Source organism: Panthera leo, chromosome A2 (genome assembly GCF_018350215.1).
Source record: "Panthera leo isolate Ple1 chromosome A2, P.leo_Ple1_pat1.1, whole genome shotgun sequence".
NCBI lineage: Eukaryota > Metazoa > Chordata > Mammalia > Carnivora > Felidae > Panthera > Panthera leo.
The window spans coordinates 133,212,258-133,273,332 of NC_056680.1; the positions used below are offsets into that span (position 1 = coordinate 133,212,258).

The window sequence follows — 61,075 nt, forward strand, 5'->3', positions numbered from 1 at the left end:
TTTTCCTGAAACATCTACATAGGTGATCAAACCAGAAACATGTGTGCTGTCCTCTACTGATTTCTCTGTCATCAATTATGTCTAGTAAACAGTGCCAGTTCTAACTCCTTCTCTAGCTTAACACTTGAATTGCTAAATAAGGACTCACAATATAATCCTCCTAAATTAATGCCTATCCACTTCAATTTTATCTTCTATAATATTGGCACAGTAGATTCCAGATGGAAATCAACTTCCATCCTTGCTAATAATACAAACACAAAATTACCTTGGAGGGTTGGGAAGAAAGACAGAGAGAAGGCAGAATTCGATGGTTAGAAGAAAAAAAAAAAAAAAGTCTTCAGATCTTTCCTTAGTGTCATCTCCGAAATCTCACCAAATAGGACCCAAATGGGCTTATGTCATGACATTTGTTTGATGTCTTATTTAAACTGTTTTATTGGAAATTTTCCATCTGGTAAGCTCCCAGAAAGAGACCAAATTGCCTTGTCATAGTTAAGCTTCATGTTCAGGGAGCTTATACCAAGTAAACTTTGTAAAGGCCCAAATATTTTAGGATGGTTTGGGAAGCGGGATGGAAAAGTTTTACTTGAACTGAGTTAGAATGAAATATTCACAAATCATTTTGGTCATTCCATTTTAGTTTATTAATAGGGTAAGGAAAACATACACATTATACATCAATGCTCTGTTGAACAATGTTAACAAATAGCCAAGTAAGTAAAGGTTTCAGAGTGTTGGCTAAAATGAGTTTTGGGTGTTTTCCATACCAAATTTTCAGAGCAAAGGAAGAGACATCTGTACCCAGATACCTACATTTGGGGGAATTTTTCTTTTTAAAAATAGATGCTCAGTTAGGTCACCTTTTGTCTGCACATTATAATTTTTTGTCATTACCACAAACTGAAAAAGAAATGGGCTCTTGTCTTTTACTTAGCATACTGCGTTTATGCTGCCAAACATGCTGGAGGCATTGCTTAGACTCATGAGCACTAGCTCTGCCTCCAAGACACTAAGAACTTGGGCAGATCCTTAGGCCTCTGTGGTCCTCAGTTCCCAGAAAAATTAGAAAGCTATACTCAGTAATCCCTAGGCTCCTTTCCAGACCCACCAATCCGATGGTATTCATTGTGATCACTCTGGCATGAGGCCAAGAAATAGCTCTGCTGCTCTAGTGCTGCTTGCTATGCCTATGAAACTTCATCAAGGCCTGAGAACATGAGCAGCCTCACACTATTTCAGGTAGCAGGGACAAAGGGCAAACCTCTACTTCCAAAGGAATGGCACAACCTGTCTCTGAAGCGATTCACATCATCCCTGTTTTTGAACAATTGAATGCTAGGAAAACATACATACAATTCTGTTTATAGATCAGGGCTGTGAGATGAAGTTCTTTGCCAGTGCTTGGGGTTATGGACAAAAGCATTTGAGACATGGTCACCTCTACAACTCAATAGCGAAATTAGGGTGCAACGCCCATCACAGAAATCCCTAAAAGTCTCCACTATCTCTTGTCTTTCTCTTTGCTCCCAAAAATAAACCAAGAAGCTAACAGTGAGATAAGTACTCCCCAGGACACATATCTAAGCTCTCAGGCAAACACAGGTACAAGCTGCCAGAATGGAAAGGGGTCTTCCTCATCTTCAGCTAGGGGCTGGGTGGACCCCAATTCCTTTGCGAGAGAATCTGCAGAAGCTCAGTGCACCCACAGAGACCAGGTCTGAGTTTCCCGAACTCGGCCCCGCCCCTCACCTTGCCTGCGACCAGCTTGGCTGCGAAGGTGCGTGCGGCGCTCGGTGATTGGCGGCCGCCCGGCAGTGCCCGGCTGCCATTGGCTGCCTGGGCCTCTTTGTTCCCGGGTCCCGCAGCAGGAAGGCTGCGGAGGACTGGGCAGCGGAAGTTTGACGGAGCCGGTGGAGCGGCTCCGGTAACTGGAGTCCCTGGAGATCCTCCCCCAGTACCCGCAGAGGAGCCAGAGGCCAGGCGATCCTGGGAGTGAGATCGCGGACAGGAGGAGGACCTCCTTTGACACACAAACATGGATCTGGAGGCCAAAGTGAAGAAGGTAGGGGGGCGCGGACGGCGGGCAGCAGCCGCTTCACCTGAGCAGGGTGCCGCCCCCTGGCTGCGGGCAGCGGGTGGGGTGCACGGGCTGCCCCGCGCGAGCTGGCTCCGGGTCCCCTGTGGGCTGGCCCAGGTGCCGGTCTCTCCCGCAGGCAGCGGGGGTGCCTGGCAGCCCCACTAACTCCTGAACAGCCCCACTAACTCCTGAAATCCGGGAGCGACAGAGAGTCCGGCGCGAGAGCTAGACCGGGCGCGGGACATTTCTTCCAGTCTAACCAAGTCCAACGGTTGAAGGTGTTTGAAACTTTCCTTTAGTCTGTTTCAGCTGCGCCTGTGCCTACCTAAAAAAAAAAGGATGAGGGCAGGGCAAGTTCGGGCGAGATCATGACACTTCTTCCTGTCTCAGGAAGTTCAACTTTATTAAGCCTTTGTGGTTTAGGAGCACTGATGTGACTTTGACAGTTCAGACCTCCTTCCCTCCCATCTTGGCGGAGCGTGTCTCTCAAAAGTGAGTGCTGATTTCATGCGTTTCCTTCCTACTCGAGGCTAGTGATAACGTGACAAGTGATTTTTTTTTCTTTTTTTGTTCATTATTGACTTCTAAAGCACTGCCTCCCTCTTAGTGCTTTATCTCTCAAAGAAAATGTTCTTCCATTTTGGCAGCTAGCCCCTAAGGAGAGATTGTCACTACTGGTTTAGAATAAGGAGACGTTTCCGCAAGGCTGTCCACCGCGCCCCTTCTGCCGCCCCTGGGACTTCATGATCCACAGCCCTACCTGAGCTGCTCCCTGGTATGGGAGCTTCAGGTCTCCTGGGAGAAAAGGGTGGGCACCAAACTGTGACTCAGAAGGAATGCTGATGTCACATTCCAGTGTAACATTCTTTGTGAAAGGTCTGGTTCCAGAGAATTGGTCCTGTTTACTTTGTGGTAAATTTAAGCTAGCTGCCCTTTATCAAATAGGGAAGGAAGTTCTGCAGAGTGAGAGGAAGGGGGGAAAAAGAACTGAATTTGCTTCTCTTGCCCACTGTGGTTGTCAATATTGCATTATTTTATCTTCTAAAAACAAGTTCCTGACTTGAGCATTAATTCTGTTTCATTCCCAGAAATGGATTTTTGAAAATGTAGGCAAATGCAAAATATTAGGTTAGGAAGATGTTGCAAAATGAAAACTTGCAGTAGAAAAACAGTTCATCACTTAGGACTAGAACCAGCCCTCAAAAAGGAATATAAGGACAGGAAAACATAATGTAAATTATTAATGTGACTGCATTCTATTCTCTTCCTGTTTGGTGTCTTATTCTTCACTTTTAAATAACACTAATATTTTTTGTTAATCTTGCTTGCCACTAGAAAAGCATTTTGTTTGCTGCTTAGTTAGCGTTCTGTTGATGAACACTGCTTATTTTTTCAAGTGGGTAAGAACTACTCATGTCTAAAATTTGACGTGGGGTCTTGACTGTGCTTATAAACATTGGTACAAAACTACTTTTTTAAAATTTGGCATCCTTTTGGGAGGGAGGGCTGAATAGGTGAAGCACAGAGGATTCTTTTTAGGGTAATGAGACTATTCTGTACACCACCTCCATGGTTGATACATGTCATTATATATTTGTAAAAATGCATAGAATGAACAACACCAAGCGTGAACCCTAATATAAACTCTGAACTTTGGGGGATAATGATGTGTCAATGTAGGTTCATTGGTTTGTAACAAAGGTACCACTTTGGTGTGGGATATTGGTACAGCAGGAGGATTTGGGGGTGTAGGTATAGGGAGGTATATGGGAACTCCATACCTTGTGCTCTGGAAAAGGATATGTACTTAAAACGGAGAGGAGGAGTCAACATTTAAAAGTGATTTTGAAATTAATTGGGACAAAGAGGAAGTAATTCTGAGGGAGAAAGTCCAAAGTTAAGAATTAGTGTCCTTACAAGGAAAACATCCAGACATTATTTAGAAACAATTTCCTTAGTTTCAAAATGTGGATTATGATAAAAAATGCCCTTTGATATGTGGTGTAACCTTTTCAACCAAGAACCTTATCCTTTTCTCTAATCCTACTCTTCTCCTTCCTCCACCCCAAAGCAAAAAAGATTCTATAAATTTAAAGCTCTTACAATGCCATGATGGTAACAAATCCTTGTTTCACTACCTTGTCATCACTGCTGATTCTCAGGGAAGAGTCCTCAACCCATAAATTGGAAACTATTAAAAGACCTCAAAATGTCCAATTTGACCACCAGCCCTACCCTCTCTGTGCCTTTGTAGGACCCTTGACAGACTTGATATCCTGTGGATTCGACAAAAGTTTCCCAGTACAGAGTTTGGCGATCCTAGCAATACAATTCATAGCTGTAGCCATAATCTCAAAAAGAGACTTGCATTGCCTTTAGAAATTGTTCTCTTAACATTCTGGAAGGAAACATTACAAGATTATCTCTGATCTACTAGCAGAGCCTTCTCACCCTGTTTTGCCACCTGGTTTTCAAGTCTCCCTTCTTTTTGGCTTGGGTGTACAAAATAAAGTAATAGTTTGAACAGACTTTTAAAAAAGTCAGGTTGGAAGTTGAAACAAAGACACAACCACTTAAATAAAACTAAACTTGACATCTGTTTTAAGATACGTGGTATTTTTTTCTCTCTAAAACCCTTATGCTGTTGATTTCATAAGGAATTTTCCCCAGGCATATGAAAAATGTTACCTTTTTTTCCCCATTAACATTTTGTATAAAAAGAATTAAAAAGGGTTGTCTTGATTCCACAAAAACTTAGGCAGATGATACTATTACAGGATTCTTGGTTTATAAAAGAAGAACTTGGTGTCCACATCATTTGCCCAGATTTGGATTAATTACCAGTCCCACCATCCCAAAGACAAAGGATTTTTATAATTAGATTTTGCTATATTTTGCTTTGTTTGAAGCAGGCGAGCTGTTGCTAGGATGTAGAGCTAGTTTGGTTGTACAGAGTTTTTGTTTTAATAATATTTTGGAGTAGAATTTGACTTCCTTATGTCTGTGCCCTGCTTCTAAGTTATTTGTCTAGCTAGATCTCTTCCTTATGTCTTATGTCTCTTCATTATAATTGACTTCGTGTAAGTAGAGCCCGTGTCTGCTTGGAAAAAACAATGGCCTTTGAGAAGCAGAAACAGAGTCTCATTTTGTGGTGAATGGTAAATCATGGCCCAGAGCCAGCTGTTTTCCTCTTTCTTTGCTATGTTACTCTCCCATGAGAATCACTTTTTTCCCTTTAAAAACATACCAGAGAGAAAGAGAACTCCAATAATTTCCCTTATGCTGCCTGGAATTGCTGCAGGGCTTTTAATTTTACATCTTAGTTTTCACCTCCTTTTCTAACCTTTGTCTTTTGATCCTTCCTAACACCACACCTGGTTTTCTTAGGACTCTCTTCTTTGTTTCTTTAATTTTATTTAAAAAAAAAGATGAGATGCACTTTAACAATTACAGGTCACTAAAAATCCCCTTTCTCAGCACCCAAACTTGTTTTAAAAGCTTCTGTCATTAGCCAAAGAAAAATAGTAAAACCACGCGATGGCAGTTGGCAAGACTACTGAACCACAAAGATTATTTCCATTAGGAATTAGAATGAGACTTTTCTCATAGGTGGCCCTTGATTGAAGTAGAAAAGGTAAGTAAACGGTGACCTGGATGTTCAAATCTACAGTTGGATTCTCGGCTTGAAGCCATCCTTGCTGTGAGAATCATTGGCAAAGCTGGGGGTAATGGGAGGGCAAGGTACTGCCAGGGCTTTGCCTTAGAGGCAGTTACTCTGTCCCTCAGAACGAGTATAGAAGAAAGTGAAGTGGTCCTCAGCTGGGCTTTTATCTCTTCTAACCCATGGTGTGATTCATTACATTAATTGGATATGAAAAGTCACTTTCTCTCACTTGCCCTGAATATTGGTTTGAATAGAACTGTAGTAGGCTTTCTATTGATTTTGTTCCTTTGTGCTATCCTATGAAGTAGAATTGGGGATTTATATCTCTGCTGGCTGTTACCATGTCCTATCACCTTACTCCTTGACTTCGCTTTCTCATCTACAATACTAAATATTACTCATCCTTCAAGACACTCCCCTTCTCCCCCCACCCCACATGCTATCCTCCAGAAAATCTTTCTTCTTGTTCTAGCTAGATGCAAAATCTTTCTTCTGAATTCCCAAAGCTTGTTCTCTGTAACTCTTAGTACCCTCATTCGTTTCTTCTTCTAGATTATGATTTTCTTCTTTCCTAAATTTCAAGCTTGGGCAATGAATTCTTATTCTATTTACGCTTGTATAGTTTTGTTTGTTGTTTAAAGCAATCTTGTGAAGTAGACCTTAGCCTCATTTTAAGGATAAAGAAACAGGTGTAGATAGGTTCTGGCAGTTTCAGATGAACCTAAGTATGATCTTGAACTATAGTCTTCAGAACCCATGCTCCTGCATCATGCCCTCTAGCCCTTGAGTCCTCTTATATACTTGCCTTGTTTGCTAAATATATGCTGAATGAATTACCCTTATATAAAAAGAGGAATAACTAAAACACATTTCAACATTTTTGTTTAAAGGAATTATTTGGAAGAAGTGGTTTCTATTCCAATAAAATTACCACCCTACTGGTTTTCTATATTTATTTATACTTTATCTGTGTTATATGTTTTCCCTTTCGTGTAATTTGTCATAGACCTTCTTTGGACAAAGACAAAGCCCAAATAAAGTAAAAGTATTGTAAAAAGGGACTTCTTGGAGACTTTTACAAAGAAATTTTACAAGTGCCAATCATATTCTGGACTGTATCCTCTAGGATTCTTCCAACTTCTCCTAGTAGCTTAATATGGTCCTTGAACAACAGTAACCCTGCGTTTGGCTCTCTGCTTTGGGATTTCAGTGACATCTGGAACTGTATAGAAGCACTCATGGGATGGGCTGTAGAAGAGTCCGTTCTCCCTGCTGAATATCTGAGGTGATAGAAAGCCTTACTTATAGTATGGTAGGCTAAGCCTTTCTATCCCCCAGTAGCAAAGTGCTCAGAGGGCCACTGGCACAGCAGACCAGAGAGCTAAGAATGTTGTTGTTGTTGTTGTCATTGTTTTAAATTTCCCATTCTTGATTCAAGAAGATCTTTTAAGAAGCAATGGGAAACACCAAAATGATCAGTGATTTCATGAGGCTCTCCCTGAGCTATAGGATTGATTATACCAGCATTGTGAGCATGGCATTGACTTCATGGACCATCAGAGAACAACAAGGGTTACTGTGAGGGCCCTACTTAGTAGAAAGAGAATGATAAATTGGCAAAAGAGGACTCCTTCCTAGGTTCTTTTTTTCTGAGAATTATAAGTAGGAATACAGTTTGGCCCCATGCTAATTTGAATATAAATTTTTTTCAAATCATATTACCACAGTGTATTCAGAAAATAGAAAAGGTCAATAAGTCCCAGTAAATGTAAAGGCCTATAGGGTATAGAAAGAAATATAGTATATCAGCTTTCTCACTTCTGCTTATCAGTGTGATGTTGATAAAATCACTCTGAGCTGAGTTAGTAGATCTTGGTCCACTCTAGGTTTTGTGATGTTGGCCACTTTGGATCTCAGTTTCCATATCTATAAAAATTAATAGGGGAACTGTGATTCTTTTTAACTGTGATAAATATTAGCAGTAGCCTACCAAGTAGACAAAGTTCCATGGTGCCTAAAAATCACACAAGCCAAGAATATATAAATATGTGTGATTTTAATAAAATAGTACAGTGTATAATGTTTAGGTAGTTCTGTGAATTCCATGAGGAAACCTATACATTAAACATTTTTTTTTTAATCTTAGCTATTTTTCAACTTGTTTTTACTTAATTTGCCTTTTTAATATTTGTGAGATATTTGAATACATTAAGTTTGATTAATTTAAATGTGTAATAGGAAGCTTCAAATGCATAATAAACTGCTCCTTTACCATAGAAATAATTCTAGATGTGATATATCACTTTCCTTGGTATTTAATTACAGGTAAGTGAAAAATAATGGATTTTTTATTGTCTTTAAAAGTTCTCTCTCCTAAAATAAGATGATTTATTCCAAAATTATTAGTATTTTATGTGTCAAGCACTGCTCTAGACTCTGTGGGTGTAGCATGAACAGAAAAGATATGGTATCTTGTATCACAGAATTTACACTGCTAAAAGGAATTAGAGAGCAAAGTAAATGACAAAATAAATGATAAAAAGCACAACTGGGATTATACCCCTTAGTGAACTCCTTACAGGTCAGCAGTACACTAGATTTCTGACATAGAGAATGTGCAGTTTTAGTGGTAATTCTTAGTATCGGTTCCTGGTCTTGTAAACTTTGTAATTAGGAATTCTTCTTTATTTATCTTATTGGCAAATGGAAAATAAATGAGAAAGCAGCTCTTATGTGTTAGAATGTGAAAAGGCTCATGAATGGACAATGCTATAATTAGTTACAATTTTATGCCTATGAAGTTACACAAACTAAGTTCTTCCTGGTTACAAATGCCCTACAAGAGTCATTCCTGGGTTCTGTTTTCTGGTTGTGCCTTTGTTTGGTAACTACTGCCATGAAACTATGATTTTTTTAAAACTCTCTCGTTAGATCATTAATATATGGTAGGAAATTATTTTGCTCTTTACAGGGTGGTGACATTCAGAGAACATTATATAAATAGTGAATTATGAAATCAACTTTTTCAAGGAGACGAAAACAGAAAAAACTAACCAATTGAAAACAGGTTTCAAAACCTCATACATTTTCAAGATTTAAGGTGAACTGATAAGTTCACCTCTGCTCTTTGTATTAAAATTGGCCTTGAGCATTGTTATTAGGGGATTAAATGTAAAGGTTATGCTTTTCAGTTATCCAGCTCTAGTCTTTGACTTTCCTGTAAAAGAGCTGTAGTCATATTTAGAGTTATTTCACCTGTTTTTTCTTAAGTGCCCAATCTACTCAACTTCCTACTTAAATAATAGGGAATTGGGGAGATAAGAGTATGCATGATTATAATTTTCTAATGCAAGTTCATGCTGTGACCCAAAAATGACTTAATTGCTTTTCTCTTTCTTCCTTCTCATCAACCACTATAATCACTACTCATTGCCTCTGACAAAAATATTAGGAAAGAACAGAAGGTGATTGAAAAAAGAACCACAAGAAACCCATGCAGTATATTTGGGGAACATGCTATGGAAGGTTCTTTGTTCCTATCACACTGAGTACATAGGTATAAAAATTGGTTGGTTCCAGGTATTGTGACTTTCATTCTGGTCATATTTTAAAAAGGAGAAGAGCATAGTTTAAGATTTCCAATTTGTCTGGTCCTTAGGTATTCTGCAAGAATGCAGGACTGCTTGGGTTTGGGCCAGGCTTGAAGGGGGAGCTGTATGAAAAGCCAGGCAGCGAGGACCGCTGAGATCTCATCTGCCAAATGACAGCAAGACTACTGCTATACGAATATGTTAAATCTCTGAAATGCTGGATCGTCCTCAGATTACAAGTGATTCAGCTGTGCTTATTATTGTGACATTCTGACCACCATGCAAAACTGTAAAAGAGGTTTCAGGTTGTCGTTTGCATAGTTTCTTATCTAAACAGTGAGCCTTGCAAAAAAAGAGGCTGAAAGCTCAGCACACATGCCTTGGCGCTGACTCCATTAGTAAGTGTGTAGCTACAGTGAATTTGCCCTTCCCTTGATTGAAGATAAAGTGATATCATGTTTCATTGCAAAATGATCATGCATATGTTAGGTGGATTTTTGTTTCTCTGAGTATAATATCTGAAAGTGTTGATAGAATGAGTCACAAAGTAAAGGTAAAGAATATTTCTTCCTTCATGGGGTAGTGGCCTACAATAAAAATAATTGGGAGTTAAACAAAACAAAGTTACCCTTTGTTTTTCATAGAGAATATTAAAAGGGCAATTTAAATGTAAGATTACAAAAAGTAAATTCCATTTCTATCAATATCACCTGTTGAGTTTTATATTCCACAAAACACTGTGATAGCAGCTTTGGTAGATAAAACAAGGCAGGCAGGCAGGCAAACTAAACTGATCTGTAAGACAGATATGTAAGTTAACTACAACACTGGATAGAAGCAAAGAAGTGCTATAACACAGTGTTGCTCAAAATAGCTGTCACTGTAGAATCTGTCATGGGCCAATATTATTTAAATGTTTATTTATTTTGAGAGAGAGAGAGAGAGAGCATGCAAGCATGAGCTAGAGAGGGGCAGAGAGAGAGAGGGAGAGAATCCCAAGTAGGCTCTGCTGTCAGTGCTGAGCCTGACACAGGGATCCATCTCACAAACCCATGAAATCAAGAGTCAAATGCTTAACCAGCTGAGCCACCTATGCTCCCCGTGGACCAATACTTTTAAGAAAACACCATAAAAATGAATTACTAAAAGAAAAAAAAAGGCAAATACAAGGCCAATTAAGAAATTATTAAGGGGAGGGGCACCTGGGTGGCTCAGTTGGTTAAGCATCTGACTTTGGCTCAGGTCATGATCTCATGGTTTGTGGGTTCGAGCCTCATGTCGGGCTCTCTGCTGAAAGCTCCTAGCCTGGAGCCTACTTTGGATTCTGTGTCTCCCTCTCTTTCCGCCCCTCCCCTGCTTGCACTCTTTCTCTCTCAAAAATAAATAAGCATTTAAAAATTTTTTTTTACATTATTAGGGGCATCTGACATAAAATTTCTGTCAAATTGCTAATAATTCCTCATAGCTTACTTTCAGTTTCTTTATATGTCTCTTTACAGACTGATATCCAAGACTTTGCAGATTGCCACATTTTTGAGTAGCACTGCAATAATAGGAATACAGACGACTAGTAAGAAGTCTCAGAAGCAGAAGTAATTAACTTGAATTGGGTGGATTTGGGAGCATTTTATGGAGGAAACAACATCCAAACTAACTCCTATAGGATAAATAAGGTTCCATTAGGCAAAGAAGGCCCTGCAGGAAGAATAAATAGCATGAACCAAAGGAACACAGCTGTGAAAAGTCAGTAAGCCTTTGATAGTCATACCATTAACATTTTCAGTTTGACTCTTCTAAAATAAAGCCAAGGTACATGATCTACAGTGGTTTCTAATTCTACTAGGTTACAGGTTTGAATCGGGGAATTGTGTCACTGAGCTAGTACAGACGCCTACTGCTAAGGATCTATTTCTCTATCCTAACCCTGATTCTTATTTATTACACTATGTCATCTCTTGAAGTCCAGGAGGAAATTTCACACCGGAGTCTATTTTGTGTAGTCTGGATTTGGCTCCAAGTTGTGGGTTGGGACTACATTGACTCCACAGACCTTTCATCCTCCTTAGATCATTGAATATCTTAAGCAAAAGGCTGGAACAGTAGCGGGCATGCCCAACTGTAGGAACCCATTTTAAGCATCTGCTTGTGCCACAGCAGTCATATCTGACATCAAGAAGAGAAGTCCAGTCTAGTGACTATGAGGCTGTGGCAGGGGTGTGAATGTTTAATACCTGGAAATGAAGAATTGGGATTATTACTTCAGTCCTCCACACATACCACAGTGGGATTGTTGAATATTGCAGGCTGAAGTATACTTTTCTGAAGATACCTCATGTATCAGCAGTCTACACAGTATCACAGTCTACTGATTTTTCAGAGGCTCTTCTGAAAAATTATAAAGGAAAATTAACCTTGAAGTATCCCTTATTTTATTTTTAGAGCATTTTTTTTAACGTTCATTTATTTTTGAGAGAGAGAGACAGAGCGTTAGCAGAGGAGGGGCAGAGTGAGAGGGAGACACAGAACCTGAAGCAGGCTCCAGGCTCTGAGCCGTAACCACAGAGTCCGATGTGGGGCGCAAACTCACAAACTGTGAGATCATGACCTGAGCTGAAGTCAAACACTTAACCTACTGAGTTACCCAGGCACCCTGAGCATCCTTGTTTTTATCCTTGTCATTCTTCTGTTAGCTTTTAGACTCAGAGCTCTCCAAATTCACTCCAGCTAAGTCATACGGTCTCCATGTGAAGAAATATAGAACTAATTTTTTCTAGAAAATGGCCAGTTGCCAACGGTTTTTAAGGGGGGGGGGTGGCTACAAATCCTGACCTTTTAAATACTGTGACAAATTGAAAATAGATTTCACAAATGTTCAAATGTTGCTATGTGTTAGACTGTGCCAGGGGTGGCAGAATAGAAAATTAACTGAAGAGAAATTGGCAGAAATTAAAGAAAGGTGAGGGAGGTAAGACAGATTTTGATGGCTTAATATCCAAATTGCTTTTAAGATGTCCCAGGGAAAAACAATAGAGATGTTGTTTGTTAGTACTTTTCTCCTGGATCAAGATGAAGTCAAGGCAGAGGATGGGATCATCCTGTGGGCCACTGTTGCTCACTGCACTGAACACAGGGACTTTAGAGGGAGCAGAACAGACTTTGATGTCTCCAGACATAAGTTTGAATCCCAATTTGATAGTCCCCTAGAAATTTGGACAAGTTTCTTAGTTTTCTTGGCTTCAGGAGAGCTTATCTATAAAACATGGATATTACTTCCTTTTTGGGTTATTGTATAACTAAATAAAGCATATCTTGTAAATACTTAGAATGGTGTTAGCAATTGCTTTATCAGTGTTAATTAAAAAAACATTTTTTTTTTAGTGTTTATTTGTTCTTGAGAGAGACAGGGTGAGCGAGAGAGGGGCAGAGAGAGAGGGAGACACAGAAACCAAAGCAGGCTCCAAGCTCTGAGCTGTTAGCACAGACCTGCATGTGGGGCTCAAAATGTTAAATCATGACCTGAGCCGAAGTTGGATGCTTAACCAACTGAGCCACCCAGTGCCCCAATCAGTGTTAATTATTAATGTTGTTAATGTTCCCTGATCAGTTTTTTGTTTGTTTGTTTGTTTTAGTTAAGTAGACTTTGGCATCAATGAGTAAATGTTGGGAGAACCGAATTGCAGTGGTTATCAGCTTTACAATCCTGGATTCAGTTCTTTGCCCTGGCACTTACAAGCTGTGTGCATTTGGCAAAGTTACTTAACATTCTAAACCTCGGGATCTTGATCAGAAAATGGGTTACAACTATCTGTCTCACAGGGATGTAAGGATGATTGAAATGAACATTTTAAAGCACAAAGTATGGTGCCTGAACAATAAATAGATGTATCGTGATCATTATCAATAAATACAATCTAGAAGGAAGAAAATCCTGCATAGATCTTCAAACCATTTAATAAGCACCTGAATATATCATCAAGAATTTTATGACAGCACGCTCTCAGGATAAAATTGATACTTGGTGCTTTGTTGGACACAAAAAAATATCTATAGTTCAATAATTGGGATGTATTATATTATTGCATTTAGTTTGTTTCCTTTTTGTAATTTTTAAATTTTGATTTTAATTTTTATAATAAAAGTAAATTTTTTTTAACGTTTATTTTTTTTTTTTTGACACAGAGAGAGACAGAGCATGAATGGGGGAGGGTCAGAGAGAGAGGGAGACACAGAATCCGAAACAGGCTCCAGGCTCTGAGCTGTCAGCACAGAGCCTGACGCGGGGCTCGAACTCATGGACCGTGAGATCATGACCTGAGCCGAAGTCAGACGCCTAACCAACTGAGCCACCCAGGTGCCCCTAAAAGTAAAATTTTTTTAAAAATTTATTCATGTTTATTTATTTTTGAGAGAGAGAATGACAGAATACGAGTGGGGGAGGGGCAGAGAGGGAGATACAGAATCTGAAGCAGGCTCCAGGCTCAGAGCTGTCAGCATAGAGCCTGATACGGCTCGAACCCACAAATGGTGAGATCATGACCTGAGCTGAAGTTGGGCACTTAACTGGCTGAGCCACCTAGGCACCCCAAAAGTAAAGATTTTTTAAGTAATCGTTCTAGTACTTGTTTGAGCAGGCACCATGTGCTAGTCACTATAGGAAAGATTCAAAGCTATATCAATGAGGCTCTCAGGAGGGGGCATTTGATTTAACATGACTAGGTATTATGTTTTCCTAAACAGAATCTTCCTCAGAGATTTTGTGATAAATTGCAAAAATAGCCACAATACTTTGCAACGCTTCCCATTAAAAAGTGGAATCTATTTTCCTACCTTTGACTCTGGGCCGCCAAAAAAGTATGGTAGCAGTGATGTTGTGTGTGCTCCAAGCTTGGACGTCAACAGGCCTTGTCTCCTTCTACTTTCATGGAACCTTGCTGCTACTATGGAGCTAGCCTACCCCAGCCTGCTGGGGGATCAAAGACCACATGTAACAGATGAAATATCTCAGCTGAGGCTCCTCTAGGCCAGCTGTCCCTAGTTGACCTGAAAAGTGACGGCAGATGCGGTGAACCTCGCTGAGACTAGAAAAACCATCCAGCTAAACCCAGTCCAAAGTGCCAAACTGGAAAAGCCATGAGCAGAATATTATGATCATAAACTTCAGAACGAATGGTTATTTTAAGCCAGTAGATTTAAGTACTGCTAGGCAGTCAATCATAATTTACACACCCTCTATTGTTAGAATGTAAGTCTTCTCAGCCTCCCACACTGAAAGCTACAGGAAGGGTCTTAGAAAAGGCTTTCTCACTCTGAGTTATCTTCATAGCTCTCTGTATGTGTGGGAAAAAAAAAAAAAAAAAAAGAATCAGGACACTGTAGCTTCCCTGACATCACTGGTCACTTCAGAATAGGCTGTTTCTAATATAGTCAGATCTACATTTTATTTCTTTACTAATTGTTCTGTTTATCAAGATAAAGGAAACTTAAATTCATCTGCAACTGACATTTGATCCTAATTGTAAAAAGGTGGTATGGTATATGCATGTTTTGAAAGTGGTCTTTTTCCCCTGAACCCTAGACAAATTTAAAATGATGTCTGTGTACCTTTTGTAGTGCAGAAATCTTTGGACTGTGGTCTAACTATAAAATAAAAAGCATGTGAATCCATACCATTTCTCTAATGGATCAAACATCAAAAACCAGTCAGGGGCGCCTGGGTGGGTCAGTCAGTTAAGCAACTGATTCTCAATTTCTGCTCAGGTCATAATCTCATGGTTTGTGGGATTGAGCCCCTCTGTGCTGACAGTGAGGAGCCTGCTTGGGATTCTCTCTCCCCGTCTCCACCACTCCCCTGCACATGCTCGCTCACTCTCACTCTCTCTTTCAAAATACATAAACATTTTTTAAAAAGAAAAGAAAAAAATGGGTCAAAAATTAGTTAAGGCTCTTATGTTTACACAGAACACCACATGAACATAATTCTCTTGTTTTTCCAGAGTAAGGGATGGTGTGAAAAGACTATAGACAATAAGTAAATATGCATGCAGCATCTGGAGTTAGGGTTTCCTACATCTCTCCCTGCCTTTCCCAGGTTCCGAGGCCCCCAGTCTGTGCTGTTAGACTTTGTTTTTGTTCTAAAGGCCCCTGACGCCAATCCTGGGCAAAAGTAGAAAATGCGAATCCTGTCATTTTGTACTTTTTATCCTCCCCCACTCCTCGTTGCCATTCCTATGCCTTCTCTCCATTGGCCTTTACTTTCTGTGTTCCCTTGGATCCTCTGGCTTTCCTGGGCAGCCTCCTGGAATGGCGCTCTCAGCCAGTGCCACAAGCCTCCCCTTCTCTGCTCTGTGAGGACACACCTGCACTGCTCTCTCCCTGCCTGTGCTCTGATTAGATAAGCAGCTAGTGGCAATAAATAACACAAGTGCATAGTCATCTTCCCCACGCCCTCACTCATCTGTTATGACAGGTTACTCCTAAAGAAATGATACTCTAGCCTTTAGGCCTGGCAAAAATGATGCCAATATTCAAGTTTTAGGATATACAGAGTCTTAATAAAGGCCTCTCAATATACAGCTATGTGTGGGATACACTCTTTACAGTCAGCTGTTGAGGTAGTGACACAAGACCAAATTAGGATTGTTTGTTTGATCTAAATTCTTTCAAGGGACTACTACAGACGCCTTTTGGACTCAGATTTTTAAAATGCCTTTTATAGCTAATAATTGGGAAGCTTTGAGGGCTGTGTATAAAAGCACATGCCATTGCAGAGTCCTTCCAGGGAGCCGGAGCTCAGCCAATCCTGTTAAAAAACTATTTCAGCCGCAATCATAACCTATTAATTGTGACATTTTTATAGCCTGCATTGTCTTTCTCAAAGTAACGGATTGAGAGAAGGCCTTTTTTGAGTAGAGTCTACAAAGGAGGTATTCTATTGGTGAATATTTCAAGCAACTTCCTTTAAGCAATAGAATAGAAATAATTTCTATTTCTCGAAACATGTTTATAAGGAACCAGCATAAACTGAACAGACAATGCATTTTTAAATCATTTGCTTACCTAAAATGAGTGTAGATTTTTTTAAAAACCTAAATTATTTTTTCCATAGTAAAACTGTGAGGATACATTGGGTTTCAATAGGTAAGCAGTACTAGAAAAATAGTTAGGAATTGCTAACTATAAATATTACCTAATTGGAATTAAGTAATTTGCATCCTGACATCACAAAGAAGGGCTATATATTTTTTTCTTTTACTTAATTCCATCACCAGATAGATTTATGTAATAGAACAAAGTTTATATAAATCTTTTTCCATTTTTAATGTGGAGGAGGACTATGGCATATTATAAAAATAGTGAATTTTTTGTCTTAAACATATTTTTGAAAATTTCTTGCTAATCAAACCTGATATTCTGTATTCTATTTTATGATTGTGTTCTAAAACACAAGAAATATGTGTGTATATATGTACTACGCAAGTGTGTACATGTGCTGAGATTGATGGAAAATAAGACTGAGAGACTAAAAATCATATTCTACCCTGTCTTCCGGAAGACTGTTCCCTGGGCCTGACTGAGTAAATAGCTAACAGACTGAGAGGAATAAGAATATTTATATGTAAGGAGCAAAGCTCTGTGTTACTATGCCCATTTGATTGAAGAGACATTTAAATATTTGAAATGGAAAAAAATAAAGACAAGAGCAGTAGATAAGCACACCCTATACCCCTTCACTTTGTAATATGTCTGTCTCATCACAGATCACTTAGTCTTTGGATTTAAAATCAAAACAGAAAAGAGGTTGTGGAAGGAAGCTTCTAAGATGGCCACCATTGATTCCCAACTCCTAGAATTCATACTTTTGTCTATTCCCCTCCCCTTGAGTGGGCCGGACCTGGTCAGTTGCTGCCAAAGAGTGTGACATGGCAGAAGTGATGGTATGTCCCTTCTGAGATTAAAGGCCACAGCTTCCATCTTGGGTGCTCTCACTCTCTCTGGGATCATTTGCCCTGGGAAAAACCAGCTGCCATGTCATGAGGCACCCCTGTGAGACAGCTTAAAAGTGTGTCTTGGCCCCAGTCAAGCTTTGCGATGCCTGCATCCCTGGCTGACCCTTGATTGCAATGTAGGAAGAGGCCCTGAGCCAGTCCACCTCATTAAGCCACTCCCAGCTGGCTGACTGTGAGATCATAAATGTTTATTTTCAGCCCCTAACTTTTGGGGGTAATTTGTAACCAATACAGAGATTTTCCATTATAAATGTAGAAATTTCGTGATTTGAAAAACATGACAAGTATTACTTCAGTTTTTGCCTCATTATATCACCCCTGGGCATTATATGGAATCTTTTATATGATGTATAAATACATAACATAGCAAATAATTTTTAGTATTGATGATAAGTCTACATATTTTGAATAAAGATCTTTCAAGTTTGAGATTTAACTTTTTCATTTGTATTTCACTGTTTCTTTTTGTTTTTATTTTTCACTTTTATTTTTTCCAGGGGGTGATATAAAAATACTTTGGATTCATTGTTTCTTTTAAAACATTTTCTCTCTTGTTATACCATTGGAAGAATCCTATTTTGCATCAGGATCCTGGAGATTTTCCTTGACCCACACCCTATTCTTTTGAGGGTCCTCTTGCATGTGTGAATAATCACCTCAGGGCCTTTAGCGTTAGTGCAGCTGGTGTCCAGACATTCAGGTTCCTTGTCATCAGTCTCACATTTGTCTAAGAAGGAGGAGCTCCGGCTAGTGACGAATAGGCAGTCTTTGAGATCAAAACCTATTGTTCCAGAGGAGTTACAGATGAGGAATATTACTCATTTAAATTATTATTTGTCTTCAAACTCTCATTTTGGAGAAGAAAAAATGATGACTTTGTAGTTAAGAGCTCAGGATTTGGAGTTATAATTGCTAAGATTCAAATCTCACTTCTGCCACTTGCTAGCGGGGCAGTCTTAGACAAATTACTCAATCTGTCCAAGTCCCAGTTTCCTCGTGTGTGAAATTGGGAAGATTAACCTTTCCCATAGGTTGTCTTGTGAATTAAATGAAATGGTGTCTGTATTGTGCCTGGCAGTAGTAACATCTTAACAATTGGTGGTGGTGGAGGTATAAATACCACTGTCATTAAGTATAAAAAAATATATAATTAGAAATGTTTCAAGATATCATACCAGAACTAAAATTCATTATTGATTTATAGAAGAAAGCAGCAGGATCTACTTCTGATCTTGTCAAAAATTTACCATAATTACTGAAGTTGTACAGATGTCTTAGGCAATCTGCTGCATCTCAGACTGAAAATAGACAAATTGCTTTGGTGACAGTCCCTGTGTCACTTACTTGATACTGGTACTGCCTTAAGAAATGTAGGGACAGATTGAGTGGGAGTTATCTATTTAATTTATTAAAGTTCCAGGAAGACTGACACAGTACCTCCAGAATAGAATTTATTATAAACTATTTAGGCTGAAAGATCACTTGTTTCCTTTTCTCCTAATACAATAATCTGTGTGATGGTTTACTACTGTGTGCGAACAAAAAGATGTCACTCCATTTGGCTCACAGTGGATTTTATGATATAGATTCATGTAGGGCTCTGGCTTTGAAAGTTATGGCACTGAAAAACTGAAGGAATGTGGAAATGAATTGTGGAATCTACAGTGAAGAGTTTTATTCCCATTTGTAAGTGCTATTGACAGCTGAAGACTGTTAATTGATTATTCTATTCTTGAGCTATAATCCTTGGTGTCAAGTTAAAAATTATATTGATTTCTATTTTCAAAAAACTAATTTACTCTTTATCTAATCCAAGATCTTCCCATGTTCATGACCTACATTTAGGCATTAGTGGTTAAGAATGGGCCTTCTGCAATACAGCTGACCTGAGGCAGTTAACAATTCTCTGCTCCAGCTTTTCATCTGTATGAAAACGCACATAATAATTAATAGTACTTCAGACTTTCATAGGTTTGCTGTGAGGATAAAATGAGATGATCCGTGTAAAAATCTTAGAACCATGCCTGGCAAAAACCACCCCTACCACAGCTTTCTTCTTCTTCTTCTTTTTTAAAAACATTTTATTATTTTAATTTTTATTTTTTTGAAAAGCAATGGGAGTTCCTGGAGTAAAAGTATCATGTTAAAAGGTCATTAGATAATTAAGACCAGTATTAAATAAATAAATAAATAAATAAATAAATAAATAAATAAATAAAACTTTCTGGCATTTCTGTCAAGCTCAGCCTCTATGACAAGCATCAGGAGTTCAAATATGAGCAAGAAACTTGTAGTCTAATGGGGTAAACTGATGTGTAAATAGTCATAGCATAGTGGAAAGGGACTAAATAATAGACTGATAGGAATTTAGAACTTGGCTGAGAATAGTCCAACAAGGGGATCACGCAGTAACTGATGTTTGGATTAGGTCTATAGAAAGTAGGATTTTGCCAGATGGAGGGGAAAGGGAATGAGATCCAGCAAAGGGAAAAGCTTTTCTGGAAGCAGAGGTTTGCAAGGGAGGTGTGGGTTGAAAACCAACTTCTCTGCAAGGCTAAGGCATGTCGAATTCATTGAACTCATTGAATTCATTGAACTCATCTAACAAGTGGAATGTGGTGATCATCTTTAGGTTTTATTAAAATAATTTTGAGAGTGGCAATAGGATGCTTTCAAATGGAGTGGTCAGCTAGGAAAGTGTGGTCCCAGGCTGACCTGATAGAAGTTTGAGCATTGAGCAGTGGAGTGGAGGTGAGGAAACAAAGCATGTAGTTCTTAGAGGACAGACCAGCGAGACTTGGAGCATAGGAAACATGGCTAGACAGAGATAAGGAGGACTCTGGGCCCCAGTTTGTGTGACTAGGTGAGTGGTGATGTCTCTTTCTTCATTCTTCCTCTTACGTATTTCAAACTTTAGTGAGAGATGCACAGTTTTTGTTCTTATAAGCAAAGAAAAAGATAGAGCAATTTTATTAGAAATGGTTAATAGTAGCTCTTAATCATAATAAATTATCTCTTTGTATTCTCATCTAAGAAATTTGCCAAACTATAAAAGCTGAAGGATACCTCTATTTTTATATTTAAGTCTGGGTTTCTGTGTAACCTAGCCTTTTTCTGGGGGTGGAGGTGGGTATTGCCGTTGTTGACAGAGCTTGGAAAGCAGCCAAAGAACAAAAAATGGAAAACATTTTAAGTTTTTGTGTCACAAATTAATCAAAATGAATTGATTCAGGTGGGGAGAACTTCACAGATCACAGATCAGTTTTCTAAAAGAGCTATGTGCTGAGAGAGATCATTTTTTGGAAATGTAGTTCCTTTGTTCAGAATATTCATTTATATAAACAAGATCTAAAATGCTCTTTAAGAATATAATATGAATATATGTATATATATCATATGTGATAAGTAGGTAAATAGGCATGTACATGTACAGAGAGAGAGAATTTATGTATATTTCATATAATCTACCTTGGTCTGCTTCATTCCAAAATGATTAAAGAAGTCTTAGTAACACTTGCTTGTTTAGTAACCACATATGATTCTTTGCTCCGGAGGGAAATTTGGTTATGAAAACAGCATGAATCAGATGATCTCACCCTGAATGCTGCATAATATCTTCCAGATTCAAATTATCTCCAAATCAACTCAGACCATGTTTGAAATACCAGATGTTCCGTAACCTTCTTTCCTTTTTCTTTAAAGTATCTGACATGCAATAGCCTTTCCTGGGTCAGAAGGGTCACTTGAAATGTTGCCAACCTATCTGGTTACCTGAAATTATGAATACAGAGAAATTGATCTCATTTCTTATCCTAGAATACTAAGCAGGGGACAAGGGGTGTTTGGAGGCACAGATCATGGTAATGTAAGTTCTGGAGCCTATAGTTAAGGATATTTTAAAAATCTTACTTGTCTAGGACTAGCATTTCAGGATAAATACTATAGTCATTTTTATTTTTTCAGTTGACTTTGGTAGGTATTCCTAAAGCCTGACCATAGCTTTTCCAAATATAGTCAATCCAAAGGATCTGTTTTTTTGGACACTGAAGAAGAAAAATTAATCTGTCATATCCTTGTATTGACGCTGGCCAGAATGTGTTACTAAAATTATATGAAGTAAGTAGAGAGCTCTGGGACCTGTGTGCTTATGAAAAACATGTGTTTTTAGGCACCAAGTGTTGATTCTGCAGGGAATACCATATCACATTTGCTACTAAAATGATTACATGTAACAGAACTGTATCTCAGCTCTCAGAACTTAATTTTTTTGTTTCCTATATAAACAACTCCTCCACACTGAATTCCAAAGGATTCTGACCAATAAGAGGCAATGATCTATTAGCTTTCTCAAATGACTACTGTCTATTTAGTGTTTAGATGTTGAGCAGATGACTATGCCGAATAACCAACTCAGGTAAAGTTAATCTGAAACATGATTTACAGTCATAATTTTAGAATTAAAAAGTTTGTTAGAGTTAATCTAACTCAATCCCTTCATTTCATTATCCACATGAGGAAATCCAGAGAAGAAAATGACTTCTGAAATCCCTAGGCCTAGTAGTAACACCTGGGGACCAGACCACAGTTTTCCAACTCCCTTGAGTGCTCTTTCTACATTTTCACAGTTCTCTGTTTAGCCAAGTCGTTCTTGATCATTTCCTTAATACCTGGGATGACTAATTCTCACAACATACTACCTATGAGCACACATATCTTGGTGTTTATATTAGTCCAGGGATCTGGACTTCACTTTCTCAACAGCCAGGTTGCCAGCACTTTCTGGGCCCTCACTCCCCTGCACACACTCTGGGTGTCATCAAGTAACACCTTGTCTGTTCTTACCCCTCACCAAGAATTCTCAAGCGCGGACACCTGGGCAGAGAACAACCTATAAGATCTGGATGCCTGAGAGTAACCACCAAGGCTCTTGAGGAAAGAAGGATGCTAACCAGAGGGTTCAGCCTGTGCTAAGAATAAAGGGGAGGGAAGAAGTCTAGGCAGAAGAGTCCTGGGTCCTGCACTTCAGGGAATCCTCAATACAGAAGTGAAGGAGGGAGAGAAATTGGCTGAGCCCTTAGGGTAAATAGAGTTCCATACTCTTGCACTGGAAGAGCCAGGGAATCTCAGCTTCTGTGACCTCTGACCAAAAAGGTCTGGAATAGGAGAGAAACTGCTCGAGGCAGCTCTGGCTCTGAAACTCATTTTACTATAGAGTGGAATTTGTACACTTGCCTTCACGTGATATGTTTGACTTGGGAAGGGAAGGATAACAGATGCCTAGATGCCTAAGTTGTGGCAGAAACAGAAACGGAAGAAATTTGCCTCATACCAGTAGAAATATGTCTGCTCTGGTACAATTTTATCATATAAATTGGATTTAACAGGATTAGAGAACACATTGCATTCTAGATGTGGAACTAGGCACACACTAGAGTGTGAACCACATTTCTTTGTTATTAGTGGCACTATGCTTTTTTCTCCTAACAGAGGTTTATAAAGAGGGTAAGAATGTGGAAGAAGTTCTCACCCAGTAAGTGGCATGGGTTAGAGATCTTCATTGCTGGGAATCAAGCAGGTTTTTTTATACCTATATATTTATAGCTATAAAAATAATTTCTTTTAATGAAATTCCTCTAGGAAAACAAGTTCATTCCCAGTGTGAAACTTACTAATCATGATAGCTGCGGACAATGGTTTTAAAAACTAGGTGTCTTTTTTATTGTGGGTTTATTTTTAAGTAGAACTGCTTTCATTGAATTGTGGCAGGAGAGTGTATCATACTGCCATGATCTCATTCCACTCTCCTTCATGCTCCTGTTCCCTCTCTATGATACTTTCAGAGTCCCCTCACAACTTGCGTCTGAGTGTTTGGGGAAGATGAAAGTGTGTGTGTGTGTGGAGAGGTGGGAGGGAAACTTTCTTCAGGTGGTCATAAACCGTGGTAGGAGGAACCTGTATGGAGACTTAGCTGGCCTTCCAGGCAAGCCAGAGTGGGTGGAAGAACACGGGAGCAGTGCTTTCTGAGTTCTCCCGGCAGGCTGCAGAGCCATTTTCTCAGATTACTTCTTCTTTCAGAGTCAGGTGTTCTAATCTCCCTGAGGGGTCCCCTCTGTGGCTTGGCCAGCAGAGCTTGAGGGGTGGGTGCTCTTGCTCCCCAACTCCCCACCCAGTGCCTTTCTCTAGTGCTTCTTCCTTACCAGTCTCATCCTTGGAAGATTATTTTTTCCTTGGGAAAAGGAAAAGATGAGGTGAAAACAAAACCCCACTCTGCCTGTGGCAAGTCTGGTCCTATCACCTTTTGAGTGCTCTGAGGTGTCCCTGCTCTAACAATTCCCGCTTCTGCCACAGACCTTCGCATAACTGTCCCCTCACCTTGAATGTGCTTCCTCCCCCTCCCCCTCCCCACTGAGTTAGGAGCCGCTCATCCTTTCAGCGCAGTTCAAGCAATATTTGTTCAAAACAGCCTTCCTAACCTTCCTGACAGATTCATATCTTCCCGATCTAGAGCGCTCAGGCACCTGCATTTGTAGCCCTTTCCCTTTAAACAGAGATGGGCCAGGAAATCTTTGGAAGCCGCAGGGAAGTTCCACCAAGGCACTGAGTGGAGGGCCTGCCACACATGGGGTGTGAGATCAGCGTGCTGTTGACTAGCTGCACAGCCAGGGCAGAACTGCTCTCTTGATTTTCCTTTCCCGGCCTCTTACACCAGGGGGGATGTCCAGGCCTGTCCAGCAGTAAGAGCATGTGGGCCACTTTAAAAGACATGTTCATGAAACATCACCAGTTCTAATAATCCTAATAGATAAACTGATAACTATTTTAAGAGGAATGAAAAGCAGGTAGGAAGGAAACAATTTGGCCCTTTCCAATGCTGACTTTATGTTGGCAATGAACTACGCTGGGCCTTACTGTCATATCTCTGCTGACCAAGTAGGGTTCTGGTTATATTAGCTAAGCTTCCAAAATTCATTCAGAATTCGAGAACGAGATGGTATTTTTCCACTGTGCTTGCTGTATTTTATTAAGGCCAGTGTTGCTCAGACCAGGTGATTCAGATTTGAAGGCAGGTAAGAATTTGTTCATTATTAATTTAATTCCATATGTGTGTGCATATATCTGTCATGAGATAAATGTATTTCTTACTGTGAATGATGCACAGGAGAGTTTAGAAGCAGCTGATTTGAGCTAAGCTATGTGATTAAGTCTTAATAACGTCATCTTAATTTTCATGTGGGAGCAGAGTTTGGCAGGAGATGAATGGAACACCGTATGAAGGAAATCCATACACCAGGTGGATTCAGGATTCTTAACTCTCCTGTAATGGAAAACTTGAAAGAGCTTGAAAAAGAATACACTTTTTTAGATTTGCTGTTCATTTTAGTCTGGATATCGTAATGGAGAAAATTCTTTAATTACATTCCTTACAAAAGACCAGAAAATTCAAATAATCCGTTCCTCTCTCTCTTTTGCTTAACCCATTTTACTTCCATAGTATGAGCTGTGATCACTAGCGACAAGGAAACAATTTAATTCCTTAAAATAATAATAATAATAAAGTGCCATCTAGTATTAAAGTATATAATTTCAACATCTTTTGAAAATTGGTAATGGGGCATGGCAAAGGTGATGAAATTTAGTTAATACTGGACAGTTTGAGATGGTCTGACTTAAAAGTAATGTGGGTTCCCCTGAGCAGCTGGGTAGATCTTCGTTACGGTAAGAGGATGTGGTCATTTTCTTCAGAGAAAAAAAGGAAGGGCTTCATCTAAACTTCAGGGCATGGTCAGACTGAGCTTTCAAGGAACAAATTACAGTGTGGTTTAGATTACGTAGCAAAAACACAACTTGGCAAAGTTACAAAAGGGTGCCATGGTAGAAAATCTATTGTTTGTCCAGCTTGAACTCTTACCCCAGGCACTAGCTGCTAAGGAATTTGTCGGGAGTCACTGATGTGATAATTTAAAACAGAGTAGCCTGGTCGCTGGTGATTTGCCGATGGGATGATATAAAGTGGGCTGATCTTTAATATCAATAGTTGGGTAAAAGAGCTTACATTGCCTTCTTGGGTCCTTCCCTCATCTGCACTCTTTCCTCTTTTGTTTATTAAGTCATGTCTCAGTAAGTTCCCAAGGATTGTTGTTTATTGTGATTAAAAAATAGATTGTTATAATTAGGGCAGTAGTACACCCCCTCTATTCCCACCCCAGGCATAAAAGCACAGGCTTTGGTGTCAGAAAGACCTGGACTCAGATCACTTCTCTACCATTTATTTACATGTTGGTCTTAAGCAAGTTCTGTAACCTTCCTGAATTTCAGTTATCATCTCTAAAATAGAGAATAATATTGCTTATGAGATTTTATAAGGTTTTGATAAGTGCTTACCTCTATTCCTTGCATTCAACATATGTTATTGCTATTATACTTATAAATAATAACATTTTGAATATACTCAATATAGAAATAATGAACAAAATTGACCATATGTTAATAAAATAAATGAATAATAAATAATAAATGAAATAAAATTATTTGAATCATAATTCCTAAAGTCTTTTTTATATTCCTTGTTTGCTAAAAAAAATATGTCATTTGGGGACAGGCTTGCTTCCCAAGCTCTGGCTCTTCAACTCCCTGTTCCTATTGCATACAGGGCATTTAGTGACCAAAGAAATAAATTCATGACTTTTTGCAACTTGCAGTATTTGTAGTCCTCTAAACAGTTGTATTCTGATGCTTTTCCTTTCATGAAAAAATCAGTAAGAATACAAGGTATGTTGCGTAGGTATTTGGAGTCCCCATATCCATACCTAAGTGTCCTCATTGACCAAACAATGTGATACTCATAAAAGATTTGTTTGAAACTTCTATCAACAGGACTGGTCATATGTGGAATTTAAGAATCAAAACAGATAAACGTAGGGGAAGAGAAGCAAAATTAAGATAAATACAGAGAGGGAGACAAACCATAAGAGACTCTTAAATGCAGAGAACAAACTGAGGGTTGCTGGAGCAGTATTGGGTGGGGGGAATGGGCTAAATGGGTAATGGGCATTAAGGAGGACACTTGTTGGGGTGAGCACCAGGTGTTATATGTAAGTGATGAACCAGTAAATTCTATTCCTGAAGTCATTATTACGCTATGTGTTAGCTAACTTGGATTTAAATTTTAAGAAATCTTAAAAATTTTTAATTAAAAAAAAACAGGAGTGGTTAGTAGAATTAGAAGGACAGTTTATTGAATTTTTCAGATTTTTAAAAAATGTTATAACACACATTGTTTTCTACTTAACAGATGGGCTTAGGTCATGAGCAAGGATTTGGAGCTCCCTGTTTAAAATGCAAAGAAAAATGTGAAGGATTCGAACTACACTTCTGGAGGTAATGTTTTGAAAATGACAGCCACATTAGTAATTTCTGCTCTTTGGCACTGCTTCCTCAGACAGTGGAGATCTCTTATAAATTCTCTAGCATGGTTGTTAAGTTGTAGATCTGTCATATTCTTTTCTAAAAAATAAAGGCTAAAGCTATTCTGTTTTCCTACCATTAAGTGTGACTGAGCTAATTGGACCATTGTAACTATATTTGAAATTGTTTATTTGCTGTCCTTCAGATTTCCTATGAGTCTAGAATACTGAATTTATGTCTCTTTCCTGAGTGGCAGATAAGTTTATGGTAATCTTCTAGGACTGTTTATTAATTATAATTCTTTTCTTAAAAATTGATAACTTTGCACATTTTACCTATATATTTGCAATAAACAATAAATATGATTAAGCACTCATGTGCTGGTTGTCAGGACATAGACTGGTATCTAAGGACTCTTCGAAATTTTTAGCTTTAACACTTGAATTAAAAAAATAATTCATTGCCATCATTGGCTTGTATCAAGTTCAAATATATGGAGGACAAATGTTGGTGGATCAAAATGTGAATTTTGTGTAGATCTTATTTACATATTTTAAAGTAATAGTGTATGTTATATAAACCTAAAAATTGGTATTTTAAACCTGTTCTTATGAAGAATGTAAATTTTGTTCATCAATGGCTGTCAAGACTATAATGGTAGTTGATCTAAGTCTGTTCAAATTAGAATCAGCACATCATTGTTAGAAGAAAAACGTTAAAGTGATCAACTATACATTATTAGGATGTCAGATGCCTGGTTAGAATAAATCTTACTCGAGAACAATTTCTGTGCTGCATATTTCCATGGAAAACTCCCTAGAATAAAAAATTTCATCAGCTATTGGGATTGTGTACAATGTAAGTTATAGGAGAATATAAACAATTAAAATTTGAGATATTAGGTTCTTTTAAAAGCTACTTTATTTAGCAAGTTTTAGGAAACAACGGCAGTTGTTTCAAATAATGAAGGTAGTGGAAACCTCAGCCCGTGCAGAAATGATGGTACAGTTCTTTATTTGTAGGGAGCTAAAATTTTTCAGGGAGTTTTTTAATTACAAGACTTTCATGGCTCTTCCCTGTGCCGCCTTTTTAAGGGACATAGAAGTTAGGCAACATGTCTGTTGTGGTTTTGAAACGTTAAGTCACTAGACACAAAATAGTTTTCATGGACTAGAATATTTCAGCTCCTGATGTGCACACCATTCAGTGGTGCTCGCAGTGGGCTGTGGAGAGAGTTGCAGTGCCCTCTGCTGGGCATGGTTCTAACTGTACAATCTTTAAAAATCTTAAAAAATCTTTAAAAACCTTTTTAGTTTGACCATACAGTTGCCAAAAACTGCTAATGAGATTTTTAAAGCTCATTCCTAAGTGATAGCATCTTTTCTCTAAAGCAGAAGGTTGGTTTAGAGTAATTATTGTTTGTGCTATATTATTTTTTTATTACAGATCACTATAATCTGAGATTTTCAGATTTAAAAAAATGTCAGAGAAGAGCAGATTTCTGTGGCATGAAAATCACTTTTTAATTTTAATTTTTTTCATTTACTTACCTTGATAGACTCTGAGAATCTGTTAAGAGCCATAAAAGACTATGGTTTTGCCACAGCCTCCAACCTAGCTTGAGTTTATATGCTTCATCCAGGTGATATTACTTAGTAAATCCGTCTTCTTCCTGGCATGAATCTGGACACATCTCTCCCTCAGAATTCTTGGTAATTCTCTGAATTTTTCACCACAGCTGGAAGGCTGGAGGGCAGGTGCTTTTGACCTCCAGATAGCCATTTTCAGTATAGTCTTTGAAGTAAAAGTCTGGTTGTCTTGAGTGTAATGAAGATCCCAGGTCTGGTCCAAGGCCACAGACTGCTGTGACTGCAGTGGACATGGAGTCCCAGGATCCTGTCCACTTAGCTTCTTCCTCTATCTTCATGATAACCCTTGACTTCTAGGACTCTAAGGGCTTCATGGGGCACATTGTGAAAATCAGAGCTAAATTATTCTCCACATTTTACCAGCCTGACTTCTATTCAGCCACAAGAATGGTCTTGAAAATGGATACTGTTGTGTACTTCCCAATAGCTTAAGAACCCTCACTGCTTTCTACTCCTGCTTGCTTGTCCAGTCTCCTCTCCCACTTCTCTTCCAAGTAGCCTCTGTTTTAACTGCTGAGATATATGCTGCTCCCTGGAATTTGTGTGTTTTTTGGTATGTTTCCGTCAGCTAGAAAAACCCTACATTTCACTATGATGAAACAAAAGTCCTTCCTATTCTTCAAGTCTCTGTCAAGCATTACCTCTGAGAACTCTTCCTTGATCCCTGTATTAGCTCAGGTTTCCATAGCAAAATACCATAGACTGGGTGGCTTAAACAACAGATATTTATTGTCTTCTAGTTCTGGAGACCAGAAGTTCAAGAAGTTCAGTATCGGCATGGTTGGGTTCTGGTAAGAAACCTCTTCCTGGTTTGCAGATGGCCAGCTTCTCTCTGTGTCCTCACATGTCCTTTTCTCTGTGCATGCATATGGAGAGAGAAAGATATCTTCTCTCTTCTTCTTGAAGGCCGCCAGTCCTATCAGATTAGGACCCGACTCTTATGACCTCATTTAACTTTATCTTCTAAAAGCTCTATCTACAAATACAGTCACATGGAGGGTTAGAGCTACAACATATGAATTTGGGGGGACACAATTCAGTCCTTACCACCCTCTTCCTACTTCTGCATACCCCCAAGTAAAGGGTCATTTTTGGCCTTGGCACCTTATATATTTGTAGGAGCCAGCAAATAAACAAGACCTTACTGTCTTCATCATTCAGATTTCCTGTTGGCATCTTCCATTGCTGGGGACAAGGTAGCCCACTGCTGCAGTCCTTAGGGGTCAGCCTCCTATAGCATGGCCCAGGGTACCATGCAGAAGGGTGCGGAATGAATGTAGAGAGTGAATGGAAGAGATTCAGTAGGCATGGCTGCCTGTCAAGGTGTGTCACAACAGTTATAAAAAACTAAAAATAAATTCTTAAACTTATGGAAGTTTAGAGTAAAACTTGGAACTCAGTTAGCCAAACCTCATTTTATAGATCAATGACCTAAAACCCAAGGAAGTTAAAATGACTTATTTGAGCCTATTAATTATTAATAAGAAATATAATTTATAAAAATTTCCTATGTGTCACATGCTAATAAGCACTTGTAATGATTTTCTATGCTGCACAACAAATTACTCCAAATTAGCAGGTTAAAACAACACCTGTTAATTGACTAAACATCCATTTATGCGTTAGGTCAGAAGTCAAGGCAGGCTTAACTGGATGCTCTGCTTAGGATTTCAAAAGGCTGAAATCAAGGTTTTGGCCAGATTGAGGTCTAATCTGGAAATTGGGAGAAGAATCTGCTTCCAGACTCATTTGTAATGTTGGTAGAATTCATTTCCTTCATTTCCTGTGGTTGTAGGCATGAGATCCCTGTTTGTTTGCTGGCTGTCAGTCAGGGGCTGTTCCCAGCTTTTAGAAGCCACTCACATTCCTTGGCACATGGCCATCTCTGTCTTCAAAGTCAATAATGTGCTTGGAATCCTTTCTGTGCCTTAAATCTCTCCGACTTCCTCTTCTGCTCCCAGCCAGAGAAAACTTACATTTTTTAAGGGCTCATGTGATGAGATTTGGCACACCTAGATAATTTCTCTTTGCTATACCATAGTAACATAATCATGAGATTAACACCAGAGAATGCAGGTCATAGGGGCTGTCTTAAACTTCTGCTTATCATAGCACTTTACGTACTTGTTTGTTACTAATCTTCATACTATCCTTTGGGATAAGTGATAGTATTCCCATTTTATATATGAGAAATCAAACACTTAGGGAAGTTAAATGACTTACCAAAGGCAAGGCTTATAGGTGGCAGAGCTAGAATTTGGACTCAAAGCTTGCCAAAACCTTCCTCCTCACCATCTCTCTAGACAGCAGAACAGAAACTAGAACCCATGTTTACACGCTCATGACCAGTGAACTTTGGACTGCACCAGGCTCTCTTCTCTACAGTGTGGTGCTTTTGTGACATATATGTCTTTTTTGGACAATGATGCTTTATCTGTGAGCACTCTCTTTCTTCACTCCATCAATAATTACAAAACTAGGGGAAAATAAAAGGTTGAGGATGCCTGATACTTACCAAATAAGAGCTATACTATCTTCTGGACACACTGTCAAGTAAAAGTAATATTTAGAGCTAACAAATATTTATGAAATGTTAAGATGCAAACCCAAGATTTCAAGTTTATAATCAATTATTTCATATGAAAGTATAGTAATATTATTTGGAATAATAGATCATTTATTACATAAGCAATAAAATTATTCTTTTGTCTTATCTTCCATAAATCCATCTAATAAAACAGTAGCATCTTAAAAGAAAAATGTTACTTGAATATAGCATACATCTGTTCAGAGAATTTCCGATTGGCTTAGGGCTGGCTGAAAACTAAAAATTCCACACCATAAATGGATTAATCCTTGTGTTGAATTCTGTAACAAGAGGCCCATGCTTAAGTCCATATAAGTATATCCCTCTTATAAACGGGCAGCTTCCAGCCCTTTTAAAATATGGTTTGTAGTAGTGCCATGACCATACCTTTAAATCATTGTGAGTGCTGGCAGCATGTCAGAGCACTCCAGTTGCTACTACTTGCCTTGTAAAAACAAAAAAATATATATATATTTTACAAATAGTGATACAAAAATAATTTCTCTTTGGGGTTGGGGATGGAGGATAGTTTCTTGCCTGCTTTCAGCGTGAAACTGTAAATCTATGTATTTTTCTGAGGCAGTACCTTTGGTACAGTTTGGCATTCCCTCTCCTGGATTTAGCTCAAGAAATCTGAAGTTGTAATGTAAAAATTTGAGTTTACAGTCCTGATTTGTCATTCATATTAACCTTTGCGTGTGTATGTCTTAACACGCTCAACTTTTTTTTTACAAAGAACTTTTTCATACAAATAATCCTCCTCCCCTTCTCACTCTCTCAGACTACATTTGCATCTTTTTAAAAAGTCATAAAAAATATCATTTTAAATAATCTTGATTCTGAATTCACCTCCCTTCTTTCTTCCCCCACATAACTTTTATTAACATCCTATGGAGAATTTGGGGACAAGTGCTCTAGGACAGTTTAGAAGATTTAGAGATTTGGCGACTGTGCTAAGTATGGTAACTGACTTACAACTCCCCCCCAAAACTGCTATCAAATAAATGTAGTAAACAGGCTATCTGTCTGCATATATCATCAAAAATTACTGGTGGAGCATCTGAGGAAAGGTACTAAACAAACCATACATGTTTGTACATACCCCAGCAACGTGAGTACTGTGCTCACCCATGCCATTGTTGTCTTGTTATAAGTTGGCATAAAACCAGTTTTTTAAAGTTCTTCATTTTCTTAAGGATGGAATCTGCGTTATTTCAGGTTGAAATTAATTATGTGATAAATATCCTACTCATTCTTATGCTTTTTCTTGGATACCAAGAAAATCCCCCAATTCCTCAACAGAATTTTCCTCTCAATTAACTTACAGGATGTCTTCCTAATGAGTTTAAAAGTTCCTAAAAGATATTTGTAAAAACAAGGTTTTCCAATTTAAATATGGGTGATTCAAATGTAAAACACTGTAGACTAAAAACCCCCAAAATTAATTATTAAAAAAAAATTTAAACTAGTAAATAGCATAGATTTAAGTATTAAATAGCATACGTTTCTGTAATGCATAGTTCCTGGCACCTGGCCCAGATTTTATAGGTTTCTTTCTTGAATTGTGGTTTGTGGCTATCCCTTTTTGTTGTAAAAATGGAGCTCCAGGGTAAGGGGTCTGGAAGAGTTGTGGTCACTCCAGCTGTTGTCATGATGACAACTCTAACTGAAAAACCATCCCACCCCTGCTGAGTCACATTCCTGCCAAGTGCTCTTTACCACAGACCACCATGTTGCGGCAAGGATGCAGATGGGGTTTATAATGTACTTGTGATTTTAAAAGCTATCATGAATCAATCAGGTTTTCCCCACTTTGAAAGCTGAAAACTTCTTTTTCCTGCTGCTATTGGTATATTGCTTTAACCGATTTTACTTGCTTAATAAGGTATGTTGGGTTGGTGAGGGGTGGATGGGGAAAATATATAGAGTCTCAGAATGTAAATCTCCCAAAAATAGCTGATATAAGTAATAAGAAAAAGTATAGAGATGGCTCTTATATCATTGGTTAATATACCTTTTTATGTATAACATTTTCGTAGTAAATATAATTTATTTACTCATGTTACAGTTTGTCATAGCTTGTGAATTAAAAACCAGAAGGCTTTTTTTTTTCAGGTGCTTTTTTGTCTTTCAAATTCTAAAATCTAGTTCCCCTTATTTTCTGGTGTACATGTTGTTCTGGAGTAGAACTGGATAATAAACATTTCCAGAGGAAATCCATACCTTTCATCACATATCCTTGTAACATTATTACTTCCTCCGATAGTCAGTCACTTTACTAATTATTAGGATGCATGCTATAGTTCACAGCCATATAAGGATCTATTTATCTATATTAGGAACTAAATTCCCACCCTGCCATTTTCCCCTCAGTAAAGTATGATTTTAAACTTGATCCAAAAGTAATGTGATGGTTTTATAAATAATTATATCATTTTTGTTAACTGACGAACAAGAATGAAGAACATACTGTAATAGAACAATATACTCCTTTCCACTGGGTGGGAGTATGAGATAACCAGATATAAGAGTCTTTTATAGCTGAACTAGAATCTGCAGACTCTTCAGATGCTTACCAAATAAAGATTTCTGACCAATTTGTGCACAAGGAAATTAGTTTGCCCCCCTAGCTTTCATATCTCTGACTCTGTCCCTCTCTGTCTCAATCTCTTTCTGGGACTGCACAGGTCAGATCTGATATTTTTGGTTTGGACACCTCACCTTAAGAAAACAGGACACAAAAATCTGTAATTATTTAATAATTTGTTATCTAGTAAAGAGATCAATCTAGTAAATATTAGTTGTTTTTCCTAGTTTTTTTGGTGTAGAGAAATCCAATTTTATTCATTTTAAATCCAGAATGCTTCTTAAACTCTTACTGATGTTAATACATTTGTTTGATCAATCATTGCATCTGTGATTAACAACGGTTTAACTTTTCCTTTCTGATGAATCCTTATAACTTCTATTTGATTTTTCTTACTTCTCTGATTAGTACCCACAGGACTGTGAATGAAATGATGGCAAGGTTGCTTCCTTGCTTCACATCCTAAAATGAATGCACTCATGATGTGTGCTGAGTTTGAGCTTTTTTCCAGAAACCCTTCCTAAAATCCTGTCTAGTTTCCTTCTATAGCTAAAATGAATAAACAAAATATAATCAGAAGGGATGTTGAAATGTACTGAATGTTTTTTTTTCCTGCATCTTACAAGAAGCAAACATTTGCTTTATTAGTTTCTGCTATTATCTTTATTTTCCTTCCATGTACTTCAGGCTTATTTTTTCTAATTTTTTTTAACTTCCTGAGTTAATTAATTTTATTCTCTCTTCTTTCTAACTTGAGCATGTTAGCTGTCCCTTTTCTCCTAAGCACCCCTTTAGTTGTGTTCTGCATTTCAAGAAGTAATAGTTTTGTTTTCTTTTTTACCAAAAATGCTATTTCTTTTCATTTCTATTGTGATTGTTTCAATATTAAATTTTTTAGGAGTCTTTTAAAAGTATTTTCTTTTTTTTAAGTTTATTTATTTTGAGAGAGAGACAAAAAGAGAAAGAGAGAGAGATCAGGGGAGGGGCAGAGAGGGAGGGAGACAGAGAATCCCAAGCAGGCCCCATGCTGTCAGCACAGAGCCTAATGTGGGGGTCAAACCCACGAACCGTAAGATCGTGTCCTGAGCTGAAGTCAGATGCTTAACTGAGCCACCCAGGCACCCCAAAATTACTTTCTAGTTACTTTTTTGCTGTTGATGTCTAGCATAATTATATTCTGTTCAGATAATATGGTTGATGGTGATTCCTTGGGCATTTATTTTTTTATTTATTTTTTAAATGTTTATTTATTTTTGAGAGAGAAACAGAGCGTGAGTGGGGGAGGGGCAGAGAGAGAGGGAGACGCATAATCCGAAGCAGGCTTCAGGCTCTGAGCTGTCAGCACAGAGTCTGATATGGGGCTTGAACTCATGAACCATGACATCATGACCTGAGCTGACGTCAGAAACTCAACTGACTGAGCCATGCAGGCGCCCCCTCCTGGGCATTTGAGACTTTGTCTATGGTACAGTATGTGTTCAGTTTTCTGAAGTGTTTCAAATGTTCCCCAAAAGAGTGTGTTCCCCAGTCACTGGATAAGATATTTTTTATGTGTCTGCTTGATCAGGCTTATTGTGTTTCTCAAATCTTTATTTCTAATTTTTTAGCATTACTATAATAAGTTTGTCTATTTCTTAAAGTTTTGGTGTCTTGCTTATATAATTTGAATTTAGGTTATTAGACTATATTAATTTTAGAATCGTTACATCATAGAGGTGGTTTTAAACTTCTGTCACTATGTAGGCACACTCTTTACTACAGATTAAATGAAAGCATTAAAGTCCAAAGTGCATGATTTTAATATAGGTGCCTAACTTACTTTTTGTTGGTATTTGCCTGATGTATCTTTTTACATCTTTACACTTTCATCCTTTCTGTGTCCTTAAATTTTAAGTGTTTCTTCCGAGTTGTGTATAGTTTGATTTTGTTGTATTATCCAGCCTGAAATCCTTTGTCTTTTAACTGGAGAATTGAGTCTGTTTATTGTGACTTTTGGTATATTTGGATTATATCAACCATCTTAATTTGTGCTTTCTAAATGTCCTAATGTCCTAAGTTTCTTTTTTCCTCCTCTCTTACTGCCTTCTGTTTAATTAATTGAGTTTTATATTGTCATTCCATTTTCTCTATATGTTTGAAATTATATGTAGTATTTCCTTCTTTAGTTTTCTAGATAGTTTAAAACACATGCTTTAACAACATCTAATGTTAATCTACATCTTCAATATCTTCCTGAACAATGTAAGAATATTCGAATGGCTTTTAAAACTCTCACCTCCTCCCTCTGATTTATATATTCTTTTTGCCCTATATTTACTTCCAGCTTAGGTTTTTAACACCACAAAGTCTCTCTACTTCACTGTTTTCCTCTGTCACCTTCTCCAGCTTCTGCTTCTTTGCCAGACTCCTTCCTTCCTCCAGTCCTCTACCTTTTCCCTCTATTCTTGCCCAGGAGATGAAAGTGATCTATTCAACTTATATGCAAATGTGTCATACCCTGACTCCCAAATTTATATTTTCTACCAGGCTACAGTTTTTAACACTAGATCTCTATATCCTACAATCTACTTGATACCTTTATACTGTTTCATAGGCATTTCAAACTTTTCAGTAGTTGAATTTTGGAGGACTTTCATCAACCTTCCCCTAATACCTAAGATCTATTCTTCTTTTACATTTATTGTCTTAATAAGTTACATTTCTTCTACCAGCTTACTCATCTTGGAAACCTGGGTTCGTTTTTTGACAGACTGGGCCTTCCCTTTACCATCACTACATCCAAATGAACCACAAAGTTTAGTCAGTTTTACATTCAAGGAGATCTTAAATCTGTTACTTTTTTTTTTAATCTGCACTGTTAAATACTCTAGTCCAAGCTATAACACATCTTATGTAGACTACAACAATAACCATCCAAGATATAAATTCCACTTGTGAAGTAGTCCCTGTTACTTAGAACCATGCCATTGCAAACCGGATGCACCACTGACATGTTAATTGGTCTCCCTACTTCCAATTATGTCTACGCCTAATCCATTCTCCATATTATAAGTATTACAGTTTTTGAAAATGATAGATCTAATTGTGTTATCCATTACCTAAAAGCCTTCAGTGCCTCCTGCTTATTCTTATAGTGAAAGCCAAATTCTTTAATGTATCCTACAAGTCCCTGCATGATCTCATGCCTGCCTACCTCTCCAACCTTGTCACTCCCCATTTATTTACCTCACTGCAATCATACCAGCCCTCTCAGACCATGGGACCTAAGGGCACAAGCTCTTTCCTAATTCAGGACCACCACAAATACTCTTTCTACTCAATATTTGGAGGCTTTTCTTCTTCTTTCTTTACCCCATCTCAAACACACACACACACACACACACACACACACACATATTTCATGCTTGTTTTATACATCCTTCAGACCTCAACCTAAATATATTACTTTCTTATGGAATATTGTTTTTATGGAGCCCTTTTCTCACCAGTTCCAAGTCAAAATTATACCCTATCAAAGTGCCTTGTACTTTTCTTTCCTATCACAAATGCAGTAATAGGGCATATCAATAAAGTACATTGTTTAGACATGGACACTCATATATGTTGCATTAAAGAATGATTACCTGCTAGACCAGATTGGGGAGGGGGAGCGGTGTCTTTCATTTAGTGGTATCTTTCATTTCATTTCTTGAAAAGTCCAGAGACTTTCATTTATCTTTTTTTTTATACATAAGAAAGCACATAGTAAGTGGTCACTGAGTGTTTGAAGAAGTAAAAGAAAGGAAAGGAAAGAAAGAGAAAGGAAAAAGGAAACAGGAAATGAAAAAGGAGAGGAAAGGAAATAGAAAGGGGACAGGAAAGGAAATGAGGAAAGCTAAAGCTAAATCTAGGATAATAGTCCTTAATCAGAAAAGTTATATCAGCCTCCCTCTCACTTAAAAAAAAAACAAAAAAACAAAAAACTTGGGTAATGACTATGAAATAAATGTTACCATGCAATAAAATATGAAACCTCTTTCTATGATAATGTTTTGGTGATTTTATTTACTTATCTATTTAAGAAAATGAGGAATGTTCAGACATGCCCCCTTGAGCATACACTTAATCAAAACCCAACTTTTTAAGGTTTTATAAAGTGAAGGTACATTTTTATGTTTCCTTGCTTAAATTTATGGATAGGTACTTAGAATCCCCACCCAGTGGCTTGCCTTTCTGTACCATTATATGGAATGCATATAAAAGTATTTTATAAACTATAAATATTTGAGTATATTTACTTATTGATTAGGTATAATTAGTTATTGCTTACTTATCTCCAAACTTATAGAAAAATATGTCGTAACTGCAAGTGTGGCCAAGAAGAGCATGACGTCCTCTTGAGCAATGAAGAGGATCGAAAAGTGGGAAAACTTTTTGAAGACACCAAATATACCACCCTGATTGCCAAGCTAAAAACAGATGGAATTCCCATGTATAAACGCAATGTTATGATACTGACCAATCCAGTTGCTGCCAAGAAGAACGTCTCCATCAATACAGTTACCTATGAGTGGGCTCCTCCTGTCCAGAATCAGGCATTGGTAAATAATAAGGGGAAGGGCCATCTCTTTGTTAAATTCTGAGGCTACTTATTTAGGGCAATCCTTTAGTGAGCTAATCAACCCCAAGTCCATTATTTTTCTGCGGTTCTCATTACTTTAACTTCCAGCTGCTATTGGTTTTTTAAAACTAAGATTAGATACTTCATAGAATTTCTTGACTACTTAGATATGTTAATCTTTTTGAGAGAATGGTCTGACATTCTTAATAATTAGATGAAAACAGATGTTTTGTATAAATCTAGTAACTTCTAGCTTACTCTTGAGAAGATTTCTCTTAAGATAGCGAAGAATATGTAAAGAATAGAATTTTCTGTCATTTTTTTTAGAATGAAACAATGTTAAGCAGTATATTTTACTATGTAAGGCCAAAAAAGGGCAATTTTGTGTCAAACTCCCTTTACTGTTAATAACAACTAAATATGACATTTGGAAGTCTTTTAAGAAGATTAGTTAAAATCATTCAAGTGAACCTTGTGATAATATTTTTTATAATGGTGAAAACACTGTTGATCTATACAGGCCATTCTAAACATCTAAACGTGCCTTCTAAAAATTGATGTTCTCTTGCAAATATACATTTGTATATTTAGCTCAAGTAGACATTAGTAAGCAAAATCTTTTATAAGCTGAAAAAAAGCTTTCATATCATGGAGAAAAAATGTGTTTATTTTTACTGAACTAAATCTATTTGCTGTACCTTTTTTGAATGTGTTTTCATCTCAACATATTTATACTACGAAGACTGTTACAAATGGATAAAACACTTTTCTTTCTTAAATAACTCGCTTCTGATGTGTATTATAAAATATTGCTTGTCTAATGGCCAGACCATCTCCCAGTTAACACTGGTCTCCTTGTGGCTCAGGCCAGGCAATACATGCAGATGCTGCCGAAGGAGAAGCAGCCCGTGGCAGGCTCAGAGGGGGCACAGTACCGAAAGAAGCAGCTGGCAAAGCAGCTCCCTGCACACGATCAAGACCCTTCAAAGTGCCATGAGTTGTCTCCCAAAGAGGTGAAGGAGATGGAACAGTTTGTGAAGAAATATAAGAGTGAGGCTCTGGGAGTAGGAGATGTCAAACTTCCCCGTGAGATGGACACGGAAGGCCCCAACAGAATGCTCCTCCCTGGAGGGGACAGAAGCACCACGGCAGCAGTGGGGGCCATGGAGGGCAAATCGGCCGAACACAAAAGAACTCAGTATGTAAGTAGAGACGTCACACCATTGGCTCAATTGGTGTATTTACTGGTTATTTCCCTTTCTTTGAACATTTTTTTGAGGAGCCATTCCTCTGTTTTCCAAAAGGGTAGGTGAAGGAAATAAATTAAAATTCAGTTTAGGTTTATTTTAGCAAATCATCATGTTGGAAACCTCTGTCTAAAGCGAGGTTTTCTGATTATCTGTTGCCAAGGATAATTGGGAGTTGTATGTGTACATGGTAGTTAGCATTGGTGTCATGCTGGAATATGACATACTAATATAGAATCTATTTCTAAACATAATTTTGGTGTTAATTGTTTATCTCTTCCCACAAACAAGAATAATGCATGCTTTGGTTAACTCAGTCTTGCTTGTGAGAACATGCCTAAAATTCAAATTTAAATTTATGTGAGTATACAGTTGACCCTGAAAAATGGGTTTGAACTGTGCATGTCCACTTATCACAGATTTTTTTAATTAATACAATATACTACTATAAATGTATTTTCTCTTCCATAGGATTTTCTTAATAATTTCTTTTTTCTAGTTTAGTTTATTGTAAGAATACATTATATAATACATATAACATACAAAATATGTGTTAATGGGCCATTTATGTTATTGGTAAGGCTTCCAGTCAACAGTAGACTATTAGTAGTTAAGTTTTGAGGAAGTCAAAATTTATATGTGGAAAAGAAAGTTATTCATGGATTTTTTTACTGCATTGGGGAGTCAGCACCCCTAACCCCTGTGTTGTCCAAGGGTCAACTATATAGTCAATCATATTTTTAAAAAATCTCTTAGAGAAATTGAAGTCTTTTTTTTTATGCCTTGAAAGTAGAAGAGAATTATGATACAGATGAACAAAAAGTAAGAGCCAAACTTACTGTAATATATTTCCCATAGATCCAACCAATAAGGCTTAGCAAGAAAAGATAATAATAAGCTCTAAGGTAATCATTTTGAGAGAACCCCTTAAAAATTGTGGTGAAAATTACTGTTAGCCCTTTTCTGTAAGTGACTTTAATTCAGGAAACAGTGCTCTGTTACCAGCAGGGCACAAAAATTAGGTTTGAAGAGACTGGAGGAAGCCAAGGGAGCCCACTTCCTGGAAGTAAGAACACCTGGTTGTCTCCATGGACAAATTACTAATGTTAGTAGAAATCATCTCTCTTGTAAATTTTTTCTCCGAATTCCTGGTAAACTGATGATGAGAAATGCCCAGGTTACGATGACCAGATTGTTTTGGATGGCTTCCCTTTCAGTCCTGCTACTGCTGCAAACTGAGTATGAAGGAGGGTGACCCAGCCATCTACGCTGAAAGAGCCGGCTACGATAAACTGTGGCACCCGGCTTGTTTTGTCTGCAGTGCCTGCCAGGAACTCCTGGTCGACATGATTTATTTCTGGAAGAATGGGAAGCTATACTGTGGCAGACATTACTGTGACAGTGAGAAACCACGATGTGCTGGCTGTGATGAGGTATGTTCTCTGCGGCCACCGCAGGCAGGCTACTTCTTGTACCTCCATAGAGTCCCCTTACCATCTAACAAGGCCATCCTTAGCAGAAAGGTAACATGAATTAACCAAGCATCAGTTGCTTTATTTACATGCAGAGGAGATGAGTGGAAAAGAAAATCTTTTAACTTCAGTCATTCTGAGTGACCGTGTTAATTGTGTTGACTAATGAAAGACCGTCTAGAAACATAAAAGATTGATTTGTGCAAACTAAATAATAAGCCGAGTGTAAGCTTTAGGTTATTTTTAGACTTTGAGCCCAGGAAAGTAGGTTGATATTATCTGTGGATCTAAAACCTTTATTGATCTAAAGAACCTGGCTTTGTCGTTTGTACCAAAAAGGAAAATATATGATTCATCTTATTTTTGCCCTCTTTTCAGTTAATATTCAGCAATGAGTACACCCAGGCAGAAAACCAAAATTGGCATTTGAAACACTTCTGCTGCTTTGACTGTGACAACATCCTAGCTGGGGAAATATACGTGATGGTCAATGACAAGCCCGTGTGTAAGCCCTGCTATGTGAAGAATCATGCTGTGGTAAGGAGCATTCTAGGCATATGGTCACCTTGACCTGCTTTAGGACTTTACATTATGCCTTTATTTGACCCTCTCACAAATGAGAAACAGATGGTAATACCCTTAAGTAGGAGACATGTAATCCCTACCACAGGGTGTTAAATTTCAGGTAATTCAAAAACAATACATACATTCACTGTGAGCTACCTCAAGATTTCTATCTGTACAGTATATTCTGTAGGTTATAAGCACTACTTAGTAATCAAATCCCCACTAAAAAATAGTTCTTTAATGGGAATGAGATTGATTGATTCTCATCATATAGATCAGAGTCATTTACATTAATATTTTTAGGGGCTGTTCATATTCCTTAGCTGTATTTGAGTGTTTATGATTTCTGTTCATGTTCCTAAGGCCCCCCACTAAGGCTTCATTTTTTATTTTTAACCTAGAGATTGTACAATGCCTAGTTCTTAAACCCTCATTGCGAATTGATTTAGTATAACAAAATTTGACCTGTGTGTTTAGATTTATTTGCATCAGCCAAACATTCAAATATTTAATGATAAATACACTTAAAATATAAATATATTTATAAAATATAATATAAAAATACATAAAAAATAAATACATATTTTTTCTTAGCTCTACCCTGCTTACACAGAGCTGCTATTGCATGATGGCCAAGAGATAAGTAATTTAGATAAAGAGTATATAAAGAAAATTGACCATATATGGTAAACCCTTTAATCCAGCAGTATTAAAATGATAGGCATTTACTTCTTTATAAGCAGGAAAATATGCACTAGCTAAATACTCCCATGAGCTATCAAGTAAAGCATAAAAGAATAAAATGAAATATTTATATCATTCCAGGAGTGTGATACTACGGAAAATAAAGTAACTAGTTTTGATGCCAGTGCCAAAATTTTCAACCTTTATACATTCCCGAGTATAGTCCATCATTTTCTGTCAATTCTGCCTTATCAGTAAATCTCAGATCCTCACAGTTACAACTACTCAACATCAGACCTTTATTTTTTGTCATTCGGATTATTGTAGTGACCTCAAATTTGGTCTCCCCACTTCGATTCTTCACCTTGTGCAAAGCCACCTTCTGTTATGATGGAAGATAATCTTTCTGAAATGCAAACGTAATCATCAAGCCTTTTCTTAACCGATCTAGCCCTTTCTTGCCTGCCCAGCCTCTTCTACTAGTTATCTAACTCCAATTTACTCCTTTTCTAGTTTATACACTGTTCTTGGTCTTCTATTCACACTAATTCCTTTGTCTGATCCGCCCTCCTTCCTATTCCCTATTTTACCTGACATGCTTGTATATTCCCCCAGAATTGATGTAGGCTTAACTTTTTTTAGAACACCTTTCTTGATTTTTTGCCCCAAGCTCCACCCCTTTTCTCTGGCCACAATGCCTCTCTTGTGTTCCCATGAGTCACATCTGTATGTAATTAATGCCACCCATCTGTCTCCTCCCCTAGACTATAAGTAGCTGGTGGATAGAGCTTGCCTTTTTATTTCCATGTCCTTAATGTCTGCCCTTAGGAAATGTTTGAGTGACTGATTTGTGTTCTAATATTTCTCATTATCTTTGGGATCAACAGGGACCCTCATTGTACTTGGGGAAAAGATAATGAATCACCATGTGGCCTGGTACATAATTTAGCTAAAAGCTGCTTCTCTGAATTTTGTTCCTACAGTTTCTCTAAAGGAAAAGAAAGGGTTACCATAATATGTATTTTATTGTAGGGGTGTGTGACCTTGGTCTCAAGAACTAGGATGCAGACCCCATGGGGGCAGAAATTTTGTTTGCTTTGTTTTGTACTTCCAAAACAGCATAGTAGATACTCAATAAATATTTACTGAATAAACCTTTAAATAGATGAAGCTGCTTTATTTAACTGTTAGAAGTTTCTCTTCATTATATTGTAACTAACCAATAGAGAGGAATAACCACAGATATTATTAAAAGAGAGAGAGTCTAAATTATTTAGCTTTACAATATTGTGTGATTTCTTTTAGAAAGTTTACTTTCTCAGTAAGATGCACTGGTGCCGTTTGTCTAAAAGTAAAATGAACATTTCTCTCCATTGCCTGAACAAGCCAACACATGGCAAAAAGAGCTACCCATGCCACACACTAAATGGTGTACAATTTTGAAGATGATTATCTAGTCCAGAGCATCAGTCTGCTAAGATCTTTTAATCTTCAAACAAACAAACAAATTATGTATAGACCTGAAGGCAAGAACTGAACTCAAAACAGGGCATTTCTGAGATAAAAATTAACTTGGAAAGAGGGTAATGGGAAATACACCTAGTTTGTCACTGCATGGTCTCTGGAATTCTGGTCTCAAATGGCCACCCCCTGAATTCACATCTCTGAGATCTCACAGGAACCTCCCGCCAGAGAGCTCATTACAACCAGTGTCCTTAGCTTTTTCACATTGTGTATAAATAAACTAAAAGAAGTAGGAGAAATTTAAGGATATAAGAACTAATTGAAATATCAGAGGTTTAAGAACCCAGAAAAATCAAATGCCAAGCAGAAAGTGAAAAACACATTATCCCCTGATTGTTTCCATAATCCCCAGACCCTCAATGAGGCCTAGACAACTTTCAGATTTATGAAAAATTAGGAGCAGTAGACCTTAGCTGGGACTAAATGTCAGACTTTGGGATGAATGACAAATTATTAGCAAAACTAAATTATACGAAACCACTAACCCTACATTCCTATACCATTCAGTGTGTTCATTAGTTCATTTTTTTTAATCTAAACAATTCCGTCAATTTTATATATAATTGAATAGTAGTTATCTCTTTTTGAAAATCATAAATGAAAGGGGCGTCTGGGTGGCTCAGTTGGGTTCAGCGTCCAACTCTTGGTTTCAGCTCAGGTCATGATCTCACAGTTCATGGGATCGAGCCCCGCATCAAGTTCTGCTCTGATGATGCTAAGCCTTCTTGGGATTCTCTCTCTCCCTCTCTCTCTGTCCCTTCCCGACTCACGCTCTCTCTCTCTCTTTCAAAATAAATAAATATAAAAAAATTCTAAAATCAACATGAGTTTTAAAAGATTATAAAAAGATCCACAAATATTATTAGAGGAATGAAATAAAGGTATGTCTTGGTCTAAAAGCAAGGGATTAAAAAAAATTGAGTGTGACATGCTTCTGTTTTATACAAGCGTGTTTAAAATATTGAAAAATTAATATGAAACATAAAAACTACATAGAACTACATTCTAAATAGAAAGCTACAAGATAGGGATATTTGCAAAAGCAACTGCTTGCCTGGTATAGCTACAAATTAAGAGTGTATTTGTAATTAAAACACTCATTTTTGTTGTATTCAGGAAGAGTGTATTGACCATGGAAAGAGAATCTCTCCCTTGCTTCTCAGGAAACACTAGGTTGACATAACCTGTGAATTAAGCAGCTATAGTCTCTGTAATTAGAAGCCGTGTAGCTCTATAAAGTATGGAAAGTATATTGCATGTTTGAAGTGGATATTTGTAACAAGGCCTCACATCATACCCTAAACCAGTTTCCCTACTGAACAGTAGCCACATTTTAAGGTCTTCCTAAGTAAGGAGGGTCAGGTTAAATGACCTACCGTCAGCTCTCAGTGATTCCTGACAGACATTAAGAAACCAAAGGTGCGGAAGATTAGACATTTTTATGTAATGCAGGACAATTCGTTCCTTTCTTCACTTGTTATAAAAATACTTAAAACAAAACCTTTAGATGGTCACATTCATTCAGAACATGCATAAACAAGAAGGCCTATGGTCTGTCTAGTGTTTTGGAGGTCTTAATAGGGTAGTTTTGTTTTCTCCTATAATACTGAGGGTTGTTCATGTATTTTCTTCATATACATGCTCAGCTAAAGGAGAAAATTATGTGTGTGTCTGGGTGTGAATGTGTATGTATGCCATATATTTATTTGTACATAACATACACTGAATGGTACAAAGAATGTAAGTATTAATGTTTTACAATATTAGATTATACATAAATTATGACTTAGAACAGAAACCAGTTAACTACAAGTTATATTTTTAGTGCAAACTAATTATTCTCAAACACTGTCAGTATTTTTAATTGAGTCCTTAATTACCTTGAACATGATTTTCATTTCATACTGTCTAGAAATTAGTGGTGTTAATAATCTCATGTGTCAGAGGTAAAGCTAGTAAAATTACTACTTCAAAGCTTTAAAGAGTGAGGAAAAATCTTTTTTTAAGACTATTTTTTAAGAGCAGTTTTAGTTTTAAAACATAAGTGAGAGGAAGACCCAGCAACTTCCTGTGTAACCCCTGTGCTCAAACATATATAACATCAGTCATTATCAACATCACTCACCTGAATGCTACATTTTTTACCAAGGATGAATCTACATTGACATATCATAATCACCCAAAGTCCGTAGTTTACCTCAGGGTTCATTCCTGGTGTTGTATATTCTTGTGGGTTTGGACAAATGTGTAGAACAGGCGAATGACACACATCCATCATTATAATATCATCGAGAATGTTTTCACTGACCTAAAAGTCCTCTGTGCTCTACCTGTTCCTGTCTCCCACCTCCCTATCCCACCCCTGGCAACCACAATCTTCTTATTTTCTCCATAGTTTTGCCTTTGCCAAATGTCATACAGGTGGAATCATACAGTATGTTGCTTTTTTAGATTGGCTTCTTTCACTCAGCAATATGCATTTATTCCTCCATGGTTTTTTTTCATGGTTTGATACCTCATATCTTTTTAGCACTGGTTAATAGTCCATTGTCTGGATGTACCACAGTGTATTTATCCCTTCCCCTACCAAAGGAAATCTTGGTTGCTTCAAATTTTGGCAATTATGAACAAAGATCCTATAAACATCCATGTGCAGGTTTTTGTGGGTCTAAGTTTTCAACTCCTTTAGGTAAATACCAAGGAGCACAATTTTAGATTTTATGATAAAAGTAGGTTTAGTTTTCTAAGAAACTGTTAAATATCTCCCAGAGTAGCTATACATTTCGCATTCCCACCAGTAATGAATGAGAGTTCCTGTTGTTCCACATCTTCACCAGCATTTGGTATTATAAGAAAAATCATAAGACTTCTTTTTATAATTACTAAGATGCAGTCTAGTAGAATACGCTGAAAGGAAACTGCTTTGAAACTTGCCATCAAGACTTTCTGCTTCAAACATCATGGGATATCTTACAAGCATCAAATCACCTTCACCTGTTATATACATAACATATACATGTTTTGGCCTTCACCTGTTATTCCTCACAGTGCTCTACATTTAGACCCCAATTAAGTTGGCTAAAAACGTTAACCAGAAGGTCACTCTCAGCTGTATATTCTTGAGGTGGCCATTCTCAGTTAAATTTACCATCTGAAAGAAATGTGTTGTTTGTTCCTACATGACAGTGTTACCATCACAGTTTGATCTCTCATCCTCTTCTCTTATTTGTGTAATTGACTTAACAGGTTTGTCAAGGATGCCACAATGCCATTGATCCTGAAGTGCAGCGGGTGACCTATAACAACTTCAGCTGGCATGCGTCCACAGAGTGCTTTTTGTGTTCCTGCTGCAGCAAGTGTCTCATTGGGCAGAAGTTCATGCCAGTAGAAGGGATGGTTTTCTGTTCAGTGGAGTGTAAGAAGATGATGTCTTAAGAGGAAAACACCAAGCAATATTGAGCCATAGCTATCCTAAGTGGTCTGCATTTCTGCTGTAAAATGCAATTTGGAAAAAATAAACGGGAAAAAAAGAAACTGTAAAGGAAACCAGGAGATTTTGTTCAGTATCTTTCTTTGCTGTTTTTCCTTATCAATATCTTTCATCTCAATTTTTAAAACCTGCTTAAGCATTTGATTTTTAAAACAGTAAAGAACTGTTATCTTTGCTTAGCTTTCCATATGTAAAATCTTGGAGGTGGAAGCTTGAGGTTTAATTAATCTTCATGTGCCTATCCCTCTTGTGCCAAACACAGTATATATGAACATTTAAAAATTAGTGTTGTTGAATGGAAAGATGCGCATTTTCTAGTTCTGTATTCTTTTCCCCCCTCCTGTGTAAAATGAAAGGAAATTAAACTTGCCCTAATGCCAAGGCTTTACATTTGTTGCCTTATCTTATTCACTGAACTTTGTAGTGATTCACAGTGAATTGTTTTGACAGAAAATAGAAATGCAGCATAGTATGGAGAGCTGTTATCATTTTAATGCCTTTGCTATTTTCTAAAATAGGCAGAGGTGGTTTTATTGCATTTCTTTTTCTTTTTCTTTTTCTTTCTTTCTTTTCTTTTTTTTTTTTCTTCTTTTTTTACTTGCCCTACCTCTCAGCATTCTCTTTGTCAGCTGGTGACCTCTGTCTGTGGCCTTAAGCACATTATTGTCACATGTGACATCCACACATCTTACTTCTATAGATGATTTTTGGCTTAGACATAAAAGCCAAGCCATTCATTTATATTATGTTTTCAATCCAAAGAACATGTATACTTTTTGTACCCAAAAAACTATAACTTGTACTGATTGCACTTGCCTACCATTGTTTGGATAGATATGTTGCATGAACCCATTCTTTTCTAATGGATGCTGTCCTACAATGCTACTAAGCCTGTTCAAGGATATGTATTGAATGTCTTCTTTGTATACTTCCATGCCTAGATATTTGTTTATTTTTCCCTATATACTTCCATACAAGGCTATGCAATATAAAAATGAAACTGAATGAATGATATGTATATTCAAAATAAAGTCATTTTCACTTCAACAATTGTACCTTTAGTCTTAATAGCCTTTCTGAGAGCAAAAAAAAAAAAAAAAAGGAAAATACTTTTGCAATTAAGCACTTGTCACAGCAGGGGGCGTTGTCTCCATGGATAAAACCTCATACAAAAATAAAGGCTGTTTCTGACAAGACAGAAACTAGGCTTTTCATGATGGAGAAGGGAAAGTTTTAAATAAATCAAGGCATTTAAGTTGGTTTTCAATTCATGCAAGAGTTTTCTGTTTCAGAAAAGGAAAGTCATTTTCACTGAAGTTTCACTGAAGTTAAGCTATCTTCTTTGAAGATGAATCCCATAAATATTAGTGTTATACTTGAATTGTTTTTTGGTTTTCTAACAATTCTTTATGGCAACCTAATGTGAAAAAGGAAGCAAGTGTGGAATAGTGGGAGATTAATTCTTTCTGGTATTAGTGGATCATGAGATTTTTTTTTTCCAGTCTAAAGTATTTCTATCATAGTGGGAGTAGTGGTTTTCTCTGGCACATACTCAAAATAGTTCGCTTTGGATTTTTTTTTTTCCCATCTCATGATTGTCTGGCTGATGGCGCTTTTCTTAAATTCCATACCCCGTCCCACCGCTCACACACTATCACTAACATACAGATATATACATTTATACATTATTCTGCACTATGCCTTCCCCAGTCATGAAAAAGTATCTTTTGGGGCTTGAACACATTTCACCTTATCTAAAGGAGTAATCTAATCCTACATACAATTTTAAATGCTTGTATCACAAATGTCCATCATTGTCTATAAATATCACTTTATGCTTGCTCTTTTTACCTTTATCTCAAATGAAAAAAATACATTTTCCATACCATTTTTTTTGTCGCAAAGTTGAATAAGTTAACTTTCCCAGGCATGGCTATATGGGAATAAATTGAAGCAACTCCCCTGCATATTAACATGGCTACACTTTACATGTCTGCCCATAGCCTAAAAGAAATTTCCATACAAGAAATTTGACCAAATCCATCATTCACTAATCATGTATGGTTAGTGCATGTATATTAGGCATTACCTAAAAGAATAAACTACTTTACCTGAGAAATACAGAGCCACTGGTTTTTACTCTTTACCCTGACTTAATTTTTAGTTTGGTCTTGTAATACAAGAGAATGAACTATAATGAAATGTAATACAAGAGAATGAGTGCCATTTTTAATTGTTAATCAGTTTTGGTTTTGCTTTTTTTTTGGAAAAACAAAGTCTCTTCAATACCTTGTGGTATAAACACTTAACAAAAGACTAAGATTGTTACTAGATTTTCTAAGATTTATTTTTCTTCTAGTATTTCCTTTAGCATTTAAAGTGAGATCCCTCCCTCACCACCATCATTTTATATTTTGCATTTTCTTCAATTCTAAACAATGGTTTACTTGGTATAGGGACCAAAGTTAAATCCTCCCCTTGCAATAGAAAAAAGATAGGGAAGTAATAAATGTTTTTATCTGGATCCCTGCATTGTTTTTCTTAAAAAGTAGACATTGAAGAATAAGCTTTGGATCTACTAATTTCTCATGGGTCAATAAATGGAAATCTTTATCGTCCAAATTCCATTTACGTTCTAATAGAGATCTATCTTATCATTTTGTACTCAGTGTAGCAGGCATTTAACAACTATGTCTACACAGTTAGCAGCAGACAGACACTCACCCTGGAAGGACTAGACTGGGAAAGAGAAGGTACCAGAATATGAACCATGATGAAGGCACCACAGAGAGTAAGAGAAATGTTTTTTTCCCATCTGCTGAAGCCACCATCTTAGATATTAAAAGGTAAAATGGTGACTTCTGATTCTCTTATTCCCTACTCAGCAGTGAGTACTTGAGAACAGAAGAGTTTCTTTCCTGACCCAGAAAGTTCAGAAGAAGATTACGATACATCAGTTGCTGAAGAAAACTGAGACAATACATTTATCATCCTTATTGGAAGAATATGACTCTTTAGAATGATTAATCATGAACTCATTCACAGAATCTGCGCATATCCTGTTCATCTCTAAGCAGAAATTTGCTTATAACACATGGATTCAGTGATAATTTTGAGAAATCAGTGGATTTCAGTTATTTGATCCCATTAAGAAATACAAGTTGCTCAAGAGACACACTAGCCTGTTGTAGAATATCTTTTTTTTTTTTTATAAGGGCCTGTGAGGTTTGTCCTTTAACCAACTCTAGCTGATATTTCTGAAGTCTTCGAGCATAGATTTCCAAATCTGACTTTGAAATATTTCAGCCCAATTTTACCCGCAAGAGATTCACTATTGACTCATTCTCAAGGAATTTCCAACACACAGTATTTAAGCTCATCCAGCTTCACCATGGTTACCAAAGAGACACCATAACCCAAGATCGGTATTAAGCCTTTGTCTCAAGATGCCCTGGCATATCTGAACTTGTCTCTTGGGTATTCGCTTAATTCCTCTGAAAACTTACGACTCCCTCAATGTCTCCATAAAATAGCATTTTACCACAGATTCTTACTCTGCCCTTTCCTGACCTCTCCTGATTTAAATGTTCAATGACAACTTTTTCATATATTTATCAGGATATTTAAATAGCTTTAGCTAATTACTTTGTCTTTTCATGGGGAAAAACATGACATTGTAGCTTCTATTTAATCGGATCATGTATTTTGAAACACTTCAAAATAAGATATCATTAACCTTTTATACAAGTTTTGAATGGCATTTTATTCTGACATTTATGAAGGCTGCTATTGATTTTTCTTCAATGATACTTCCCCCCAGAATATCTTGACCTTCAGACAATAACAAAACAACTTGCACCCAGTTATCTTTCTTGGAGTTAGCCATTACTGAATGCAGAGATGTCAGAGTTTATGCCCCCATAAATACTGACTGACTGTGAAGGCATCATGATATAGTTCAAAGGAGGGCTGGGTTTAGGAGTCTAGAGAACTTCTGGCCAAGTCCCATTGATTGTCCTTCTCCTCCTCATAGTTATAGCTGAGTAGGATAGAGGACAAATCATTGAATTCGAGGAGTCTAGGAAATAATAGGCCCACATATATCAATATGCTGAGGTTACCAAAAATAACAATAGGGAAAATGGTTGAGAGAAGAATGAGCCAGAGGCCACAGTTATCAAAAAATATTAGAGGTATCCTGGAATTTGATAGAAGATGACAACTGAGGGTAGAAATAGGTGGTAAAGTCCAAAGCCATCTACTACATATACTTTAAAGAGCTGTGATTTTTTTAGGGAAACAAAAGGAATTAGTGGCAATGCCAATGGAGAATGAGGAAGACATGGACACTGGAAGCACTGTGGAATGCCCATATGAGAGCAAAAATAATTGGCCTCTACCAGAGAATACTACGGAAGAAACAGAGACCTTAGGGATAATTGGCTATCTATTGGAATAAGGAGATGAAGCAGTTGAGGGTGCAGAGAGTCTGCAGTTCACAGAAGCTGCATGCGGAGGAAACAGAGGTAAAGTTAGAGAGTGTGGGAAGGGATAGGGCCAGATTAAAATTTAAAAGGCAGAATGGATATCAGATTTCCAAATGAGGCCAAAAAATCTAGATGTCTGGGGTAAACAGAGCTGAGAGGCATACCGAGGTTAGTTCCGGTAGTTTGCTAGTGAAGAATGAGTCATCAATTAGGAATGCATTTGGCTGTAAGTAGCTAAAAACACAGCTAAGAGTGGCTTAAAGACAAAACATAGGCTAGTCCAAATTTGGCTCAGAACAAGCTCTCTCTAATCTCTCTGCTCTGCCATCCTGTATGTGTTGCCTTCCACTCTCGTTTGTCCTTTCATTCAAGCACCTCTCCCTCACACAACAGTACCCAAAGTACAAAGCAGGGGAGGGGCAAAGGGTATTTTACTGTCTTAACAGGGAGTAAAGTCTTTCCCAGGAGCCCCCAGCAGACTTAGCTACCCTCCCATTTCATTGGCTAGAACAAGGTCACCTCAGAGAAAAAGGAAAGCCATCGTTATGGTTGACTTGTCAATTATAATTCATACCCTAAGGGCTGGGCATATGACCACCCAGAACAATATTAATTTGCTGATATAGGAAGAAGGGTAATGGCTATTGTGTTGGCAAGGAACTCAACATTGTGGCAAATTATTATTTAGAGTTCAGATTCTTTAGCTGTAGGGTATGGGGTTGCTGGGAAGCTGTTTAGTTCTGAGGCTTGGAGTTTCTGTTGGCTTGTGAGATGAGACAAGGGCATCATTTGGGGATATCTTTCTTAGGCAGGATGCCACTTAGATGGACAGAGGTGATGTGGAGTCACAAGAGACACTGTGCAGTCATTGCAGTTACTGGTTACTAGATCTTGCTTGACTTGTTCCCCTCTCCATCTCATTCTATCTTTCTGATCCATTTCAAGTCACAGGTCATTGTTACTTCCTCCATTAAAGTCTGTCTCTCAACCTATATCTTATTCCTTGGTCTCCCTACAATGCTGACTTATCTGACCATCTGAAACATGTGTTTGAATCTGTCTACGCCTGCCTCTCCAATACCATACCCAACACTATAGTTGATGACCTCACTGTTCCTCACCAGGGATATTCTAAGTTCCTATTAGGCCTTTCTGCCTATAGTCTCTCACCCTCTCAACCTCATGCTCACTGAGTGATTCTCAAACTTTAGTATGCAGCAAAATAACCTGAAGGACTTGTTCAATACAGACTACCAGACACCACTCCCCAGAGTTTCTGATTCAGTAGGTCTTGAGTGGGGTCTGATTTCTGCATTCCTAAAAAATTCCCAAGTGATGCTGATGCTGATATCTGGGTCCACAATTTGAGAAACACTGTCCTGATCTGTTCTCTATTACTCTGCCCCAGTGCAATACAAAGATGGAATTTCTATTCTCCTACTTAAAAATCTAACAGTGATCCAGCCTCTTTTTCCAACTGTTCATACATATTCATTGTTATCCAGTCATACCCAGATGCTTACAGCTTTTTGAAGTTAGCAACTTCTTTCATACATCCAAGACTGCAAAGGCAGCTACCTCTAAGAAGCTGATCCATGACACTTTCACATCCTACTAAGTTTGAGACCCATCCCCTGCTGCCAAGGTTTTGATCTATACTACTAGATTACTTATATCATTGCCCTAATTGAGTGTAGGAATATATTATTTATGTTGTTTCTCTGGAATCCAGTAGAACACTCAACACATGATATATGCCTCCAAAATGGTGAATAACAAAATGAATTAAGTGACATCTGAATAAGCCAGGAAAACCAGGTAAGAGTTTTACTAGTTGAAATGGAATTCATCTGATCAATTTTTTTATTAAAAAAATTTTTTTTTAAGCTTATTCATTTCGATAGAGACTGAGAGAGTGAGTGGGGAAGGGGCAGAGAGAGGGGGAGAGAGAGAACAGTCCCAAGGAGGTTCTGCACTGTCAGTCCAGAGCCCAATGCACAGTTTGAATTGACAAAATGCAAGATCATGATCTGAGCTGAAACCAAGAGTCAGACACTTAACTGACTGAGCTACCCAGGTGCTCCAGTCAAATTTTTGTTTTTAAATAGATCAGTAGAAGAAGTATATCTCAGTAAGTTAAAAAAATTTTTTACTTTAGTTTTCATTTATTTTTTATGTATATGCATGCTCATATGAGCTCAACTTTATTTATTTATTTTTTAAATATAATTTATTGTCAAGTTGGATAAAAAACAATGTATACATGTACACAGTGTGCTCTTGGTTTTGGGAGTCAATTCCCATGATTCATTGCTTACATACAACACTCAGTGCTCATCCCAACAAGTGCCCTCGTCAATGCCCATCACCCTTTTTCTCTTCCCCCTTCACCCCCCCCCTCAACTCTTTTGCAGCAACATGGATGGAATTGGAGTCTATTATGCTAAGTGAAATAAGATAGTCAGAGAAAGACAGATATCATATGGTTTCATGTGTAGAACTTGAGAAGACCATGGGGGAAGGGAAGTGGAAAAAATAGTTACTTTAGCTTTTAAAAAATAATGATACAAGGATCAAAACACATTACCTTCAGCAATACTTATTAAAATTCTCTCTTCTCTCCAAACTGTTTTCATCACACCTCTAGCTGTTCTCTTCACAAGGCCCCCAAACTTCAGTCTTACCCAACTTCTCTTCTCTTGCACTCTTCCATCTCCACTTGTCTCCATTGAATCATTCATTCATTCACTCACTACTCACACAGTCAATAAATATTTATTGAATATCTGTTATAGGCCTGGAATGCCTGCAGGCACTGGGAACAAAGTAGTGAACAAGACAAGATCCCTGTTCTCATGGTGCTTTATGTTCTAGAGAGAATAGAAGTAAAGAATTTTAATACATAAAATTAAATGTGGCCAAATGGGGGAAAATAGATTGAAGATCAGAGAATATACAAATAGGTCAAAGCCATTAAAAATATTAGACAATAAGGGCATGCATAGTAGCTATAATGAAGTTACAATTGTTCTAAGATTCCAAGTATTGGCCTTTATCTTAACATCTGAGAACTGGGATCCTCTTTGATAGTCTCAGTGGATTGAGAGAAGGCTGTGGACTCTCCCACATGAATCATTTATACCCCACTGCCTAAGAAATTACTATTAGAGCTTAGTGCTGAAGGGCTTCAGAATGAGTTTGCCAATTTGGCATGTGGATTATTTTGAGCTGAAGTTAATCAAGGTCCAAAGACTTGGGAAAAGCTTTCCCTTTCCCTTATCTGCCTAAAAGAATTTAGACAGAGTGCCTGGTCCAGGGAAAGACCTATCACCAGAGATAACTACAAAGAATATGGGCTAGGTGTGGTTAAGCTGGGGGAAGCTCAGCCTGGTCTGGAGATCAAATTCCTCTCTGTGTCCCATTGTCTTTGTATGGTATGGCAAACATTTGTTTACCAAATACTTGTTTTTCCCATCTTCCTGTAAATTGTCTTCCTCTTCTTGGAAGTCTCAGACTCCCTACCCCCTTCTCCTTAGTTCTGGATGGTATATGAGCCTCAATTGCCTTGCTGCCTGTGGGGTCTCATATTCTTATGGGGCTCCCACACATTTGTAATTAAATATGTTTTTCTCCTGTTAATCTGTCTTAATTCAATTTATCAGCCAAAGAACACAGTAAAGTAGAGGAAATTTTTTTCCTCCCTAACAGTGCTACCAGAGCGTTACTATCCAAAGACAGGTATGCATTTCCTCATTTCTGAAATTGAGAGTGACATAAATAACTATCTCTTCTATTTATTTTGACTTCCAGGAGATTTTGAGCAAAATATGACCCTACACAGAGACTTAAATACCTCTGTGATTTTTCCAGAGAACTTAATTATATGAGTTCTCCTTTTGACCTGCTTCAAATTCTTTGCAGGAAGTGTCTTTCTGATTAGCATATTTTTTTTTTGGCTTTTCCAAATTTTTCCAAAGGATTATTCATTATAAGGGTACAGGCAGGAAGTTGTCAGCCTAAGGAAAGAATAGAAACGGGGATGGGCAACCACCAGTTCTCTTCCCCCATCTTGCTTTCATCCAAGTTCCTCCATGCATATCTGTTCCATTTTTCTTTTTCTGTGGACATGCTCTGGTCCTCAGTTCACATGATTAGTGAATGATGGATATCCTGACATTCCTGGGTTCACAGGTTACAAATCTCATCACACTGAGAAACTGGTGGGCCACCTCTAAGTTCTGAGTCCAAATCCCCCCCAAAAGATGATCTAACCCCAATTGTGTCACACTTGGCAAACAAGTTTATGCCAAAAACAGATAAACTCTCCCCAAATGAGGTTGGGGGGGGAGGGGCGGGGAGATAGAATGGAAATAAAGGGGGAGGGGGAGGGGCAGCAGATCTACAAGATGACTATTATAATTAAAGATAAGTATATCATTGAAAGGATTGTGTGATATTGGCTAGATGATAACTAAACTTATCTTCAGTGGGACTCTATTTCCCAGAATTTACTGCAAGAGCACTCTAGGTTTGGCTGTTAAAATTTAAGATTCCCTAGAAGATAGTGGAGCCAAGAGATAAAGGAGCCCTTTATCACACTGTTGCCCACTGGAACATGATGTGAGCAAGAAGTAAGCATTTATTGTTTTAAGCCACTGAATTTAGGGTTTTTGTCATGGGAGTTAATAGTCTTTCCTAACTAGTACAGATAAAGTAGATCACTTACTAATTCTACAAACATACCTTGACTACATCATGTATTACACTGGGATACTAGGAAACTGGAGGTGAATAAGGTAAGACTCCTGCTCTCAGTTCTTCATAGCCTCCTGGAGGAGACAAACAAGTAAACAGAACATTAAAGTAATGATATCCTGTTCCTGAAAGGAAACAACAGAAATGATCTTAAAGTGACTGAGATATTGAAATGTCTTCTCCAATAACAGGTTATTTTCCCATTTTCCTAGATTAGTGGATAGATAAATAAAAGCATTACAAAACCAGAGTCTAAAATACCTAGTCACAGTGGGATTGAAGGACAGGGAGGAGTCAAGGACAACCCCAAAACCCTATTCCTGCCAATAAGAAGAACGGCAGTGACATCAACAGAAATGGAAAATCTCCTTATGGAGGAGCTTCCTTAAACTTATGGAGGTTGAGAGAAAAATGAGTTTGCTTTGGAAAACGTTGAACTTGAGGCAGGTGTAGGAGTATACTTTGGAACCTGAAATCTGAATCTGAAGAAAACCTAGCTAGAGATGTAGATAAAGAAGTCAGTGAATAAAAGTTATGTTGGCATCTCAGATTAACTTACAAAAAAGGATACTAGTGTCCTTATGAAATGTGACTGTATGTTAATGATATTTTTGAAATTATTTTCATGTTACTCTGTATTTTTCCAGGGTAAAATTAAGGCACTATATTCTCTTTACTGGTGAATTAAAAATCAGCAGTTTGGGAACTTCTACAATAGACATTGAAAGTTCTGAGCAACCACGTAACCTTTTTGTGTCTCAATTTCTCCTCCATAAAATGGGAATATCATTCCCTATGTGGCAGACTGCATTTTCAAAAATAGCCATAGTAATACTTATGGTTTCACATGCTCTTCCAGAACCTTGCCACTTACCACCTGAAATCTATCTTCCCTCCCCTTGAGCCTGAGGGGAACTTTGTGACTATCAAAATGAACAGAATGTGGCAGGCATGGCTTCATATGCTAGATCACAACAAGTATGACCTCTCTAGGCCATTTCAAGGGACGGGGCCCAGTCATCAGAGTGTGAGGAGTCCCAAAGTAGCCCATATGGAGATTCCATGTGGGAAGGTCCATATGGAAAGGAACTGAGGCCCAGCTCAATGCCAGCATCAACTTCCAGACACATGAGTGAATGATTCTTCAAACTATTCCATTCCCAGCCTCAAGTCTTCTAGCTAAAGCCCTGATGTCAGCAGACAAGCTGAACCCACTGTGGCCTGTCCATATTCCCAACCATAGATTCCATGAACATAATGAATGGGTGTTTCAACAAATTTGGGGGTAATTTGTTATACAGCCATTGTATCTGTAAGACTTATGTAACAGATTCAGTTGATACATAAAGAAGAATTCTTGTAAAATACATAAATTTACTCCATATACTACAAAATGTTATTTATACAAATACACTACTTAAGGTATTAACTCATCCTTTTGTCTGCCTTTCCTCTCCCTTTGCTTAAAGATTTATACAAATGTGCAGTCTTGATAAACATAAGTCCATAAACTGTATCTGTAGAGTTTATAAACATAAGGACATTCATAATAATCCAGATTCAGAAAACCTGGTGAGTACTGTTTTCAGGACAGTACATTCTGGAGGTTAGGATCACTGTCCTGGAGCAAATGGAAGGCCTATATTCCTAGTGGGAATCTTCAGTTCTTGAATTCCTATGCTGAACAAATGGAATCCTCAGCACTCCAGTTGCCAAGATGAGAAACACCTTTAGTGCTATTAAAGATTCAGTGGGAAAGAATTTAGAACACAGGTCCTTGTTTATTCTCCAAGTTCTATGAAATAAAAGTCATTTATTTAAGGAAGATTGAGGGGGGACTGATTAGTCACCCACAAGCTCCCAAGTACTATGGGTGTGAAACTGTGTACAATATAGGCCTTGCTTTCAAGAAGTTGACATCTTACATATTAAAAGGGAGATAGGTGTTTAATCCATTGTGATAAGTAGAATAGTAGAGACAAAATCTGGAGATTAGCCTGGAAGTTTGTCAATACTTACAGTTTATCAAAGAGTATGTAATACTATTCATAATCAGTGATTTACCCAATTTCTTACCATTTTTTCTCGCATTTAAAAATGAGTTGATTCCTTTGAATTGCAATTTTTAAAACTGTTTTAACATTTATTTATTTTTGAGAGACAGAATGAGGCAGAGTGCAAGTCGGGGAAGGACACAGAGAGAAGGAGACACAGAATCTGAAGCAGGCTCCAGGCTCTGAGCTGTCAGCACAGAGCCTGACATGGGGCTTGAACCCACAAACCATATCATGGCCTGAGCTGACTGGACAATTAACCTACTGAGCTACCCAGGCACCTCTTGAATTGCAATTTATACAATTTATGCAATTTATATAATTTATACAGTTACCTTCAATGTAATTAAGCATATATAAGAGTGAATTATAAGGGATTATGTGAGAGATGAGAGTTTTGGCAGTCCTGCTTAACAAAGGCATATAGTACTTCCCCCCACCCCCACCCCAACACACACACATTTTCTCTTTCTTTCTTTGTTGAAAAAGAAGTTCTGCTAATGGACTTAAAATGGGGCCTGGGAAGAAAAGCTGGAAGACCATATAGGACCACAGCAACTGAAAGTACTTTCATTCTGAATTGATTTTCCATTATTTTCTACTAAATGGCACTACACTCGTATTTTACAGTATCAGGAAATACCCTATACAGTTTTGCAAAATCTAGGAGGTAACTGTAAGGCACTATTGTGAAATCATCATCACCATTTAATATTTATTAAGGATTCCCCTCTGCCCTATGGTGACATAAGACAGAGTAGGAACACAGGCTAAGCCCGGCTATAAGGGGTTGCATCCCAGAGGGAGGGGTCAGTCTCCTCATTAAAGGCTGAGGATAATTCATGCTTCTCTACTTGTAAAAGGAGCATAGGATTTCTATTACTAATGTCTAGCCAAAAGATCTATCTTAGCCTTTTTCAGAGTACTTAATCTGCATTTTACCAAAGGAAAATTTAATAGCTTTAGAATGATCTTTTCTAGGTATGAGTGATGGGGCAAGCATTATTACATGAGAGCTTGCTATTACATTGTTTTAAACAAAGTTCATTCTTAGTCACTCTCTCTTTTTAAACTGACATTATCAGGGGCACCTGGGGACCCGGTTAAGTGTCTGACTCTTGATTTTACCTCAGGTCATGATCTCACGGTTCATGGTTTCGAGCCCCAGAATGGGCTCCATGTTGATGGTGGGAATCCTTGCTTGGGATTCTCTCTCTCCCTTTCTCTCTGCCCCTCCCCTGCTCTCTCTCTGAAAATAAAATAAATAAACTAAAAAAAATCAAAATTGCCTTATCACTCTTCTGAATGGCAGACCTAGTCGCTGTTCTAAATGCTTCATACATATACACTCACTCCCTTGGAGGTAGGTTTTATTATATCATTTTACAGATAAGGAAACATAATCTCACACAATGAGATTGTGTGATTTGACCAAGGCCACAAAGCTCGGAAGCAGAAGAACTGGAATTTGAGCTTTGTTAATCCAGTCTCAAAGTCTGAATTCTTACTCAACTTGCCATATTGTCATACTGAGTACATGTCTCTTCCCTTTCATATAAACTATACCAAGACCACATAAAAATAGTTTTCTTTTGCTTGTTTGCACTTCCATATGGGTTTATTCCATGCACATTTGCATCCTTCAGAAGCTTTCGCCCAGTTTCTGGAGAAAGCTCCTTCTTATAGAGTTGCTCCACATTGCATTGATTCTGGGTCATACAACCAGCAGCAGAACCATGTTCAAGACAAAACACTTTCTGTTTCTGAACCAAATCCCCCATATTTTGAGCTGAAAACAAGAATTGCCCTGCTGAGGTGCCAAGGGAAACATACTTATATTATGAAGTGTTTCTAACAAATGTTTTGGAGATTTTAAAGGGGCAGCTTTCTAAATATCTGAGGCATGTACAAACACAGACACACAGGCTAGCTTTGCAGCCCAGTCTTTGTTTCTGGGTTGTAGAATCTTCCTGAAAACCGGCACAGCTGTTGCAAGGCCCATTTATCAATTGTCCAATGATACCAACAAATGTTTTCTAGGGTTAGAGTAATCAAAATAGTATTCCAAGTCTTTGGTTTTGAAATGTGCATTGCTAATATAATTTTGGCATTCTTTAACAGATTTCAAAGTGGAATCAAAGGTTTATGTTTATAAAGTTTATAATCATTCCCAAAGTTCAAGACGTTTTGGCAGTGCTTGGGAAATTCAAAAGGAGTAATAAAAAGGTTACCATGAGGAATTCAAAGCTGCCTTGTATGGTAATGCCGATTCAAACCAGCACATACTTTAGCATTACAAGTTTAAGGATGGATCAGTATGTAGCTGCAGAGATAGCTAAGTATAACACAGTGGCTTGCCGTTACACAGGGAATAGGGACTTTGGAAAATTTACAGTTAATGTCTCAGCTCTGAGAACACATTAGAGAAATGAGAGAGGGAAAAGAAAAGAAAAAAGAAAAGAAAAGAAAAGAAAAGAAAAGAAAGGTGGAGAGACAGAGAGAGAGAGAGAAATTGTGCACTTTTTGGCTTCATTTACCAAGTATTTATTAGCCTCCTTGACTGTTTTTCAGCATCAACAGGTCTGCCTTCCCTTGCAATTGTAAACTGGGCACTTTTGCCAGCCTGG

General features: G+C 37.7%; 1 protein-coding gene and 1 long non-coding RNA gene across 4 annotated transcripts; one reads left to right on the forward strand and one right to left on the reverse strand.

The window, feature by feature from the left end:
* Positions 1–1,849: 1,849 nt before the first annotated feature.
* Positions 1,850–48,202, forward strand: TES (testin LIM domain protein). Of its 3 annotated transcripts, XM_042922662.1 has the most exons (8): positions 1,850–2,065; positions 2,380–2,572; positions 26,633–26,718; positions 37,896–38,148; positions 39,035–39,370; positions 40,633–40,848; positions 41,266–41,424; positions 46,909–48,202. In XM_042922662.1, the coding sequence occupies exons 3-8, from the start codon at positions 26,633–26,635 to the stop codon at positions 47,095–47,097; spliced, it is 1,239 nt and encodes a 412-aa protein (XP_042778596.1). In that variant the 5' UTR covers positions 1,850–2,065; positions 2,380–2,572; the 3' UTR covers positions 47,098–48,202. The 3 variants fall into 3 exon arrangements, with proteins under 3 accessions (XP_042778596.1, XP_042778585.1, XP_042778606.1); XM_042922651.1 differs by lacking the exon at positions 2,380–2,572; XM_042922672.1 differs by lacking the exon at positions 1,850–2,065 and having other exon boundaries at positions 2,208–2,572.
* Positions 2,467–7,851, reverse strand: LOC122210158. Its single transcript, XR_006197940.1, has 2 exons — positions 7,563–7,851; positions 2,467–3,036 (listed from the first exon to the last, which is right to left on the reverse strand). It is a non-coding gene; the product is annotated as an uncharacterized LOC122210158 (long non-coding RNA).
* Positions 48,203–61,075: the final 12,873 nt, after the last annotated feature.

Coding starts and splice junctions, on each gene's coding strand:
- TES (XM_042922651.1), top strand. CDS start 2,039: ATGGATCTGGAGGCCAAAGTGAAGAAG. Junction 26,719..37,895: donor TTCGAACTACACTTCTGGAG/GTAATGTTTTGA, acceptor CCAAACTTATAG/AAAAATATGTCGTAACTGCA. Junction 38,149..39,034: donor CTGTCCAGAATCAGGCATTG/GTAAATAATAAG, acceptor CTTGTGGCTCAG/GCCAGGCAATACATGCAGAT.